Genomic DNA, 72,089 nt, shown 5'->3' on the forward strand with positions numbered 1-72,089 from the left:
CTATAGTCATGAATTACTGGCGGTACGACCGGGGTGATGCCCCCCTTCTGTTCCGCACTCTAATTTGGTGCATGACACGTCGACCCGGATGCTGGCTCTCCAACATGTCAGCGAAGTACGTAGGAGGAGTGCGAACCACGACAAAGGAGTGCAAACCACGGTAGCCCAGTGAATCAGTAGTAGAAAACAATGTGCTCATATGGCCATAAAAACAATGTGCTATGGTCCAGACTGTAGCATGTACAGTACTACTCCTCTTTGTTTGGATCCCTGAGTTAGAGCTAGTTTGGGTTGAAATAGCCTCAAATTATCCAAACATGAGGGGTTAGTTTGAGCTAGTTTGCTCTAACCCAGCTAAAAAAACTAGGGACTAGGGACTTTTTAGTTGGGACTAGAAAAAGTCCTAGGACTTATGAACCAAACAGGGCCTCAAGCACCTATGGAGGCGACTGCATGCTCGCATCTATCGTGTGTCAGGAGACGTTCCCGTCGATGACGAGGTGCCTATGGTGCACCGCGACCAAGGCGGATAGGAAAACGAGAGAACTATGTATTTATTTACGGTGTAGATTCACTCATTTTGCTCCATATGTACTCCGTCTCGGTGTAGTCTAGTCACTTGTTGAAATCTCTAGAAAAGCAAATACTCCTTTCTGGTTTACAGGGCTATACTAGCAAGTAATAGTGGGCTCACATAGCAATTTTGTCTCATGCAAGAGCCTGGCTATATGCGTGCTCCAAGGTTCGAAACTGCCACGTTCGGGTTGCGCTTGGCTCTTCGCCTCTTCGAGAAGACGAACAATGACATTACTACTACTGCTTCTATAGTATCGAATCCACTGCTGCATGTCCGTCCACTGCGAGCGTGAGGGATAGCTTGTTGTAGTACTACTATAAGAAAAAGCCTGTCCTCGTTTGCGAGCCATCGCGCGCATGGGCGAGGGAGAAGGCGAGTAGTAAAATAAAGCTTCTCCTCATTGTATGAGTTGACATACCCACAGTGTACAATACTCCATTTGCTGGAACCTCTAACATACCCCACCACAAATTAAAATATATATTCCTGTCTTGACCAGATGAGCGTGCAAACTACAATCACCAGGATGACAGGTAGGGCCAGAAGATTATTTTAATAAAAAAAGAATGGAGCCGACCCCAACGATTTTAAAGCTTACAGGCATGGTACACGCTATCCTAGATTACTCTACACATGAAACTACCACACGAGCGTTCGGGCTGTGCTTGGCTCTTTGCCTCTTTGGGAAGTCGAACAATGATGGAGTACTGCTACAGTGGAGGAGTACTATAGTATGCTTCTGGCCATCTGACACCGATTGAACTGCTGCATGTCCACCGCGTGCGGGAGGGAGATCATGTAGCGAACGAAAGCTTCTCCTAGTCCTGCCAGCCACCACGCTCATGGGCGAGGGAGGGACGCAGCTTCATTGACTTACTGCTCCTACCTTTGCGTGTATGACAGGTGGGCCCAATAGGAGGGTGGCCCACCTATCATGCAGCCAAAGGCAGGTGCGGTTAAGGCGAGAGGGTGTTGTAGTAATCAAACTTCTCGGTCTTGTATGAGTTGACACGACACATCAAAGCACCACACTCAATATATTTCAATAATTTGTGTTTACCGATGCATTAATTACAACGCATGCATGCATGCCGTGACTCTCCTTTTGATACTTGCATGTGTTGATTTAATGCACCTTGAAGTAGTATGAATATGTGACGATAAATCTTTGTGATGCCCCGGCCCTAATAAAGAGAGGATGGTTGTGCACGAGGAGGGCAGAACTCCGAGGAGGGTGAGATCATGCAGATGGAATAGGACCCGACGATGGAGCTCTCTATGGTTTTGATGGACCTCACCTTGCTCCATCGCCCCTTGTTCCTTCGCCCCTTGAAGCCTCCTGTGTATGAGGTTCGAATACACCTCCTCCGTTCGGTTGATTGAGCAAGGTGTAGGTTTCTTGATTGATGTGCTGTTCGATTGATTTGTGCAGTGCAAGGGAGGGCACCTGGCCTGCACGGACTATCGCGTCGAGCACCCCGGGAACCAGTGGCAGTGCCAGAAGTGCGAGCGCGGTGGTGGCTTCGACGTGTGGAACATGGTGGTGGACACTATCCTCTCCTCGGTGAGGGTGGAGTGCCCGCACGAAGGCTGTGGGCTCTACGTCACTTACCACAAGCTCGCCGATCACCAGAGCGTGTGTCCCCTCGTGCCCTGCAAATGCCCCGTGCTCGTCCGCAGCTACGAAGGCTCGCCGCCGGCACTCTCCCACCACATCCGCACCGTGCATCCCATGCCCGTGCACAGGATCCAGTACGGCAAGGTGCTCCAGCTGCAAGTGCCACTGTTGGAGCCACGTCTCTTGCTGTTCGCGGAGGAGGACGGTTGCGCGTTTTATTGGTCGGCGGCGTGCTCGACATCGGCGCGCCTTTCACCGTGTCGGTTGCTACGTCTTGAGATTGCGTTGGTTTTCCCCGAAGAGGAAGGGATGATGCAGCAGAGTAGCGTAAGTATTTCCCTCAGTTTTTGAGAACCAAGGTATCAATCCAGTAGGAGCCCACGCTCAAGTCCCTCGTACCTGCACAAACCGATAGCTACTCGCAACCAACGCGATTAGGGGTTGTCAATCCCTTCACGGTCACTTACGAGAGTGAGATCTGATAGATATAATATTTTTGGTATTTTTGGTATAAAGATGCAAAGTAAAAAGTAAAGACAAAGTAAAAAGCAAAAGCAAGATTAAAGTGATGGAGATTGATATGATGAGAATAGACCCGGGGGACATAGGTTTCACTAGTGGCTTCTCTCAAGAGCATAAGTATTCTACGATGGGTGAACAAATTACTTCTGAGCAATTGACAGAATTGAGCATAGTTATGAGAATATCTAGGCATGATCATGTATATAGGCATCACGTCCGTGACAAGTGGATCGAAACGATTCTGCATCTACTACTATTACTCCACTCATCGACCGCTATCCAGCATGCATCTAGAGTATTAAGTTAAAAACAGAGTAACGCCTTAAGCAAGATGACATGATGTAGAGAGATAAATTCATGCAATATGAAATAAACCCCATCTTGTTATCCTCGATGGAAACGATACAATATGTGACTTGCTGCCCCTTCTGTCACTTGGTAAGGACACCGCAAGATCGAACCCAAAGCTAAGCACTTCTCCCATGGCAAGAACTACCAATCTAGTTGGCCAAACCAAACGGATAATTCGAAGAGACTTGCAAAGATAACCAATCATACATAAAAGAATTCAGAGAAGATTCAAATATTATTCATAGATAGACTTGATCATAAACCCACAATTCATCAGTCTCAACAAACACATCGCAAAAAGAAGATTACATCGAATAGATCTCCACAAGAGAGGGGGAGAACTTTGTATTGAGATTCAAAGAGAGAGAAGAAGCCATCTAGCTACTAACTATGGACCCGAAGGTCTTAGGTAAACTACTCACACTTCATCGGAGAGGCTATGATGATGTAGAAGCCCTCCGTGATGATGGCCCTCTTCCGGCGGAGCTCCGGAACAGGCCCCAAGATGGGATCACGTGGATACAGAAAGTTGCGGTGGTGGAATTAGGTTTTTGGCTCCTGTTCTGATCATTTGGGGGTACGTGTGTATATATAGGAGGAATAAGTACGCCGAAGGAGCAAAGAGGGGCCCATGAGGCAGGGGGGCGTGCCCCCACCCTCGTGACCGCCTCTTTTGTTCCTTGGAGCAGGGTCCAAGTCTCTTGGATCACGTTTGGTGAGAAAATCACGTTCCCGAAGATTTTATTCCGTTTGAACTCCGTTTGATATTCCGTTTATCCGAAACACTGAAATAGGCAAAAAACAACAATTCTGGGCTGGGCCTCCGGTTAATTGGTTAGTCCCAAAAATAATATAAAAGTGGAAAATAAAGCCCAATATAGTCCAAAACAGTAGATAATATAGCATGGAGCAATCAAAAATTATAGATACGTCGGAGACGTATCAGGCATCCCCAAGCTTAATTCCTGCTCGTCCTCGAGTAGGTAAATGATAAAAAAGAATTTTTGATGCGGAGTGCTACTTGGCATAATTTCAATGCAAATCTTCTTAATTGTGGTATGAATATTCAGATTAGAAAGATTCAACACAAAATTTTATATTGACATAAAAATTAAATACTTCAAGCATACTAACAAAGCAATTATGTCTTCTCAAAATAAAATGGCCAAAGAAAGTTATCCCTACAAAATCATATAGTCTGGCTATGCTCCATCTTCACCACACAAAGTATTCAAATCATGCACAACCCCGATGACAAGCCAAGCAATTGATTCATACTCTAACTTTTTCAAAACTTTTTCAATCTTCACGCAATACATGAGCGTGAGCCATGGATATAGCACTATAGGTGGAATAGAATGGTGGTTGTGGAGAAGACAAAAAGGAGGGGAAGATAGTCTCACATCAACTAGGCGTATCAATGGGCTATGGAGATGCCCATCAATAGATATCAATGTGAGTGAGTAGGGATTGCCATGCAACGGATGCACTAGAGCTATAAGTGTATGAAAGCTCAACAAAAGAAACTAGTGGGTGCGCATCCAACTTGCTTGCTCACGAAGACCCAGGGCAATTTTGAGGAAGCCCATTATTGGAATATACAAGCCAAGTTCTATAATGTAAAATTCCCACTAGTATATGAAAGTGACAATCATATGAGACTCTCTATATGAAGAACATGGTGCTACTTTGAAGCACAATATATGAGACTCGCTATATCACGGTGCTACTTTGAAGCACAAGTGTGGAAAAAGGATAGTAGCATTGCCCTTTTTTTGGGCCTTCTTTTTTTCTTTGGCCTTTCTCTTTTTTTTTATTTGGGACAATGCTCTATTGAATGATGATCATCACACTTTTATTTATTAACAACTCAATGATTACAACTCGATTCTAAAACAAAGTATGACTCTATATGGATGCCTCCGGCGGTGTACCGGGATATGCAATGAATCAAGAGTGACAAGTATGAAGAAATTATGAACGGTGGCTTTGCCACAAATACTATGTCAACTACATGATCATGCTAAGCAATATGACAATGATGAATATGTCATGATGAACTAGATGGTGGAAAGTTGCATGGCAATATATCTCGGAATGGCTATGGAAATGCCATAATAGGTAGGTATGGTGGCTGTTTTGAGGAAGGTATATGGTAGGTGTATGATACCGGCGAAAGGTGCACAGTATTAGAGAGGCTAGCAAAGGTGGAAGGGTGAGAGTGCGTATAATCCATGGACTCAACATTAGTCATAAAGAACTCATATACTTATTGCAAAAATCTAGAAGTTATCAAAGCAAAGTATTACGCGCATGCTCCTAGGGGGATAGATTGGTAGGAAAAGACCATCGCTCATCCCCGACCGCCACTCATAAGGAAGACAATCAATAAATAAATCATGCTCCGACTTTGTTACATAACGGTTCACCATACGTGCATGCTACGGGAATCACAAACCTTAACACAAGTATTCTTTAAATTCACAACTACTCAACTAGCATGACTTTAATATTATCACCTCCATATCTCAAAACAATTATCATGCTTCAATCTTTTCTTAGTATTCAACACACTCAAAATAAAGTTTCACAAATCTTGAATACCAAGCATATTATTATTAAGCAAATTACCATGCTATTAAGAGACTCTCAAAATAATTTAAGTGAAGCATGAGAGATCAATAGTTTCTTTAAAACACATCCACCACCGTTCTCTAAAAGATCTAAGTGAAGCACATAGAGAAAAATAATAACACTCAAAAGATATAAGTGAAGCACATAGAGAAAATTATCTAGCTCAAAAGATGTAAGTGAAGCACATAGAGCAAAACTATTTAGCTCAAAAGATATAAGTGAAGCACATAGAGTATTCTATCAAATTTTAATTCATGTATGGCTCTCTCAAAAGGTGTGTACAGCAAGGATGATTGTGGCATACTAAGACATAAAGACACAAATAATATAAGACGCTCCAAGCAAAACACATATCATGTTGGTGAATAAAAATATAGCTCCAAGTAAATTACTGATGGAAGTGGACGAAAGAGGGGATGCCTTCCGGGGCATCCCCAAGCTTTGACTTTTTGGTGTCCTTGGATTATCTTGGGGGTGCCATGGGCATCCCCAAGCTTAGGCTCTTGCCACTCCTTGTTCCATGATCCATCAAAAGAATTCACCCAAAACTTGAAAACTTCACAACACAAAACTCAAAATAGAAAACTCGTGAGCTCCGTTAGCGAAAGAAAACAAAAGACCACTTCAAGGTACTGTATTGAACTCATTCTTTATTTATATTGGTGTTAAACCTACTGTATTCCAACTTCTCTATGGATTATAAACTATTTTACTATCCATAGATTCATCAAAATAAGCAAACAATACACGAAAAATAGAATCTGTCAAAAACAGAACAGTCTGTAGTAATCTGTAGCTAGCACAAGATCTGAAACCCCAAAAATTCTAAAATAAATTTCTGGATGTGAGGAATTTATCTATTAATCATCTTCAAAAATAATTAACTAAATATCACTCTTCAAATAAAAATGACAGCATTTCTCGTGAGCTCTAAAGTTTCTGTTTTTTACAGCAAGTTCAACAAGACTTTCCCCAAGTCTTCCCAATGGTTCTACTTGGCACAAACACTAATTAAACACAAAAAACACAACCAAAACAGAGGCTAAATAATTTATTTATTACTAAGCAGGAGCAAAAATCAAGGAATAAAAATAAAATTGGGTTGCCTCCCAACAAGCGCTATCGTTTAACGCCCCTAGCTAGGCATAAAAGCGAGGATAGATCTAGGTATTGCCATTGAGAATAATTAACCGTAATATTATCTAGGAGTTTAGTAGCATCTCCTAAAGTTATTTCCATAAAATTTCCACCCACGGCCGAATCTAAAAGACTTCAAGAAGCAAAATTCAATCCGGCATAAAATTTTTGTATAATCATCCACAAATTCAAACCATGAGTAGGGCAATTACGTATCATTAATTTCATTCTCTCCCAAGCTTGTGCAACATGTTCATGATCAAGTTGTTTAAAGTTCATAATATCGTTTCTAAGAGAGATGAACTTAGCGGGAGGAAAATACTTAGAGATAAAAGAATCTTTGCACTTGTTCCATGAATCAATACTATTCTTAGGCAAAGACGAAAACCAAGCTTTAGCATGATCTCTAAGCGAAAAAGGAAATAGCTTCAATTTAACGACATCATTATTGACATCGTTTTTCTTTTGCATATCACATAAATCAACGAAGCTATTCAGATGAGTAGCGGCATCTTCACTAGGAAGGCCGGCGAATTGATCTTTCATAACAAGATTCAACAAAGCAGCATTGATTTCACAAGATTCAGCATCGGTAAGAGGAGCAATCTGTCAGATTTCGGGTTCCGGCTGACCCTTGAGGTTCAAACACTGGGGTGCACGCGGAGATTTCGCCTCCTACCTACCTGCACCCCTCCGCCTCGCTAAGATCTAAACTGTGGAAAGAACAACACAAGAGACACAGGGTTTATACTGGTTCGGGCCACCGTTGTGGTGTAATACCCTACTCCAGTGTGTGGTGTGGTGGATTGCCTCTTGGGCTGATGATGACGAACAATACAAGGAAGAACAGCCTCGCGAGGGTCTGTTCTTGGCTGGGGCGATGAACTGCTGGGAGGAGTTCAGACACCTTTCTCTCTCTCTCTTTCTGATCGAAACCTCTCTCTAAAGAGCCTCCTTCCTCGAACCCCTCCGATCTCCCTTTCCCTCTCACGGGTGGCTGATCCTATTTATAGAGGCCCTGGTCCTCTTCCCAAATATCAGCTATCCTGACAAAAGTAGTCTTCGCCTGCGCAAAGCTCTGGTGATGACGCCGTCTTGGGCTCCACGGTGACCTCCATCTCGTAGTCCTCCTGGTCTTGGTCTCGTTGCACCGAAATGGCAACCTTTGCCTGATGCCTCGGTACTCCACGGCTGCGCTTGCCCCCTTTGCACCAAAGGGGAAAGGAGGACACTGCGCGGGGTGGCACCCGCCTGGCGCCCTTGGTCGTCATGGCTTGCATCACAGGCACCTCGTGAGGTATCCTGCCTTGGTCTCTCCGCCTCCTCGTGAGCCAGCCTAACGAGGCCGTGCCTGAGGAAGCTCTGCATCATCCGCCCCGCGAGACTTGGCCCCTCGCGAGGGTCTTGGGTTTGTGTTGGTGAAGATGGGCCGCGCTGGGCCCCCCTTTGAGCCATGCCGCAGGCCGCAGGCAGGCAAGTCTGGGGACCCCCGTTCCCAGAACACCGACAGTAGCCCCAGGGCCCAAGGCGCGCCCGGACTTGGCCGTGCAGGGAGGCGGAAGGGCAAGAGCGAAGCGCCGCGGGCCCTAACAGCCTGCGGCCTTGGGCGCCGCGTGGCGGTTGATTGGACGTGGGCACCTTAGCAACCGCGCGAGTTGATAAAGGAGCGGCATCCACCTAGGCTTTGCTTCTTGCTTTCCCCGGTTGCTGCTCAGATCCCCTTTCTTGCGTCTCTCCTTCCTTCCTCCAAAATTTCCAGATCCACTCCGACCGTGTGACCTAGGAAGCCATGGCACCTCGTCAGCCCCCGGCCGTAGCTTGGTACTCGTCTGCCCTGGACCCGCCGAACGTGTCGGAGGCGAGCCTTGCCCGGTTGCGCCGGATGGCGACGGCGCGGGGCATCAACGGGGCGAAGGTGTTTAAAGCCGGCTCCGCCACCCCTGAGGGTCAAGGGAGCACCTTCTATCCGCTCTTCGTAAGTGCCATTGCTGCTGGCCTGGTGCCTCCCTTCTCCGAGTTCTTCTTCTCTGTCCTCCGCCACTATAAGCTGCAAGCCCTGCATCTCCACCCCAACTCCGTCCTTCTCCTGGCAATCTTCGCCTATTACTACGAGGCTCACGTAGGGGTGCAGCCCTCAGTGGCCTTGCTGCGCCACTACTTCTACCTCCGGACCTCTCATGGTACTGCTTCTGCGTGCGCGAGCTTCGTCGCGTACGGTGGCGCCATTGCCATTTCGAACCCCGAGAAAAGGATTGAGGGCTTCAGGAGCAAGTGGGTCTTGGTGGATGCTGGGCGCATCCACCCTCGGCTGATCTTGCCCACGGAGCAGCCCACGAACTCCAGCGATTGGGATCGAGCGGAGCTCACGGACCCCCGCGCGAAGCTGATGTTGGAGAAGATGGACGCGGATCTGAGGCCGGCCAATATGGCGGCAGCGAAGCTGACCGACGCGTCACTGCTGAGGGAATTCCTGGAGCACCAGCTGGCTCCGCTTCGGCAGTACTCACTTCCGACTGGAGGCCCCGTCCGAACCCCGCGGCCCTAGCCGACGGAGATCTGGCTGTGGTCCTCCAATCTCTGGTCGGGGGCGATGTGGCGAGGTTGGCGGGCGCTCCTACGCCCTTGTTCCTCCGTGACGACTGGGAGCAGGTAGTGGAGTCCATGCCCGTATTCAACGGGGATGGGCCCGTGCCCGTGGAAACTCCTGAGGAACCAGTGGACGTGCCCTCCGACGACTCCAGCGAAGAGGAGGAAGGAGGGGAGCGGGGAAAAGGGCCTGACTCCGAGGCGACTGACGGAGAGTCGAGGGCTCCCCTCCTCCGCGCAGGTCCCGCGTTCTCCGCCTCTCTCCGAGCGATGACGACGAGGATGACGACGAAGACGACGACGAGGACAATGACGAGCAGGACGGCGGGAGCTCGCCCCCGATCCCGAAGAAGGACAGGACCGGGCTGATCTCCCGCGGGTCTGCCCCGGCCCTGGGGCGGACCGCAGACGCACCTTCCGCCTCCAAGCTTCCCGAGGTTAACCCTTCCAGCCGGCTTTTAGGCTTCAAATTTGGCCGGAGGCCGCTTGAGCTCACTGGCGACGACCCGTAAGCATTCGATTCTTGTCTTTATCTCTTGCTCTGCTTCTGAGGCTTGACGTCCGCATCTCTTGGATAGGCTAGCGCCCGCAGCAAAGAAGCCGAAGGGAGCTCCCGAGGTTCCATCCGTGGCAGCGCTTCTGCCCGCGAAGGAGGGTGACCGCGACGCACAGGCTTCTCCTGCCCGGTCGTCCTCGCGAGGCCTGGCTGAGCCGGCTGGGGCGAGCTCAGCCCCCACGGCCCAAGTGGCTCCCGAGGTGCTCTTGCCTGCCGCCGCCACTACAGCTGTCGGGGCGCGGCAGACTCCGCCTCAAGATGCTGTGGCCGCGCTGCCGCCTTCTCCTCCTACTCCACCAGCTGCTATCTCTCCGACTCCTTCTGCCGTTCTGGATCGTGTTGTTGCTGAGCTGGACCGACTGCGTCAGGATCTTCTTGGCGCCGACCCCGCTTGTTGGCCAGGCGCTTGGAGCTGGCTTCAGGATGGGTTCGCTCCGACTCTTCGATTCGGGCGGCACTGGTACAGGCCTCGACGGCATGCGACGAGGAGAAGCAGGCCGTCCTTGAGGCGAAGGCTGCTCGTGACGCAGCCCTGGGGGAGGTGGTCGACGTCCATGGACGTTGCATGGCGCTGGAGGGCGAACTGCAAGATTTGCGGGACTAGCTCGCGAACGAGGTCCGCCTTCGCCAAGAGCAGGAAGAAGGCGTGAAGGCTCGCGAGGCGGCTCTCAAGGAGAGGGAGGTCAAGCTCAAGAAACGCCGCGACCGCCTAGGCAAGCTGGAGCAGGAGTTGGGGGCGAGGAAGGCCAAGCTGGACGACGAGGCCCTGGTTCTTGCCGAGGACCGCGTGGCCTTCACGGAGATGGAGGCAAGGGCTCGCTCCTCACTGAGGACGCTTTACGACAGCGGCCTGGAGAGCCCACTGGCTGGCGCCGAGGACGGCCCCGCCAAGCTGCTTCCCTTCCTGGTTCACGCTCTTGAAGATGTCGCCCTTGGCCTTGGCCCCACGGCCGAGGCCGAGGCGCATGTCCTGTCTTCTGTAGCACTGACGCGGGTCCTCACCCACATCTACCTTCGCGATCCTGGTGTCGACCTCGACAGCCTGCTGGAGCCAGTGAGCGGCGAGTGTGCCGCTGCCGAGGCCGTGAAGGGTCGCGCAGAGGCCCTGCTGGGGAAGTTCCGGGCCTTCAGCACCAAGCCGAAGCAAGGCGCTGCCGACCCCACCGCTCCGTGAGGCGTACCCAATCCGCGCTGCTCCATTGCCGACAAGTGACTCCGTCGTGACTCCTGTCCTGCCTTTAATTCCTGCACATGTATCATGCCTCGGGGAGGCGTTTAAACTTGCGTTTGGCATTGAGATAACAGTGTGGACTGTAATATTTGCTTTCGAATTCCTTGAAATTTGTGCCTTTCCTTCCTACTTGCTTATGTTCTACGCCGGCAGAGCCCGGCCCCGCGCATGCCTCACCCAGCGTTGGTCCCGACCGGAAACCAGGATGGGGCCAAGGAGTGAGGGGCCACGTGACAAGTTAGGCTCCTGAGTCGCGATGCTCAGGAGTCCCCCTTGGCGCACGAACAACAAGTAGGGAGGTGTGATGCGGGTGGATCTACCGTTCTACGTCTGCAGAGCCCGGCCGCGCACGTGCCTCACCTAGCGTTGGTCCCGACCGGAAACTAGGACGGGGCCATGGAGTGAGGGGCTACGTGACCAGTTAGGCTCCTGAGTCGCGATGCTCAGGAGTCCCCCTTGATGCTCAAATGGCCTTCGTACCTTGGCTCCGCTCGGGGAGAGACGCGTGACGAACCAGGCCCGGGGGGACCTGGCTGGGCGGCGTGCGTCTGGGTGTGACCCAGGTGCAGCCCCCGTGCCCAGCCCCCTCACGCGGCGCTCCCGAGGGGAGGCGTTACGATGAGGCTAGAAACTGAGCTCTGGGCTCCCTGAGGTTGGTGCGGCCCGGGGGCCACCCTTAGTTGTTTATCACCAGCGCGGAGCATAGCGCTACCGTATGTGTACGGGCATAGCCGCTCCTCGGCAGTGTCGTCAGCCAGCACGGAGCATGGTTCTTCCACTAGTACGTGGGAGGGCCCCCCCTCCGGGAGGAGCCCCCGGGGCGTGTACAGCCCCGCCCTGACACGTGGCTGGCACGGTAGGGCCTGGCGAGGTGTATCTGGGGGAAATACTTACGCTACTTTGCTGCATCATCCTTTCCTCTTCAAGGAAATCCAACGCAGTGCTCAAGAGGTAGCAAGAAGATTTCTGGCGCTGTTGCCGTGGAGGTCTATGCAAAAGTCAACACACCAAGTACCCATCACAAACCTTATCTCCTCCATTACATTATTTGCCATTTGCCTCTCGTTTTCCTCTCCCCCAATTCTCCCTTGCCGTTTTATTCGCCCTTCTTCTGTCCGTCTTTTTGTTTGCTTTTATGTCTTGGCTCATTTGATCGTTTGGTTGGTATAGTTGTTTATTTATTACTAAACAGAGAACCTAAGATCTATGGATCCTCATCCGCTTGCTAATCTTTTTAAGAGATCCAATTATGATGAACCAATTGCTAGTGAGTTTTGTGCACTAGATTATCTTTATAAGGTTTTGCTTGAAATTCGTGAATCTGAAAAGTATGATGAATTACTTTATGAAGCGATTCATGATAGATTTTTGAATAGAAAGCATGATTGCAATGACGATAGTATAAATTCTATTAATGTCAATTGTGCTTATAATATGCAAAACCCTAAGCTTGGGGATGCTATTTTTGCTATGTCCTCTACTTGTTGCAATGATCATGATTGGGGTGATTCTTCTTTTGATCTTGAGAATTTATTTACTCCCCATGATGATTATGAGATTGATAATAGTGTTTGCAATAATACTGAAAGTGGGTTTGGAAGAGTGTCAACTTTAGATCCCACATATTTTGATAATGTTCAATCTTATGAAATTTTTGATAAAAGTGGGTTTGGAGAGATCATGAATTTAGTTAATGTTAATCCCACTATTTTGGAAGAGTGTCAAATTTGCATGCATGTGGATCGTGTTGAAAATATTTTATGTGATAGATATTTTGTTGAATTTTCTTATGATCCCACATGCAATTATTATGAGAGAGGAAAATATGGTTGTAGAAATTTTCATGTTACTAAATTACCTCTCATTATGTTAAGATTGCTATTGTTTCTTTCCGCTTCCTTGCATATGCTAGTTTTTGCTTGCCTTGGTAATTTGTTTGCCTATAAGATGCATATGCATAGGAAGTATGTTAGACTTAGATGTGTTTGTCACATGCTTTATGATGCTCCTTTTGTGCTTCAATTCTTGTCTTTCATGTGAGCATCATTAAAATTATCAATGCCTAGCTATAAGGCTTTAAAGAAAAGCGCTTGTTGGGAGACAACCCAATATTTTTCCTTGCTGTTATTAAATAAATAATTTACCTAGCCTCTGTTTTGGTTGTGTTTTTTGTGTTCAGTTAGTGTTTGTGCCAAGTAGAACCGTTGGGAAGACTTGGGGAAAGTCTTGTTATCTTGCTGTAAAAAACAGAAACTTTAGCGCTCACGAGAACTGCTGCCATTTTTATTTGGAAAGTCCTATTTAGTTAATTATTTTTGAAGATGATTAATAGATAAATTCCTCACGTCCAGCAATTTATTTTAGAATTTTTGGGGTTCCAGATCTTGCGCTAGCTACAGATTACTACAGACTGTTCTGTTTTTGACAGATTCTGTTTTTCGTGTGTTGTTTGCTTATTTTGATGAATCTATGGCTAGTAAAATAGTTTATAAACAATAGATAAGTGGGAATACAGTAGGTTTAACACCAATATAAATATATAATGAGTTCATTACAGTACCTTGAAGTGGTCTTTTGTTTTCTTTCGCTAACGGAGCTCACGAGATTTTCTACTTTAAGTTTTGTGTTGTGAAGTTTTCAAGTTTTGGGTAAAGATTTGATGGATTATGGAACAAGGAGTGGAAAGAGCCTAAGCTTGGGGATTTCCATGGCACCCCCAAGATAATCTAAGGACACCTAAAAGCCAAAGCTTGGGGATGCCCCGGAAGGCATCCCCTCTTTCGTCTACTTCTATCGGTAACTTTACTTGGAGCTATATTTTTATTCACCACATGATATGTGTTTTTCTTGGAGCATCTTGTATGATTTGAGTCTTTGCTTTTTAGTTTACCACAATCATCCTTGCTGTACACACCTTTTGAGAGAGCCATACATGATTTGCAATTTGTTAGAATACTCTATGTGCTTCACTTATATCTTTTGAGTTATATAGTTTTGCTCTAGTACTTCACTTATATCTTTTAGAGCACGGTGGTGGATTTGTTTTATAGAAACTATTGATATCTCATGCTTCACTTAGATTATTTTGAGAGTCTTAAATAGCATGGTAATTTGCTTAAATAATCCTAATATGCTAGGTATTCAAGATTAGTAATTTTTTTTCTTATGAGTGTTTTGAATACTAAGAGAAGTTTGATGCTTGATGATTGTTTTGAGATATGGAGGTAATAATATCAAAGTCGTGCTAGTTGAGTAGTTGTGAATTTGAGAAATGCTAGTGTTGAAGTTTGCAAGTCCCGTAGCATGCACGTATGGTAAACGTTATGTAACAAATTTGAAACATGAGGTGTTCTTTGATTGTCCTCCTTATGAGTGGTGGTCGGGGACGAGCGATGGTCTTTTCCTACCAATCTATCCCCCTAGGAGCATGCGCGTAGTGCTTGGTTTTTGATGACTTGTAGATTTTTGCAATAAGTATGTGAGTTCTTTATGACTAATGTTGAGTCCATCGATTATACGCACTCTCACCCTTCCATCATTGCTAGCCTCTTCGGTACCGTGCATTGCCCTTTCTCACATTGAGAGTTGGTGCAAACTTCGCCAGTGCATCCAAACCCCGTGATATGATACGCTCTTTCACACATAAACCTCCTTATATCTTCCTCAAAACAGCCACCATACCTACCAATTATGGCATTTCCATAGCCATTCCGAGATATATTGCCATGTAACTTTCCACCATTCCGTTCATCATGACACATTCATCATTGTCATATTGCTTAGCATGATCATGTAGTTGACATAGTATTTGTGGCAAAACCACCGTTCATAATTCTTTCATACATGTCACTCTTGGTTCATTGCATATCCGGGTACACCGCCGGAGGCATTCATATAGAGTCATCTTTTGTTCTAGCATCGAGTTGTAATCATTGAGTTGTAAATAAATAGAAGTGTGATGATCATCATTTTCTAGAGCATTGTCCCAAGTGAGGAATTAAAAAAAGGGAGAGAAAGGCCATCAAAAAATAAGAGAAGGCCCAAAAAAGAGAGAAAAAGAGAGAAGGGACAATCCTACTATCCTTTGCCACACTTGTGCTTCAAAGTAGCACCATAATCTTCAGGATAAAGAGTCTTTTGTTTTGTCACTTTCATATACTAGTGGGAATTTTTCATTCTAGAACTTGGCAATGGGCCTCCTCAAGTGCCCTAGGTCTTCGTGAGCAAGCAAGTTGGATGCACACCCACTTAGTTTCTTTTGTTGAGCTTTCATACATTTATAGCTCTAGTGCATCCGTTGCATGGCAATCCCTACTCCTTGCATTAACATCAATCAATGGGCATCTCCATAGCCCATTGATTAGCCTCGTTGATGTGAGACTTTCTCCTTTTTTGTCTTCTCCACATAACCCCCATCATCATATTATATTCCACCCATAGTGCTGTGTCCATGGCTCGCGCTCATATATTGCGTGAAAGTTTATAGGTTTGAGATTACTAAAGTATGAAACAATTGCTTGGCTTGTCATTGGGGTTGTGCATGATGAGAGCATTCTTGTGTGACGAAAATGGAGCATGACTAAACTATATGATTTTGTAGGGATGAACTTCTTTGGCCATGTTATTTTGAGAAGACATAATTGCTTAGTTAGTATGCTTGAAGTATTATTATTTTTATGTCAATATGAACTTTTATCTTGAATCTTTCGGATCTGAATATTCATACCACAATTAAGAAGAATTACATTGAAATTATGCCAAGTAGCACTCCGCATCAAAATTATCTTTTTTATCATTTACCTACTCGAGGACGAGCAGAAATTAAGCTTGGGAATGCTTGATACTCTCCAATGTATCTATAATTTTTGATTGCTCCATGCTATATTATCTACTGTTTTGGACATTATTGGGCTTTATTATCCACTTTTATATTATTTTTGGGACTAACCTATTAATCGGAGGCCCAGCCCAGAATTGCTGTTTTTTTTGCCTATTTCAGAGTTTCACAGAAAAGGAATATCAAACGGAGTCCAAACGGAATGAAACCTTCGGGAACGTGATTTTTGGAACGAACATGATCCAGGAGACTTGGACCCTACGTCAAGAAACAAAGGAGGAAGCCACGAGGTAGGGGGGCGCGCCTACCCCCAGGCGCGCCCTCCACCCTCGTGGGCCCCCTGTTGCTCCACCGACGTACTCCTTCCTCCTATATATACCTATGTACACCCAAACGATCAAATACGGAGCCAAAACCCTAATTCCACCGCCGTAACTTTCTGTATCCACGAGATCCCATCTTGGGGCCTGTTCCGGAGCTCCGCCGGAGGGGGCATCCATCACGGAGGGCTTCTACATCGACACCATAGCCTCTCCGATGAAGTGTGAGTAGTTTACCTCAGACCTTCGGGTCCATAGTTATTAGCTAGATGGATTCTCCTCTCTTTTTGGATCTCAATACAATGTTCTCCCGCTCTCTTGTGGAGATCTATTCGATGTAATCTTCGTTTTGCGGTGTGTTTGTTGAGATCGGTGAATTGTGGGTTTATGATCAAGATTATCTATGAACAATATTTGAATCTTCTCTGAATTCTTTTATGTATGATTGGTTATCTTTGCAAGTCTCTTCGAATTATCAGTTTGGTTTGGCCTACTAGATTGATCTTTCTTGGAATGGGAGAAGTGCTTAGCTTTGGGTTCAATTTTGCGGTGTCCTTTCCCAGTGACAGTAGGGGCAGCAAGGCATGTATTGTATTGTTGCCATCGAGGATAACAGATGGGTTTTTTTATCATATCGCATGAATTTATCCCTCTACATCATGTCATCTTGCTTAAGGCGTTACTCTGTTTTCATGAACTTAATACTCTAGATGCATGCTGGATAGCGGTCGATGAGTGGAGTAATAGTAGTAGATGCAGGCAGGAGTCGGTCTACTTGTCTCAGACGTGATGCCTATATACATGATCATACCTAGATATTCTCATAACTATGCTCAATTCTGTTAATTGCTCAACAGTAATTCATTCACCCACCGTAAAATACTTATGCTCTTGAGAGAAGCCACTAGTGAAACCTATGGCCCCCGGGTCTATCTTCATCATATTAATCTTCCAACACTTAGTTATTTCCTTTGCTTTTTTACTTTGCTTTTATTTTACTTTGCATCTTTATCACAAAAATACCAAAAATATTATCTTATCATATCTATCAGATCTCACTCTCGTAAGTGACCGTGAAGGGATTGACAGCCCCTTATCGTGTTGGTTGCGAGGAGTTATTTTTTTTGTGCAGGTACGAGGGACTCGCGCGTAGCCTCCTACTGGATTGATACCTTGGTTCTCAAAAACTGAGGGAAATACTTATGCTACTTTGCTGCATCATCCTTTCCTCTTCAAGGAAATCCAACGCAGTGCTCAAGAGGTAGCAAGCAACATGAAACCTATGATAGAGCCAATCGGATGGTTGAGAACACTACAATTCATAGCTACAGATGTGTGTGTGAGAGAGGACAAGTGCGTGCGTGCACCTCTTCTCTTCCTGTATAACATACTAAACTCAGAGTACAAGTGTATGTGGGTGGCATCGACCTAGGGAGCAGTGATGGTGCGGGCGAGAAGTCCCGAGAGATAGGTGCAATGCGTCTAAAAAAAGACTAGTCTATAGCTCGCCACGAGGCTATTCCTGCCGAACGCCAAGTGTAAGATATGTATCTGACGTGCCAGTTTTTGCACATACACAGCAGTAGAAAAAGAACTAGTACCATGGCATACGCTACACCACGGTCGAGAACACGTGCCCACATTACGCCATCCAAGAATAGTGCCGCACTTCGAAACTAGAACCGTCAATAAATTTTGAGCGCGTCTCGTCACATTCCAAATTACTACTATTACCATGCTATATTTAATTGCAAACCTGTTCACACCAATCACAAACTAAACGGTTTCCCACTTAGGAGCATATTAGTAGTACTCGGGTACAAATACTACTATGCCAAGATGACTGCACATTCCTCCTCAACTCCTCATCCACAAAAACAATCAAGTCAATCAAGCCATGGCCAGCGTGAGCTCTGGGTCGAGAGATTTCCACTAGGGAGAGGCGAGCATGGAAGAGGAAGCACGAGAGATGTCCCGCCTCACCGCAAAGGCAGTCGACATGTCGAACCACGCAGCAGTAGCAACACAGAGATCCCGCCGCACCGCCGAAGCAGCACGGAGGTCCCGCCGCGCCATCGATGTAGCAGACTGGCCCGGCCATGCCGTGGAAGCAGCAGAGATGCCCCGCCGCACTGCCGAAGCAGCACGGAGGTCCCGCCGCGCTGTGGTGGCCTGGGAAAATTTCTCGCGGGCAGGCGAGGACTCTTACAGGCGCATGCATGCGATGGTCCATAGCCAGATGGATCAGATCTCCGGCTGGGCGAGGTTGTAGGATGAGGCTACCGGCGTCATCCGGCAACTAGGGGAGGGCAATGCGAATCTCTGGGGCGAGCACGACCTGCTGAGGGCGAAGATCACCGGAAGGGCGAAGCAGGAGGAGGAGACCGCTGCCTTGTTGCAGAGGACGGGCGTCATCATCAAGAAACTTATGGACGAGAATGCCATGCTCCGCATCGAGCGCAACAGGCTGGTGGAGGAATCCATGGATGTTGCCAAGCAGCGTATTAAGGACATGAAACTGACGAAAGAGATCATCGCCCTCCGCGAGAACTAGTCTCCGTGACCTGCAGCGCATAAAGAAAGTAGAGGTCATCGAGCCAAATCGTTGTATGTGTCTTCCTTCTTATTTTGCCCTTGTGTATTTCGGGCGTAGCCGCATGTGGCTTTTTTAATTATCTTCCTAATTATGTAAGACAATTATTATCCACTCTCGTCATCCTTATATATATTCATCAATCTTGCTATAAGTCAAAGTAGATGCTATATAGGTCCGTCGGATCTTACATCAAGATCCATGCAAAATTTTCTTTTCAGATTTTCTTTTCTCTCTCTTAAATCTCAGTCGAGTGAGACATTGCCACGCCATTAAACAGAGGCTCGGGCGCCATTAATGGAGACCTTGGGAGAGAGGTGGACGGCAGATGGAGGTCAAAGGGCTCTCCTCCCGATAAGCACGCGCAGGGGTCTAATCGCACGCCTCCCGTACTCAAATAGCTACCCTGCACAGCGCCTCCTAGCTAATAAAAAAGGGGACACGTGGCGGCACGTAAATGGTAAATAGAACGCCCACGGTTTCAGTAATACTTGTGTTTCCGAGTGTAACGTGACAACACTTGTTCCAAAATGACTTTGTTGATTGTTAATGTGTGCGCCTTCGCAAATCGGACAACAAAATTATCACAGCATGTTGGTGCCATGTCATGACACCAAGCCAAGTTTCATGATTTTCATGCGTGTTTTGGATTTACAAGAATTAAAAAACCAAGTTTCTCAATGTTTCTAGCCGAGAAACGATGCCCAGATGTTTGAATTTCATTCCCATTTCTTGCATGGGACCTAGAAATTTACCCGAGGACACACATGCGATTTTTCAACCAACTTTGGTGCATTGGAGCATGTGATTGTATTTCAAATTTGAATTATGCACACAAAGGTGACACGTTCTCAGAACCACGAGCCTTCTTGAGAGAAGCTCCAGTTTGCAAGAAACTTATACTAAAACTTGTTCCTATTCTGCCAATTTTTTTACCACAGCATGGTAGTACCATGGCATGACACCATGCCAAGTTTCATGATTTTTAGGCGTGTTTTGGATTTAAAAGAATTTTAAAACCAAGCTTCTCAATGTTCTCGGCCGAGACACGATGCCCGGATGTTTGAATTTCATTCCCATTTCTTGCATGGTACTTAGAAATTCACCCGAGGACAGACATGTGATTTTTCAACCAACTTTGGTGCACGGGAGCATGTGCTTGTAGTTCAAATTTGAATTACGCACATTAAATGACCAGAAACTCAATTAATGTATAAAAAAGGCCAAACGAACCCAGAATAATTCCAAAAGTTAACAGGGCACTCATGTAATTCTATGTTGCCTCTGTAAAGAAACTCAAGGGGGGCAGCGTATATTGTTTCGCACTCAAAGGTGACATGTTCCCTCTCAAAACCACGAGCCTTCTTGAGAGAAGCTCCGGTTTGCAAGAAGCTTATACCAATTTTTTTATTCGGCCATTTTTTACCAGGGCATGGTAGTACCATGACATGACACCATGCCAAGTTTCATTTTCAGGCATGTTTTGGATTTACAAGAATTTTAAAAGCAAGTTTCTCAATGTTCTCGACCGAGCCACGATGCGCAGATGTTTGAATTTCATTCCCATTTATTGCATGGGACCTAGAAATTCACCCGAGGACACACATGTGATTTTTCAACCAACTTTGGTGCACGGGAGCATGTGTTTGTAGTTCAAATTTGAATTATGCACATTAAATGACCAGAAACTCAATTAATGTATAAAAAAGGCCAAACGAACCCGGAATAATTCCAAAATTTAACAGGGCACTCATGTAGTTCTATGTTTTGCAAAGAAACTCAAGGGGGCAGCGTATATCGTTTCACACTCAAAGGTGACACGTTCCCTCTCAGAACCACGATCCTTCTTGAGAGAAGCTCCGGTTTGCAAGAAGCTTATACCAAATCTTGTTCCAAATTGGCCCAATTTTTTACCACAGCATGTTAGTGCCATGACATGACACCATGCCAAGTTTCATGATTTCCAGGCGAGTTTTGGATTTACATGAATTTTAAAACCAAGTTTCTCGATGTTCTTGGCCGAGTCACGACGCCCAGATGCTTGAATTTCATTCCCATTTCTTGCATGGGACCTAAAAATTCACCCAAGGACACACATGTGATTTTTCAACCAACTTTGGTGCACCAGAACATGCGCTTGCAATTCAAATTTGGATTATGCACATTAAATGTCCAGAAACTCAATTAATGTATAAAAAAGGCCTAACGAACCCGGAATAATTCCAAAATTTAACAGGGAACTCATATAGTTCTATGTTGCCTCTGTAAAGAAAATCTGGGGGGCAGTGTATATTGTTTCGCACACAAAGGTGACACGTTCCCTCTCGGAACCACGAGGCTTGTTGAGAGAATCTTCGGTTTTGCAAGAAGCTTATACCAAAACTTGTCCCAATTCAGCCAAGAATTATATACATATGAAAACAAGGTTTAGATTATCCCGAACATCTCGCCACCTAGACCAATGTACTCTGATTTGAATTCAACATAAAATGAATACAAATATTTTAATTGGATATCGTATGTTACATGTAGTTTATAGTGAAATATGATTATTGCTATATGCATGTTTTTTGTTATCAAGATAATATTTAAATGATTGTACAACTTGACAACAATCGTATTCAAATAAGGAAAATTGATTCAAATTTAGTCCATATGGTAGACGACAGTATATATGTTCATAGGGTGGAGTAAAATGCTCATTTATGATGGAAGAACAAAATGGAGGACTACATCCATTATAAACCGCAAGGTCACCTAACGATATATTCGAATTCAACATAACATGGATTCAAAAATTGAAATTCGAGATCCTGGCATTTGTAATCATATAAAAAGGGACATGACTCTTTCTTTTGGTGGGAATTGATTTGTTTTTTGTTGTTGTTGAGGGAAGTGCGAATCGATTTGGTACTGTACAGGGTAATCTTGTTCTCCTGATTTTTTTACATTTTTCTTGTAGTTTTTTCAATGACATTTATAGCAATATAGTAAAAGGGGACATGACTCTCTTGTGTCTTGTATGAATTTTTTTGTACACGTTAAGTTTGTTCTACCAAACAAGGAATCCGCACCTTGTTATCCCGAAATTTTAAGCTCGAGTATCTTTTGTCTCATCTGCTTTGAAACTCCCGCCTCTTCAACCCGCGCCACGCCTTGTTATCCCGAAATTTTGACGCACGCGAAAAGTCCCTCCTCATCCAAAATCGGTCCTGCAGCCCAGACACGCGAAATCCCCCTTTTAGCCCTCAGCCGGAAATGCCGACTCGACATCGTGGTGTCAAAACCAGTGGGGGTACGCTGGTAACTGATAACCCACAAGTATAGGGGATCGCAACAATTTTCGAGGGTAGAGTATTCAACCCAAATTTATTGATTCGACACAAGGGGAGCCAAAGAATATTCTCAAGTATTAGCAGCTGAGTTGTCAATTCAACCACACCTGGAAACTTAATATCTGCAGCAAGGTATTTAGTAGCAAAGTAATATGATAGTAGTGGTAACGGTGGCAAAAGTAACGGTAGCAGTTTTGGTTTTATAGTGATTGTAACAGTAGCAACGAAAAAGTAAATAAGCGAAGAACAATATATGAAAAGCTCGTAGGCATTCGATCAATGATGGATAATTATGTCGGATGCGATCAATCATGCAATAGTTATAACATAGGTTGACACAGAACTAGCTCCAGTTCATCAATGTAATGTAGGCATGTATTCCGAATATAGTCATACGTGCTTATGGAAAACAACTTGCATGACATATTTTGTCCTACCCTCTCGTGGCAGCGGGGTCCTATTGGAAACTAAGGGATATTAAGGCCTCCTTTTAATAGAGTACCGGGCCAAAGCATTAACACATAGTGAATACATGAACTCCTCAAACTACGGTCATCACCGGTAAGTATCCCAATTATTGCCACTTCGGGATTAACGGATCATAACACATAATAGGTGACTATAGACTTGCAAGATAGGATCAAGAACTCAAATATATTCATGAAAACATAATAGGTTCAGATCTGAAATCATGGCACTCGGGCCCTAGTGACAAGCATTAATCATAGCAAATTCATAGCAACATCAATCTCATAACATAGTGGATACTAGGGATCAAACCCCAACAAAACTAATTCAATTACATGATAAATCTCATCCAACCCATCACTGTCCAGCAAGCCTACGATGGAATTACTCACGCACGGCGGTGAGCACCATGAAATTGGTGATGGAGGAAGGTTGATGATGACGATGGCGACGGATCCCCCCTCCGAAGCCCCGAACGGACTCCAGATCAGCCCTCCCGAGAGAGTTTAGGGCCTGGCGGTGGCTCCATATCGTAAAACGCGATGAATCCTTCTCCCTGATTTTTTTCTCCCCAAACACGAATAATAGAGTTGGAGTTGAGGTTGGAGGAGCATCAAGGGCCCACGAGGCAGGGGAGCACGCCCAGGGGGGTAGGCGTGCCCCCACCCTCCTGGACAGGGTGTGGGCCCCCTGACGTTGATTCTTTCGCCAGTATTTCTTACATATTCCAAAAATAATCTCCGTGTCATTCCGAGAACTTTTATTTCTACACAAAAATAACACCATGGCAATTCTGCTAAAAACAGCGTCAGCCCGGGTTAGTTCCATTCAAATCATGCAAGTTGGAGCCCAAAACAAGGGCAAAAGTGTTTGGAAAAGTAGATACAACGAAGACGTATCAACTCCCCCAAGCTTAAACCTTTGCTTGTCCTCAAGCAATTCAGTTGATAAACTGAAAGTGATAAAGAAAAACTTTTACAAACTCTGTTTGCTCTTGTTGTTGTAAATATGTAAAGCCAACATTCAAGTTTTCAGAAAAGATTATGAACTAATCATATTCACAATAACACTTAGGTCTCATGTTTACTCATATCAATGGCATAATCAGCTAGCGAGCAGTAATAATAAATCTCGGATGACAACACTTTCTCAAAACGATCATAATATGATATAACAAGATGGTATCTCGCTAGCCCTTTCTGAGACCGCAAAACATAAATGCAGAGCACCTTTAAAGATCAAGGGCTGACTAGAAATTGTAATTCATGGTAAAAGAGATCCAGTCAAGTTATACTCAATGTAAACTAACAATAATACATACAAATGACAGCGGTGCTCTCCAACTGGTGCTTTTTAATAAGAGGATGATGACTCAGCATAAAAGTAAATAGATAGGCCCGTCACAGAGGGAAGTAGGGATTTGTAGAGGTGCCATAGCTTGGTTTTGAAATAGAGCTGAATAATATTTTGAGCGGTATACTTTCATTGTCAACATAACAACCGAGAGATCTCGATATCTTCCATGCTACACACATTATAGGTGGTTACCAAGCAGAATGGTAAAGTTTATACTCCCCCACCACCAACAATCATCAATCCATGGCTTGCCCGAAACAACGGGTGCCTCCAACTAACAACAATCCTGGGGGAGTTTTGTTTGCAATTATTTTGATTTGATTTGAGCATGGGACTGGGCATCCCGGTGACCAGCCATTTTCTCGTGAGTGAGGAGCAGAGTCCACTCCTCTTGAGAATAACCCGCCTAGCATGGAAGATACAGACAGCCCTAGTTGATACATGAGCTATTCGAGCATACAAAACAGAATGTTTATTTGAAGGTTTAGAGTTTGGCACATACAAATTTACTTGGAACGGCAGGTAGATACCGTTTATAGGAAGGTATGGTGGACTCATATGGAACAACTTTTGGGGTTTATGGAGTTGGATGCACAAGCAGTATTCCCGCTTAGTACAATTGAAGGCTAGAAAGAGACTGGGAAGCGACCAGCTAGAGAGCGACAATAGTCATGAACATGCATTAAAATTAACCAACATTGAATGCAAGCATGAGTAGGATATAATTCACCATGAACATAAATATCGTGGAGGCTATGTTGATTTTGTTTCAAATACATGCGTGAACGTGTGCCAAGTCAAGCCACTCGAATCGTTCAAAGGAGGATACCACCCCATCATACCACATCACAACCATTTTAATAGCATGTTGGCACGCAGGGTAAACCATTATAAACTCCTAGCTAATTAAGCATGGCATAAGCAACTATAATCTCTAATTGTCATTGCAAACATGTTTCATTCATAATAGGCTGAATCAGGAACGATGAACTAACCATATTTACAAAAACAAGAGAGGTCGAGTTCATACCAGCTTTTCTCTTCTCAATCAGTTCATCATATATTGTCATTATTGCCTTTCACTTGCACAACTGAATAGTGTGGATAATAATAGAGCACGTGCATTGGACTGAGCTGGAATCTGCAAGCATTCAATACATAGGAGAAGACAAAGTAATATGGGCTCTTTGTTAGATCAACAATAATGCAAATGAGAGCCACTCAACATTTTAATCATGTTTTTCTCCTCTCGACCCCTAAAGAACAAGAAAGAAATAAAACTATTTACACAGGAAAGCTCCCAACAAGCAAAAGAAGAACGAGAAATCTTTTTGGGTTTTATTTTTAATTACCACTACTACAGGTGTGGAAAGTAAACTAGCTAAAAGCTACAACTAATTTTTTTGTTTTTTCTTAAGGTTTTTCAAACACACAAGAAGAAAGCTTAAAAATAAATTAAACTAGCATGGATGATACAATGAAAAAGTATGAGCACTGACAACTGGCATGAGTGTGTGAACATGAATGTAATGTCGGTGAGAGATACGTACTCCCCCAAGCTTAGGCTTTTGGCCTAAGTTGGTCTATGGCCAAGGATCAAAGCTGCTCTCTCCGGCGTACTGAGGAGGATCCTTGGGCTGCCACTGGTTGGCGATCTCCTCCGGATCCCACTGATAAACAGACTGACGGTGAGGATCAAGTGGTGGCTCTGGCTCGGGCTCTGGAGCTGACGTCAGGCTCCGGTAGGCATGAATGGCCTCCGGCAGAACAAGGTACATGCCTGAAAATATGTTGAACAAAGAGGGCGCACGCAAGGTATTAATCTCACAATATTTTTTGTTAAATATCAATTTATATTTAAGCATCTTCTTATTATCCTTAACAATATACTCATGTGCTACCATACTCTTATAATCTAGAACAATAGGAGGTAGCAGCTTTTCCTCTTTCTCATAATGCCTGATAGGTATGTTAAAGTGTGCAGCAAGGCGCGAGGCGAAGATGCCTCCTAGGACGGGACCCTTTGTACGGTTCAAATTTAACTATTTAGAAACAATAGCGCCTAAGCTGAAAGTGGTATCATGAAACAAAGCATGGCGCAAAATAACAATATCAGGAGCACTAAGGTTTCCACAGTTCCCACGTCCAATTAAGCATCTACTAGCAAATATTGCAAAGTAACGTAGAACAGGAAAATGTATGCTAGTGATTCTCACATCGAAAACTTTCCTCATTTCCCCTACAACAATCATATCAATAAATCCCTCCACATCATTACGATGTGGTTCCTCTATGCTGCCCTCAAAGGGTATCTTACAAACCTAGCAGAAATCAAATAGTGACATCTCCTTAAACTCATCATATAAATAAAAATCCACTGAAGGTGGCGATCTTCTAGCACAGAAATGAAAGTTTTGCACAAAAATATTGGTGAGTAAGAGATATTATTCACGCTGGTCGTGGAGGAAGGCGGTGAGGCCTGCATTCTCAGCCAAATAATAAAAATCTTCATAAATCTTGGCTTCTCTCAAGAACTCATCACAAGTCCATTCACACGGCCGAACCTCCGCAGTATGAGGGAGATTATACTTGGGCTTCTTGTTATCTTCACTTTGTTTATCCTTCGAGCTTCGGCTTGATGAGCCCCTCAATAATCTCTTCATCATTTTCTGAAAATTTCTGAAATTTTTAGTAACTCAAAATATAAGTGCACCAAACTCAACAAGATTGATAGGAACTACTCCTACAAGTGCCTAGAGGCCATATCATGCATTAAAACTACTTTTGACCACATAAATTTGACATGCAAGCTCAAGAACAGGGTCACCTAAGTAGCAAAAATTTGCAATAAATAAAGCACTAGAACAAAAACTAATTGGACCATTGGAGGAGTTACATACCAAAGAACAATCCCCCAAAGAAGTTTTGTGAATGGATCTTTGAGCAAGGAGATCGAAAATTGCAGCAAGATGAGCTAGAACTCGGGTTCGAGCTGCTGGATGATTTTTTTCTAGAGCAAGACGAAGTGTGTGGGTGCAAGGATAAGTGGAGGGGACCCATGTGGGGTCCACGAGGCAGGGGGCGCGCCTAGGGGGGTAGGGCACGTCCTCCACCCTCGTTGGCGCGGGGTGGGTTCCCATGGTGTGTTCCAAGTGCCAGATATTCTCAAATATTCCAAAAAATCATATTAAATTTTCAGGGCATTTGGAGAAATTTTATTTTCGGGGTATTTTTTATTGCATGGATAATTTTGAAAACAGACAGAAAATACTATATTTGCTTTATTTAATATAAATAACATAAAGTAAAAAGAAGGTACAGAGAGTTGCTTTTTCTAACTTCATCCATCTCATGCTCATCAAAAGGAATCCACTAACAAGGTTGATCAAGTCTTGTTAACAAACTCTTTTCGAATAACATGAAACCGAAGAATTTTTGAGTAACACTAGGTTACCTCAACGGGGATATGCATGTCCCCAAAAATAAGAATATCATATTTCTTCTTGATAGTAGGAAGAGGAAATTCAAAACTTCCAATAGTAATAGTTGGAATTTTTCCAATAGAATTGATACTGTGGACTTGAGGTTGTTTCTTCGGAAAGTGTAACATATGCTCATTACCATTAACATGAAAAGTGACATTGCCTTTGTTGCAATCAATAACAGCCCCTGCAGTATTGAAAAAGGGTCTACCAAGAATAATCGACATACTATCGTCCTTGGGAATATCAAGAATAACAAGGTCCGTTAAAATAGTAACGTTTGCAACCACAACAGGCAGATCCTCGCAAATACCGACAGGTATAGCAGTTGATTTATCAGCCAGTTGCAAAGATATTTCAGTAGGTATCAACTTATTCAAATCAAGTCTATGATATAAAGAGAGAGGCATAACACTAACACCGGCTCCAAGATCACATAAAGTAGTTTTAACATAGTTTCTTTTAATGGAGCATGGTATAGTTGGTACTCCTGGATCTCCAAGTTTCTTTGGTATTCCACCCTTAAAAGTATAATTAGCAAGCATGGTGGAAATTTTAGCTTCCGGTATCTTTCTCTTACTAGTAACAATATCCTTCATATACTTAGCATAAGGATTCATTTTAAGCATATCAGTCAAACACATACGCAAAAAGATAGGTCTAATCATTTCAGCAAAGCGCTCAAAATCCTCAAAATCCTCATCATCCTTTTTCTTGGATGGTTTAGGAGGGAAAGGCATTGGTTTCTGAACCCATGGTTCTCTTTCTTTATTGTGCTTTCTAGCAACAAAATCTCTCTTATCGTAACGTTGATTCTTTGTTTGTGGGTTATCAAGATCAACAGCAGGTTCAATCTCTACATCATTATCATTGTTAGGTTGAGCATCAACATGAACATGATCATTAACATTATCACTAGGTTCATGTTCATTACCAGATTGTATTTCAGCATCAGAAATGGAAATATCATTGGGATTCTCAGGTGTGTCAGCAACAGGTTCACTAGAAGCATGCAAAGTCCTATCATTTTTCTTTTTATTCTTCTTAGAAGAACTAGGTGCATCAACATTAGTTCTCTGAGAATCTTGCTCAATTCTCTTAGGATGGCCCTCAGGATACAAAGGTTCCTGAGTCATTTTACCTCATCTAGTCATAACTCTAACAACATTATCATTTCTCTTATTATTTAATTCATTGAGCAAATCATTCTGAGCCTTAAGTACTTGTTCTACTTGAGTGGTAACCATAGAAGCATGTTTACTAATGAGTTTAACTTCACCTTTAACACTAGACATATAATCACTCAAGTGTTCAAGCATATCAACATTGCGTTTCAATTGTCTACCAACATAAGCATTGAAGTTTTCTTGTCTAACAATAAAATTACCAAACTCATCTAAGCATTGGCTAGTAGACTTATAACGAGGAATATCACCTTCATCAAATCTATAGAGAGAATTTAACTTCACTACCTGTGTCGGGTTATCAAGACCATGTATTTCTTCAATAGGTGGTAAATTCTTAACATCTTAAGCTGTAGTACCTTTTTCTTTCATAGATTTCTTTGCCTCTTGCATATCTTCAGGACTGAGAAACATAATACCCCTTTTCTTCGGAGTTGGCTTAGGAGCTGGTTCGGGAAGTGTCTAATCATTTTCATTACTCAACATATTATTCAATAGCAATTCAGCTTGATCAACAGTTCTTTCCCTGAAAACATAACCAGCACAACTATCCAGGTAGTCTCTGGAAGCATCGGTTAGTCCATTATAAAAGATATCAAGTATTTCATTTTTCTTGAGAGGATGATCAGGCAAAGCATTAAGTAATTGCAGAAGCCTCCCCCAAGCTTGTGGGAGACTTTCTTCTTCAATTTGCACAAAATTATGTATTTTCCTTAAGGCGGCTTGTTTCTTATGAGCAGGGAAATATTTAGCAGAGAAGTAATAAATCATATCCTGGGGACTACGCACACAACCAGGATTAAGAGAATTAAACCATGTTTTAGCATCACCCTTAAATGAGAAAGGAAACAACTTAAGGATAAAGTAATAGCGAGTTTTCTCATCATGAGTAAACAGGGTGGCTATATCATTTAATTTAGTAAGATGTGCCACAACAGTTTCAGATTCATAGCCATAAAAAGGATCAGATTCAACCAAAGTAATTAACTCAGGATCGACAGAGAAATCATAATCCTTATCAGTAATAAAGATAGGTGAAGTAGCAAAAGCAGGGTCATATTTATTCTAGCATTCAAAGACTTTTCTTTCGGCTTAGCTAATAATTTCTTAAGATCATATCTATCATTGCAAGCTAAGAAGTCTCTAGCAGTTTCTTCATCCATAACATAACCCTCAGGCACAACAGGCAATTCATATCTAGGGGGAGAATCTTCATCATCACTTTCATCAATATTATCAGTTTCAATAATTTCATTCTCTCTAACCCTAGCAAGTTCTTCATCAAGAAATTCACCTAGTGGCACAGTAGTATCAAGCATAGAAGTAGTTTCATCACAAATATCGTGCAAAGCAGAAGTGGCATCATCAATAACATGCGACCTATCAGAATCAATAGAATGTGTAGGTGTCGCAAGTTTACTCAAAATAGAAGGTGAATCAAGTGCAGAGCTAGATGGCAGTTCCTTACCTCCCCTCGTAGTTGAGGGAAAAATCTTGGTTCTTTGATCTTTCAAGTTCTTCATAGTGATCAACAGATATAAATCCCAAGTGACTCAAAGAATAGAGTTACGCTCCCGACAACGGCGCCAGAAAATAGTCTTGATAACCCACAAGTATAGGGGATCGCAACAGTTTTCGAGGGTAGAGTATTCAACCCAAATTTATTGATTCGACACAAGGGGAGCCAAAGAATATCTCAAGTATTATCAGTTGAGTTGTCAATTCAACCACACCTGGAAACTTAATATCTGCAGCAAGGTATTTAGTAGCAAAGTAATATGATAGTAGTGGTAACGGTGGCAAAAGTAATGGTAGCAGTTTTGGTTTTATAGTGATTGTAACAGTAGCAACGGAAAAGTAAATAAGCGAAGAACAATATATGAAAAGCTCATAGGCATTGGATCAGTGATGGATAATTATGTCAGATGCGATCAATCATGTAACAGTTATAACATAGGGTGACACGGAACTAGCTCCAGTTCATCAATGTAATGTAGGCATGTATTCTGAATATAGTCATAGGTGCTTATGGAAAAGAACTTGCATGGCATCTTTTGTCCTACCCTCCCGTGGCAGCGGGGTCCTATTGGAAACTGATGGATATTAAGGCCTCCTTTTAATAGAGTACCGGACCAAAGCATTAGCACTTAGTGAATGCATGAACTCCTCAAACTACGGTCATCACCGGTAAGTATCCCGATTATTGTCACTTAGGGGTTAACAGATCATAACACATAATACGTGACTATAGAATTGCAAGATAGGATCAAGAACTCACATATATTCATGAAAACATAATAGGTTCAGATCTGAAATCATGGTACTCGGTCCCTAGTGACAAGCATTAAGCATAGCAAAGTCATAGCAACATCAATCTCATAACATAATGGATACTAGGGATCAAACCCTAACAAAACTAACTCGATTACATGATAAATCTCATCCAACCCATCACCATCCAGCAAGCCTACGATGGAATTACTCACGCACGGTGGTGAGCATCATGAAATTGGTGATGGAGGAAGGTTGATGATGACGATGGTGACAGATTCCCCTCTCCGGAGCCCCAAACGGACTCCAGATCAACCCTCACGAGAGAGTTTAGGGCCTAGCGGCGGCTCCATATCGTAAAACGTGATGAATCCTTTTCCCTGATTTTCTTCTCCCCGAACACGAATATATAGAGTTGGAGTTGAGGTCGGAGGAGCATCAGGGGGCCCACAAGGCAGGGGGCGCGCCCCCACCCTCGTGGACAGGGTGTGGGCCCCCTAACGTTGATTCTTTCGCCAGTATTTCTTATATATTCCAAAAATAATCTCCATTGATTTTCAAGTCATTCCGAGAACTTTTATTTCTGCACAAAAATAACACCATGGCAATTCTGCTGAAAACAGCGTCAGTCCGGGTTAGTTCCATTCAAATCATGCAAGTTAGAGCCCAAAACAAGGGAAAAAGTGTTTGGAAAAGTAGATACGACGGAGACGTATCAGTAACTTACCCTACATTTCGGACAAGCGCGTCCCTAAGCCATGGCTCCCCCCTACCTTCCCCTTCGCCCCCCATTCATAGACCGAGGCCGCCAAAACCCATGAAACCCCACGCTCCCTGCCGACCGCCACCCAGCCAGAGACTCTTCCCCGACGATGTCATCCACCGCAACAGCTCGCCGTCCCTCATCCACCGCATCGGATGAGGATACGTCGTCGATCTCGTCGTCCCACCAGATCAGCCGCCCCATCCTCCACCTCCAAGGAGCTGCCCCGATGTTCGCCTCGTCTATCGCGCCACCTCCATCCCCACAACATCGTCTTGACCTGCCCCACCGGAACCGCAGCACCCTCACCAATTCCTCCGATGAAGTCGAGGCCAACTCGGTGCCACCAAGGAGGTTCTGCACTCAACGCTGCATTTTATCTTTTATTCTATCTCACGGGGCTGCCGGTGCTTGACACCGAGCAGCCATGGCGGGTCTCCATCGACGGCGCCGTCGCCGGCCACTTCATCCACGACGTCTCTCCCCCATGTCGTTGCTTCCTCGGCGGCCACTTCGTGCTGCTGCTCTGCTCTGCTATTGCTGTTGGTCCTGCTGATGCTTTGCTCTTGCTCTCGCTCGCACTGCTGCTGCACTACCTCCGGTAGCTACAGGAGTTTCTGCTTTAGCACTCGCTCGCGGTTCTGCTGCATGACTTGCTCTCTGCTAGTGTGTTCCCTGCTCAAGCGTCTGCTGATTTAGATCACTGCTTCTCTGCTACTAGTGCTCGAACGCCCTAAACATCTATTGCAATGCTCTTCTACTAGTTCAATCAGTTTCGACAGTAAAATTCAGTTTCGACTGCAAAGTTGAGTTTCTTTAGTTAAGTTCAGAGTAAACAGTATTTACAACATCTGTCAGAGCGGCCGTGGCGTGCCTGATGCGTTTTACATCTAGCACTTTTTGGTGATGTATTTTACATCATCTATTGCAGATGATATTAGAGTCCCACTTCAGATTAATGTTGTCTGTCTTGTCCTGCTTCAGCCTCGACGCCATACACCTTACTGGAGCTGCTCCAATGACGGAACCGTCCATCATAGCGGAGCAGTACCCTCGGCGCCATTTCCAGAGGCCTCGGATCTTCTTCCCCGCCTCTGACAGTCACACCAGCATCACCACCCTCCACGTCCAACCCAATGATGCTGAGATCAACAAGGCTATGCCAAAGAGGTTGTACACTCGTTGCATCACTTTGTTACTATGCATTCATGTCGATCCATCAGGGATCCTTTGCTATGGAACTACTATGGTACTACTATTCGTGCATTTGGTTAGGAGTGGAGCAAAGTAAAGCTGGAGGATTTTTTTTCCTTTGGTGTCTCTTTCAAAGAAAAATGGTAGGAATTTTAATATCCAGTTGGACGTCCTTTTCAAATTAATGTGCATGAAGAACATGACTAATTGCATTACTAGCATAATAAGATTCTTATTTTTTCATTTTCACGTGGTTTGACTTTAATTTGACCATGTTTCTCCATTCATGTGTTCTTCCAATTCATGTGAACCAAACACCGAGGTTCACGGAAATCCTATCTTTCCAGATGCTCTGTTTTGCACTGCATTCCTATCCTATTCCTGTGTTTTTCATGTCCCTGTATTGATAGAATCCTCCAATTCTAAGGAGCCCTTATAGATTTACTTCATTTTCAGATAAGCGTCAAAGAAAACTCTGTGTGTTATGTCCCGCTCCTGCCGTGCCGTCATCCACCCCACCTGACATGCACCCTCGATAGAAGCGTTCACTGCAGCAGAGATTCCCCCTGCAAACTTTCTTTCGCCGCCTCAGATCATCTTCCTCGTTGCCGGCAGCCACGCCAATTGCATTACCATCATCGACTGTGCAGATGAACCTGAGAACTACACAGTTCCATAAGAGAGGTCGCAGTCTTTCGTGTTTGCTTAGGTTATACATGGTTATTATTACCTTCTACTTTATCATTCAAACTTGAGTTTTAAAATGCCCGTGGGTCTCAAATCATGGCAGCAATGGATAGTATATGTCTACTATCTTGTTCATCCGGGGTCTTCTATGTGGTTCATGTTGGGTGGGCAGCAAACAGTAGATGATCCATTGTCTATCTTTTTAAACTGAAGCTATAATCTACCTGCTATCATTAGTTTTGGATCTATCCACTCGTTTGCTACCATCAGTCTTGATTGCTGCATGCACCCCTTAGGCCTTACAAAATCTAACTAATTTTTTATTATGCATGTCAGTTATTGTACACAATCGTACTGAACATGTAGAGAAAAAAAAGACCGTTGCGTGGGAATACAATGTCATGCAGACGCCGCTCCATGGTGGGTGAAGTGCCCCCCTCCCTCCATTCTAGATTGTATTCCAGAGGAAGATAACTGTTCAGATGGGGATTCAGAGGGAGCCAACCACTCCTATTTACCACCTGAGGTGTTTTCTCTAACCTGGCATGCTGATGTTGGTCATATCATGCATATGGCGCCTCGCATTGCTTACATTATTCATCTTTGTCATCAGCTTAGTTTAGATTTGCTTTGTGTGAATGCCACCTGTTTGGTTTCGATATCATACTTCCATCGTTCCTAAATATTTGTCTTTTTAGAGATTTCAACAAGTGACTACATACGGAGCAAAATGAGTGAATCTACACTCTAAAATATGTCTATATAAGTCCATATATAGTATTCCATTTGAAATCTCTAAAAATACAAATATTTAGGAACGGGGGGAGTATATGGGAATTATGCAATGCCATGTTTTTCAGCCAGTTATCATATATGTGAATTATGCACCGCCATGTAGCCAGGCATCATATATGTGAATTATCTCATGCCATCTTTTTTTCATTACGTATTCCATTTGTCGACAATTTGTGTATATTAAACTACTCTTCATGTGTATTAGCCATTTGAGCCGGTTATGGAAAAATCAGGAGTGAAAACAAGGTCTTCAGAGCAGGCAATGGTACCTGTTGAAGCATATATCTCGATGGTTACAGGGAGCTCCTCATAGGAGGATTCAGAGACAGATGACCAGTCATATATCCCACCTGAGGTGTATGCTCTCAGTTGTAATGTTTATATTTCTCATATCATGGATATGGTGTCTTGCATTGCTTAGTTTACACATCTTATGCACAATATTAAATTCCATATGCTTAGTTTAGAGATCATACATGCGAGTGCCAGCTGCTTAGTATATGAATCAATTATGTCAATTATATCATGCCATCCTGTATACTTAGACAACATTTATGTGAATTATTTCATCCCAACCTATTTTAGAAAGACATCATATAGTTTTGTCATGTCATCGTGTTTAGATACTCATCATATGTTGAATTATGCCATTATATCCTGTTAAGTTATCCATCATATATCTGAAACTGTGTCATGCTATCCTGTTTAGTTAGGCATCATATATGTGAAATTATGTCATGTTGTCATGTTTGCTTAAACAACATATATGTGAATTACCACATCTGTCTATCATACAATGTCTGTACGTTGAATTTCTTTTCTTGTTTATCAGCCATTTGAATTGGAGGGGGTGATGGCAGTATCTAAGGGAGCAAAACCCCATTCTTCACAAAAGACAATGCTACCTGTCAATGCAGATAGAACCATGGTTGTACTGGCCCACAAACTTGCCCCACCGCACATAATCGAGACTCTTCCAGATTGCACACTTAGACCGTTGGGCAGAGAACCAGCTACAACCCATCTAACCCCAACCCCAGCGGATAGTAGCCCACTTCTGGTTGACAAAGCACCATGTCCACCACAGAGTACCCCCACACGAGCAGTTTGTAAAGCAACTGCAGTGCCCAAAGCACAAAGACCACCACAGCGAACCCAAACTCCACGTTTAAAGCAGAAGAGCAACTGTTCTCAGGTCAGATTCCGTAGCTATGGTCCATACTCCTTTGCTGTTGCATCACTATATTTACTCATACCAACTACTTTCAAATATGAAGGATCCAATTGAAACTCCAATGGCGCAACAGGTATGTTTTAAACCTATTTCTTTAACTGGATTACTGTTCTAACTTCTTGCTCTATGTTGATTTCAGTTTCAGTTGTATAAACAGTTATGTTCTCATGTGATGCACATTACAAGTGTTGCCAATGCTGTGTAGTTTCTCACACTTATATTCTGTCTATGTTGCTGTGTCTTCAAAATATATGAGTTGAACTGTGTCTCTTTGATTTGGCAACATAAACTAGAATGATATGGACAATACAGTGACCATAGTACGTAGATATATGTTTGTTTCATGCTGTTATCCTGTCCACCTTACTACTAAACCGGTTTACCAAAATGGTTTGGTATACTACATGCTAAACCTATGATGTGTCTGCTTGTTTCTCTTGTAGTATGCGAACATAATATTGGAGAAGAGCACCGCACTATGCAATGGTAGAGAAAGTAATGCATATAAGGTTCAAGATAGTGAGACAATCCTGTTGGTATCCAAGAAAGGTGATAAAAATGATCTTGTAGACAGTGAGAAAACCCCACAGTCCTGCGTTGATGTAGTGTTCGAGTTACTGGCCAGTACCACTGGCACAAGCTCTTCGACCTCGCTGCCTGAATCACTTTGGCTTCTTCAGTCTCAGCTACAAGCTGAAAGGCATCAGTTAGATGTGCTGCCGCAATAAGCCGAAGGACTGAGGAAGTCCCTACAGAATTCAGATGCATACTTTCTTGTGCAACAGCAAGTGCTGGAGGATTTAAGCGCCAAACAAGAGAAAGTTAATAAGCTTGCTAAGCATCTTGCCAGCATTATGGGTACCCAGGATATTGGTTCTTGAGCTCTTCTGGAGTGATTTCAGTTATGGACTTGTTTTGCTACGGCGTTTATTTGCACTAGTCGCCAACTTTGACGACCAGTGTATGTGATATGCTGCTTTGTTCCCTATATTTGCACTGGTAGCGAACTTTGATGCCTAGTGGGTGTAATATGTGTAATAGTCGTGATAGCCTAGCGTAAGTTGCTTGCTTATTTAGTTCCTTGTTGTCTTGTTTATTTGTTTGCTTGTAGTCAGTGCAGTTCTTTTTCTGCAGTTTGCTAGTGGCCGCAATAACCTATTTTTTTAAACTAGGCCACAATAACCATGGGCTACATATTTACTGTAGTTACCATGGGCCTCCTACGGGCCATAGAAACAATGGGCCTTCTACGAGTCGTAGAAACAATGGGCCTTCTATGGGCCGTAGCATCAATGGCCCTTCTACGTGTCGTATGATCGATAGGCCAAACATGGGCCAATAACAGACCACATTATGGGCCCTAAACGGGCTAGATTTGGAATCGTCCGTTCATGGGCCGACAATAACGGGCCGTCGTTAATCAGCCGTATTGGACGACTGTCGGCGTTCTGGGAACGGGGGTCCCCAGACTTGCCTGCCTGCGGCCTGCGGCGTGGCTCAAAAGGGGGCCAGCGCGGCCCATCTTCACCAACACAAAACCAAGACCCTCGCGAGGGGCCAAGCCTCGCGGGGCGGACGACGCGGAGCTTCCTCAGGCACAGCCTCGTCAGGCTGGCTCACGAGGAGGCGGAGAGACCAAGGCGGGGTACCTCACGAGGTGCCCGTGACGCAAGCCATGACGACCAAGGGCGCCAGGCGGGTGCCAGCCCGCGCAGTGTCCTCCTTTCCTCTTTGGTGCAAAGGGGGCAAGCGCAGCCGTGGAGTACCGAGGCATCGGGCAAAGGTTGCCATTTCGGTGCAACAAGACCAAGACCAGGAGGACTACGAGAGGGAGGTCATCGTGGAGCCCAAGACGGCGTCATCACCAGAGCTTTGCGCAGGCGAAGACTACTTTTGTCAGGATAGCTGGTACTAGTTGTCCCCCTTCAAATTAGCCCGCCGTTGTTGGCTCCCTTCCCGCTCGATATTTGGAAAGAGGACCAAGGCCTCTATAAATAGGACCGGCCACCCGCAAGGAGGGGGGAAGAGAAGGATAAAAGGATCAGAGAGAGGGAGAGAGAGAGAGGGAAGGGTGACTGAACTTCTCCCAGCAGTTCATCCCCCCAGCCAAGAACAGACCTTCGCGAGGCTGTTCTTCCTTGTATTGTTCGTCATCATCAGCCCAAGAGGCAATCCACCACGCCACACACTGGAGTAGGGTATTACACCACAACGGTGGCCCGAACCAATATAAACCCTGTGTCTCTTGTGTCGTTCTTTCCATAGTTTAGATCTTTGCGAGGCGGAGGGGTGCAGGTAGGTAGGAGGCGAAATTTCCGCGCGCACCCCAGTGTTCGAACCTCAAGGGTCTGCCAGAACCCGAAATCCGACATTTGGCGCGCCAGGTAGGGGTGCACCGGAGTTTTCTCTTCTGCCACCGCCACGGCCTGCCTCGCGATGAGCAGCACGTCGCCCGCTCCGGCCGCCGGCGCCAGCACGGGGGGCAGGGGACTCCGAGCCCTGGCCCCAGCCCTGCAATGGGTACGGTGGCCGGACAAGCTCAAGCCAACGACGCCTCCGCGCTACGGCGGCGCGACAGATCTGCTGGCCTTCTTGCTGGCGAGCGAGGAGGCCCTCCTCGAAGAAGGAGGTGACAATAGGGTCGCGGCCAACTGGCTCCCCATGGCCCTCACCGGCGCCCTGCGCACATGGTTGCTCCACCCACCGGCAGCCTCCGTGGCCTCTCGGGAAGAGCCCCGCAACCTCTTCCCCGCCCATCGCGCTACACCAACACCCCCGGTCGTCGCGGCCCTCCTGGGCGGCTCGCAGGCGCCGCCTACAAGTCACCACGTCAAGCCGTTCATCTGCCGGGTCAGCGCCGCTTCCACGCGGCAGGGGGCTCCCCTGGATCGGGCGGCGCCCGAGACCGGCCTGACCTTCAGCTCGGAGGACCACCCCTCCAACTCGGCCTGCTCGGGTGCCCTCCCCATGCTGTGCACCCCCACCATCTGCCAGGTGGCCGTCACCAGAACCCTCATTGATGGCGGCGCGGGCCTCAGCATGCTCTCGGTCGAGGCCTTCAACCTCCTATGCATACCCCTGGAATGGCTGCAACCCAGCCGGCCCTTCTCAGGCGTTGGGGGCGGATCGTCCAGCTCCTTGGGACAGATCTAGCTCCCAGTAACCTTCGGCACCTACGACAACTTCCGCACGGAGCTGGTCGACTTTGACATCGCCCCCATCGGCCTCCCCTACAACGCCATCCTCGGCTACCCAGCGCTGGCCCAGTTCATGGCCGTGACGCACCCGGCGTACAACCTCATGAAGATGCCCGGGAGCAGCGGCATCCTCATCGTGCACGGGGACACCGGGGACGCTCTGCGGGTTCTCAAGCTCGTCTTCAAGACAGCGGCGTCAGCACAACCCGCCGACTTGGAGACCCCCGAGCCCAAGGGGGCTGCACCCGCCAAGAAGAAACAGTTGTTCACCCAAGACAAGGCAGAAACCAAGCAGATACCCGTCGATGAGGACGGGTCCAGCAACGCCACTTTCACCATAGGCGCCCACCTCAAACCCAAGCAGGAGGAGGCCCTGGTCGGGTTCCTGCGCGCCAACAAGAAGGTATTCGCTTGGGAGCCTGACCAGTTGGCAGGGATCCCCAGGAGTGTAATCGAGCATCACCTCAACGTGTGCCCCAACATGCACCCTGTGAAGCAGAAGGCCAGGCGGCAGTCCACAGAAAAGCAGGCCTTCATCGTCCAAGAGACCCGCAAATTAGAGGCCGCTGGGGTCATTCGCGAGGTCCGATACCCGGATTGGTTGGCCAACCCCGTCGTTGTGCCAAAGAAGGGAGGGAAGGAGCGCATGTGTGTCGACTTCACCAACCTCAACAAAGCATGCCCGCAAGATCCGTTCCCGCTCCCCCGCATCGACCAGATTGTCGATTCCACTGCGGAATGCGACCTGTTATGCTTCTTGGATGCCTTCTCTGGGTACCACCAGATCAAGATGGCGGTAGAAGACGTCGAGAAGACAGCCTTCCTAACCCCGCGTGGGATGTACTGCTACACGTGCATGCCATTCGGGCTGCGTAACGCAGGGGTGACCTTTCAGTGGCTGATGCACATCACCTTGGGCCCGCAGCTCAGGAAAAATGTTGAAGCTTACGTTGATGACATTGTGGTAAAGTCTCGGGAGGCCAGGACCTTCATACAAGACCTGGAGGAAACCTTCGCGAGCCTCAACGCAGTGAACCTACGGCTCAACCCAGAGAAGTGTGTGTTCGGAGTCCCCTCGGGCAAGCTCTTGGGTTTCCTCGTGTCCCACCGAGGCATCGAGGCTAACCCGGAGAAGGTCAAGGCGGTGGAAGACATGAGCCCGCCAAAGACCCTCAGAGAAATGCAGAAGCTCACGGGGCGCGTGACCGCGCTAGGGCGCTTCATCTCCAAGTTGGGGGAGCGAGCGCTGCCCTTCTTCCAGCTAATGAAGAAAAAGGGGCCCTTCGAGTGGACTGAAGAGGCCGACAAGGCGTTCCAGGATCTCAAGAGATACCTGACCAGCCCACCGGTCATGGTGGCTCCGCGCCCTCAAGAGCCCCTGGTGCTTTACCTCGCCGCCACTCCCTACTCCGCCAGCGCAGCCTTGGTGGCAGTCAGAGAGGAGCGTCGAATCAAAACCGCGGCAGCGGCCTGGGACAAGGCAGAACGGGAACGAGGAAGGCCCACAGAAACCGCCACCGCGGCTGAGGAGGATCAGCCGCCGTAGAGGGGCGCACCGGAGGCGGAAGAGGCCCCTCTCCCAGATGGCCAGTCTCAGGAGGCCTCATTGCCTCAAGAGGCGCCATGGTCTCCGAAGGGAGCCACCAACACTGACGCACTCCACCTTGTTGAGCACCCAGTGTACTTCGTCAGCACGGTGTTGCGGGATGCAAGGGCACGGTACCCCATGCCTCAGAAACTCCTCCTCACACTTCTGGTGGCCTCGTGCAAGCTGCGGCACTATTTTCAGGGTCACCCCATCAAGGTCGTCTCATCATACCCCCTGGAGAGAGTGCTCAGGAGCCCTAATTCAGCTGGAAGGGTCGCTGAGTGGAACATAGAACTGCAAGTGTTTCAGCTCGAATTCAGCACGACAAGAGTCATCAAGGGAGCAGCATTGGCGGATTTTGTGGCGGAATGGACAGAGGAGCCAGGCCTCAAGGCTGACGAGGATCGGTCCCTATCCTCGGGAAGCGAGGCGCCAGAAGGCTGGGTCATGTACTTCGATGGGGCGTTCTCCAGGCATGGCGCTGGAGCTGGGGCGGTGCTTATATCGCCCGCTCAGGACAAGCTCTATTACGCTGTGCAGCTCTGTTTCCAGCAAGGTGAAAAGGTCTCCAACAACATAGCGGAGTATGAAGGTTTAATAGCGGGCTTGAAGGCCGCAGCTACCCTTGGGGTGAAACGCCTCACCATCAAGGGCGATTCGTAGCTCCTTGTCAATTTCTCCAACAAGGTGTACGAGCCGAAGGATGAGCACATGGAAGCCTACCTTGCGGAGGTCCCCAGGATGGAGAAGCAGTTCTGGGGGTTGGAGTTGCAGCATGTGCCCCGTGGCACCAATCAGGAGGCCGACGACATCGCCAAACGTGCGTCCAGGCGGTTACCTCAGGAGCCTGGTGTTTTCGAGGAGTGGCTCTTCAAGCCCTCAGCCCTGCCGTCATTATCAAACATGGCTCAACCTCGGGAGGAGCTCCCCCAGCCACCTGCCTCAGGAGCTCCGGCCTGTGGCCCGGCCTCAGGAGCACGCCTGCTCCTGACGATGGAACCTCGGGAGGGATGTTGGATCGCGGAGCTCCGGAGTTACTTAATGCAAGGGACCCTGTCGGAGAAGGAGGAGGAAGCGGAGCGAGTGGCACGCCAGGCCACGCCATACTGCATCAAAGATGGAGAGCTCTACCGGAAGCGACCAAGCGATGTATCCCTGCACTGCATCTCCAGAGAGCAAGGGAAGGAACTGCTGGAAGATATACACGGCGAAGACTGTGGACATCATTCATCATCACGGACCCTCGTCGGCAAGGCGTTCCGCAGTGGGTTTTATTGGCCCACCGCGCTCAATGACGCCGTCGAACTAGTGAAAGCTTGTGAGGCCTACCAGTTCCACGCCAAGCAGATCCATCAGCCAGCAGGAGGCTTGCAGACTATACCCCTTTCGTGGCTATTCGCAGTCTGGGGGCTGGACATCTTGGGCCCGTTTCCTCGGGCGCCAGGGGGCTACCGCTACCTTTACGTTGCCGTGGACAAGTTCACCAAGTGGGCTGAAGTAGAGGCTGTCCGCACCATTCCCGCGGGTTCCGCGGTCAAGTTCATCAAGGGCATCGTGAGCCGGTTCGGGGTGCCGAATCACATCATCACGGACAACGGTTCGCAGTTCACCAGTAACCTCTTCAAAACATAATGTTCTAACCTTGGAACGTAGATATGCTACGCTTCAGTGGCGCACCCCCGAAGCAACGGCCAGGCCGAGCGGGCCAACGCGGAGGTCCTGAGAGGCCTCAAGACCAGGATGTTCAAGAAGAAGCTGGAGGCCTGCGGCAGAGGTTGGTACAATGAGCTTCAGTCCATGTTGTGGTCCATCTGCACAACCGCGACCAGGCCGACTGGGGAGACCCCGTTCTTCCTGGTCTACGGAGCCGAAGCGGTCCTCCCTCACGAGGTCAGACGTCGCTCCGCGCGGGTCCTCGCGTTCGACGAGGTGCAACAGGACGCCATGCGGGGGATGGACCTCGTGCTGGGGAAGGAACATCGCCAAGAAGCCGCGCTACGAGCGGCGAGGTACCAACAAGCACTTCGGCGATATCACTGCCGCAACATCCGCCCCAGAACTCTCGAGGTAGGAGACCTCGTGCTCAGGCGGGTTCTCTCCAGGGAGGGGCTGCACAAGCTCTCTCCCATGTGGGAGGGCCCATTCAACGTTGTTCATGTTTCCAGGCCCGGCTCCGCGCGCTTGGAAACTCAGGAGGGGGAGCCAGTCCAGAACGCATGGAACATCCAGCACCTCCGGAGGTTCTACCCCTAAAAAGGCCCAGAGCCTGTGAAGAAGGCGAATGCCTGTGAAGCTGTCGTGTTTTGGAAAAGGCCCAGAGCCTGTGAAGAAGGCGAATGCCTGTGAAGCTGTCGCGTTTTGGAAAATGCCCAGAGCCTGTGAAGAAGGCGAATGCCTGTGAAGCTGTCGCGTTTTGGAAAAGGCCTAGAGCCTGTGAAGAAGGCGAATGCCTGTGAAGCTGTCGCGTTTTGGAAAAGGCCCAGAGCCTGTGAAGAAGGCGAATGCCCGTGAAGCTATCGCATTTTGGAAAAGGCCCAGAGCCTGTGAAGAAGGCCAACGCCTGTGAAGCTCGCCGCCCGTGACACTCTCATGTAATAATGAGTTGGGGCTGTACACGCCCCGGAGTCTCAGGAGCGCCGGCCTCAGGCCCTGGGGCTCCCTCCCACGCCCAGTGGCAGCACTTAGCTCCGCGCTGATGAGAAGACGTCGAAGACTAGATTAGGTGCCGGACGCGGCTTTTCATTTGCTTTCCGCAGTTGGCTCGTTCCTTCTCATTCGAAGTTTTATTGAAGTTGTTGCCGTCTTTGGCTTGTGGTTCTTCAACTTTTCACTCTCCTGCCTCGTTTTCTCTTGTGCAAGGCCTCGCGAGGGGGGGGGGGCGCAGCGGAGCGCCCTCGCAAGTGTTCTCATCCTAGTCGTTCAAAGGGTTCGTGACTTGGGCCCGTTACAGGAGCACCCCTCCAGTCCGTGCCCCACGGGCACCGCGACACAAACACAGGGCCTGGGTCGGTCGCCCCCCACGGCCGGGGCCGGGAACTATCCACGCGTGGGCACGTAGCCGGAAGGTACGATAACGGAAGCAAAACGGTGATTGACAGCAATAACCCAAACACGCCCCCGCGGGGCTCCACACTACTGTCTTTTTGCGCAGGGAAAAGGAAAAGAAAAGAACAAATCAGGCGCGGCTCGCCTCACACCGGCCTGCAGGGAAGGCTCGAGCTGCCTCCAGGGCTCAGGCAGACTCCCTCTCACGCTTTACCGGGACGCGACGGCGGGCGGACGCGCTACCACCTCCCAAGCAGATACGACGGCGTGGAGGCTGACCGCGGCCACCGCTAGAGGAGTCGCCGCCTGAAGAAGAACCGGAGAAGCTTGGGGAACCCTGAGCGCCGCCGGTCACACGAGCGCTGTCTTCTCCATTGTCACCGGAGCTGGGTTCCCGGCCACGGTCGTCGTCCTCGGGGCAGCACCCTGCGCGGCGACCATCTTCCCCAAACACCCTCACGTAGAGGGTGGCATCGCCGTCAAACTTGAAAGTGCAGGGTACACCGACGGCCCAGGCCACGCGCACGGGCAAACGTCTGCCAACCGTGGGCCAGGGCCAGGCTCCCGGCTGCGGAAACCTCCAGTGAAACTCATGAGGCCCGGCTGCAGCAGTCGTCGGCCTGAAGCCAGAGGCCGCCCGGGGCGCCGCCCGGGAGCTTGCCAAGGAGGAAGCGAGGAAGTGGAAGCCGGGTGCTAGTCGGCTCTGCCGACCACACGACGAACTCCGGCAGCACCTCAGCAATGCGAAAGCGCGGCATAGGGGGACGCGCAGCCGGAGCGCGCCCCCCGGCAGCAGCAATCCGCCCGTCGCTGTGCTGAAAATCGCCTCCACGGCCGCGGGGAGCTGCCGTGGTGGCCACAGGATGTTTGCGAGGGCGCCCTCGGCCGCGCTTGGGCGGGGGAGAGGCGGGCTCAACCTGGCGAGCCTTCCCTTTCTCTGCGGCCGAGAACCTCCTCGACGGGGCCATGAAGAAGGAGGAGCAAGGGGAGATGAACTGGAAGGGCACGCGCCGATCCATACTTATAGCTGGCGAGGGCCAACCGACGGCCCCCACGATCGCAGGTAATTATGACCCGCTTTGCATGCAGGGACTTGTCAAATCCGTGCAGTTGCCGAGGTGCCATGGGGAAGTGGAGACGCCCACGTCCAATCAACCGCCACGCGGCGCCTTAGGCCGCAGGCTGTTAGGGCCCGCGGCGCTTCGCTCTTGCCCTTCCGCCTCCCTGCACGGCCAAGTCCGGGCGCGCCTTGGGCCCGAGGGCTACTGTCGGCGTTCTGGGAACGGGGGTCCCCAGACTTGCCTGCCTGCGGCCTGCGGCGTGGCTCAAAAGGGGGCCCAGCGCGGCCCATCTTCACCAACACAAAACCAAGACCCTCGCGAGGGGCCAAGCCTCGCAGGGCGGACGACGCGGAGCTTCCTCAGGCACGGCCTCGTCAGGATGGCTCACGAGGAGGCGGAGAGACCAAGGCGGGGTACCTCACGAGGTGCCCGTGACGCAAGCCATGACAACCAAGGGCGCCAGGCGGGTGCCAGCCCGCGCAGTGTCCTCCTTTCCTCTTTGGTGCAAAGGGGGCAAGCGCAGCCGCGGAGTACCGAGGCATCAGGCAAAGGTTGCCATTTCGGTGCAACGAGACCAAGACCAGGAGGACTACGAGACGGAGGTCATCATGGAGCCCAAGACAGCGTCATCACCAGAGCTTTGCGCAGGCAAAGACTACTTTTGTCAGGATAGCTGGTACTAGCTGTCCCCCTTCAAATTAGCCCGCCATTGTTGGCTCCCTTCCCGCTCGATATTTGGGAAGAGGACCAGGGCCTCTATAAATAGGACCGGCCACCCGCAAGGAGGGGGGGAAGAGAAGGATAAAAGGATCAGAGAGAGAGGGAGAGAGAGAGGGAAGGGTGACTGAACTTCTCCCAGCAGTTCATCCCCCCCAGCCAAGAACAGACCTTCGCGAGGTTGTTCTTCCTTGTATTGTTCGTCATCATCAGCCCAAGAGGCAATCCACCACGCCACACACTGGAGTAGGGTATTACTCCACAACGGTGGCCCGAACCAGTATAAACCCTGTGTCTCTTGTGTCGTTCTTTGCATAGTTTAGATCTTTGCGAGGCAGAGGGGTGCAGGTAGGTAGGAGGTGAAATCTCCGCGCGCACCCCAGTGTTCGAACCTCAAGGGTCTGCCGGAACCCGAAATCCGACAACGACGCTATGAAAACGGCCCAACAGATTAACGGGCTGCAAACGGGCCGATTGTAACCGCGGGCTGAATTTGGCCCACAAGCAGAAAAGGCCAATAACGGGCCGTAAGTAACCGAATGCTGGAAATGTGCCCAAGAATAAATGGGCCCTGAGAAGGCCAAAAGATAACATGGGTTGGAAACGGCCCAAATGAATAATGGGCCATTAATGGGTATAAAGGGGTACATTGTTCAATGCGGACCAGATTCACCATGGGCCCTTAATGGGCCAAGAGTTACAAATGGCCTCGTATGGGCCGAAAGTTACAACGGGCTGGAATCATATTGGATGGCCCAGATGAAGCTACTGGGCTTAATTCCGATAGTCCGTAACGGGCCGTGAGTTAGTGGGCCGTAAATGGGCTATATAGGAACATGCTTTCCGTGGGCCAGTCCATTACCTTTTGACCAAGTCAAACGGGCTAGCCTTTTCACTGGAATGGGCCTCTGTTGGGCCGTGCCACGTGTCAACGTATCATAGGCACCTCCTGTCCAATGAATGGATGACATCTGTCCCAACAGTGAGCCCACACGTGTTTCCTCCAGCCAATGAGAATTTTACACGTGGAAAATCCTCATTGGTTCGGGCTGTTAGCGGGTTATCGGATCCAAAACCGGACCCGATAGCTTAATGGAGACCCATTATGGTGGATGCCACGTGTCGGTCACCCTTGACGAAAGCACTTCCATGACGCGTGATTTATCGTCATGGAAGTGGACACTTCCGTGATGATAATTTTGGTAATGTCATGGAACACTTCTACGACAGCACATGTATGACTATCTTGATTCTGTCATAAAATCGTCATGGATGTACATGCATGACACAAAACATGACCTACTCTGACAAACACGTATAATCACGGAGTGTCTTTTTTTGTAGTGAGATGCACGAACATCACAACAGGCATGCTGACTGGATAAACATTTGAACCTAGCTATTATGAAGGAAAATTTGTATTGACAACAATTTTAGATAGCAGGAGACGCCTAGCCTGCTCTGCCTCTGCTAGCTTCTTTATGGCTTCTTCCATCTCTTCTTTGGCTTGGGTGAAGAGAGCATCTGATTGCTCTTTTCGCTTCTTCAGGAACTCAGCTACATTCTCAAGGGCTATTGCACGCTTTCTTTCAGCCTTTACTACAGCCACAAGGACCTGAACAATTGCCGACTCCACCTGGCTTGTGTGTAATCCAACATCATCTAGGAATTTGCACCTTGTGTCTAATCCAGCATCATTAGGGAACCGACACATTGTGTGTAATCCAACCTCATTTTGGAAACATGATCTCAAGGTTGACCATACTTCCCTCCTCGCAGGAATTGCATCCTGACATGAAGTTACTTCTTTTTTAGATCAATACTCAGAGCAACCCAGATCCATTTAGTAGAAGCCATATAAACAACACTCGGAGAAGTGAATTCAAAAGGAAAAATATAAAAACAGACTACAAGGTGAGAACACCCACTTCCTACATCAAGCTAAAAATGAAAGCACTAGGACGATTAAGACTCTTCTTATTACACATCGAAGAACACAAGGGTAAGAGAAACAGAAAGTACAACATATACACATCGAAGAACACAAGGCTAAACGAAAGTAATTGAAAGGGTGTTACTTACCAAAGCTCGTTTTACAGGTTCGGTGCAGCTCCTCTTTAACTTGCCACGCTCCTTGAAGATGTCCCCAATATCCCGTGTCCGGTCTTCATTGCTCCTCTGCATGTTCGCACTTGTGGTTTTAAAATATCAACATGGAAAGAAAAATATACCACTCCCTCCATCCCATAATATAAGAACGTTTTGACACTACACTAGTGTCAAAAACATTCTTATATTATGGGACGGAGGGAGTAGTAGTAATCATGCACCTTGTGGGAAACATTAAAGCACTCGTCTGCCATGTTAGAGCATCTTCAACAGAAGCGCAACGCGCGGCGCTTAAAAAAAGCAATTACAGCACCAGAATAGCCAGTTTTTGTGGGCCCGGAGTGCTGAGATCAAGAAGTAGAGATAGAGAGTAGAGAGTAGTGACATAGATAGTTCTTAGCATAGATATAGCATGGATAGATAAAAAATAGATAGTTCAACTACTCCTCGTCATCCGACTCCTCCTCGGTGATGTCCTCCACCGACGTCTCAATGTAGGCGTGGAGATACCGATCGCGTCGGATTCCCAGGGCGACGCTGCTCCTAGCCTCATGTTAAATTGAGCGTCCCCTTTTCACGTACACTTGTCCTCACGATAGGAGGCTCGCTCTGCCCTCCTCTTCTCCCTCTCCGCCCTCCTTTGCGCGTAGAACTCTTGCTCATTGATGATGTCCTGCGGGAAGCGTTGACGCCACAGTGCCATGGCTTCCTCGTCCATCTCGGCGATGCCGAGACAGTGCTCTCACCTCTGGTTGTCGTGACGATCCTCGTTGGTGATAAGCTACGGCAAAGGCGCGAGCTCCAGCGCCCGCTCCCACGTCGGTACGTTGGGGAAGTTCAATGTTCTATGAGGCCACCGGAGGCGCCACGCCGATGCGCCGTACGCGTGGGTGGTGTGGTGGTGTCGAAATTGCCGAGGCCAAGGTGCATCCCGCAGAACCAGATCTTGGCGAAGAAGCTGTCGGAGGGGCGCACACGGACGCCGCGGTATCCCCAAGTTTCCCGGCAACGCATCGGCATGGTGGCGCGGCGGCGGCGCGGCGAGAAAGAGCGGGGAGAGAGCGATGGCAAGGATGTAGGATCGAAAGTATGTCTAGAGGGGGTGATTAGACTACTTGACCAAATAAAAATCTAGCCTTTTCCCAATTTTAAGTCTTGGCAGATTTTAGCAACTTAGCACTAGTCAAGCAATTAACCTACACATGCAAGTCTAAGAGTATAGCAGCGTAATGTAAAACATAGCACATGAAGGTAAGGGGAGGAGTTTGGAGGGAGCAAACGCAATGTAGACACGAAGATTTTTGGCATGGTTCCGATAGGTGGTGCTATCATACATCCACGTTGGTGGAGACTTCAACCCACGAAGGGTAACGGTTGCGCGAGTCCACGGAGGGCTCCACCCACGAAGGGTCCACGAAGAAGCAACCTTGTCTATCCCACCATGGCCATCGCCCACGAAGGACTTGCCTCACTAGGGTAGATCTTCACGAAATAGGCGATCTCCTTGCCCATACAAACTCCTTGGTTCAACTCCACAATCTTGAGGGAGGCTCCCAAGTAACACCTAACTAATCTAGGAGACACCACTCTCCAAAATGTAGTAGATAGTGTGTTGATGATGAACTCCTTGCTCTTGTGCTTCAAATGATAGTCTCCCCAACACTCAACTCTCTCTCACTGATTTGGATTTGGTGGAAAGATGATTTGAGTGGAAAGCATCTTGGAGAAGGCTAGAGATCAAGATTCATATGGTTGGAATGGAATATATTGGTCTCAACACATGAGTGATGGTTCTCTCTCAGAAAATGAATGTTGGAAGTGTAGGCATGTTCTGATGGCTCTCTCCATGAATGAAGAGTGGGTGGAGGGGTATATATAGCCTCCACACAAAATCTAACCATTGCACACAAATCACCAAACTCGGTGGGACCAAATCATGAAACTCGGTCAGACCGATTTAGTTCAAAATGTGCACATTAGGATTTTTGGTGGGACCGACATGTCAACTCGGTGGGACTGATTTCATTAGGGTTAGGGCATAACGTAATCTCGGGGAGACCGATTACACAAACTCGGTGGGACCGATTTTGGTAATAAGCTAAACAGAGAGTTGGTCAGGAAAACTCGGTGGGACCGATTCGCTCATCTCGGTGAGACTGAAACGTTACGAAGGGGAAATAGAGAGTTTGCATTGCGAACTCGATGGGATCGATCGCTCATCTCGGTTGGACCGAAATGTTACGAATGGAAACAAAGAGTTTGCAATCCCATCTCGGTGAGACCGAGATCCCTATCGGTGAGACCGAAGTGACTAGGGTTTGTGGCAGTGGCTATGTCAATTGAACTCGGTGGTGCCGGATAGAAAGTTTCGGTGGGGCCGAGTTTGACTTTTGGTTTGGGACATATGTGGATATGAGAAAGTAGTTGAGGGTTTTTGGAGCATATCACTAAGCATTTTGAGCAAGCAACCCATTAAGCAACATCTCATCCCCTTTTAATAGTATTGGCTTTTCCTATGGACTCAATGTGATCTTAGTAAAGTAAAATGTGGAGTCTTGAGCTTTAGAGCTTGAGCCAATCTTTTGCCCTTAGCATTTTGAGGGGTCCACATTTCTAATCCATGCCATGCCAATCATTGAACTTTCCTGAAATATTTATCTTGAAATAGCATTAGCTCAATGAGCTATATGTTGTTAATAATTACCAAAACCACCTAGGGATAGTTGCACTTTCAATCTCCCCCTTTTTGGTAATTGATGACAACATATAGATCAAAGCTTCGACAAATGATCATAAGATTGAAATACATCATCGCTTTGAGAAGTATGTGATAAGCAAGAGCTCCCCCTAAATTTGTGCATTATTTAAAATTTGCTTTTGAATGCAAATGCACAATCGATTAGGATCATGGATTACTCTTCCATGTCACATACATCTTGGTGGAGCGCTCAAAATGATAGAAATTAAAAGCATGCGCTCATCACCAAGCAAGGTGAATGATCATATATGGGATATAAGAGATCATATCATCCAAGCAAGCATTAAAGTAGCATATGATAAAACACATGATCAAACAGGTATCTCACACAAACATAAAGTATCAACCAAGCACACAATAAAGTTCAACCAAAAGCAAGAGAGACAAATAAGCAAAACACACACACTCTCTCTCTCTCTCTCGGCCTATGATCTATGCATTTCTCCCCCTTTGGCAACAAGTTACCAAAAAGATTGAAAATGCATAGTGCTATGCGTCTCTCAGGCTCGGTCTTCGGGAGGTGGTGTAGACAGAACTCCAAGGATGAAGGCATCTGTTGATGCAGTTGGAGCTAGTGGAGTGGGTGCTGGAGGTGGTACTGAAGCTGTAGCTGCTGGTGCTAATGATGTAGCTCTAGAATCTGGTACTGGCACTGCAGCAGACCTCTAACCTCGTGGCACATGTTGAAAAGCATCCGCAGTTGCCTTTCTCTCCTCTCTTCTGCTTCCTCCTGGAACTACTCAACAGCTGTCTGTATCTCAGTAACCTTCAGATCAAGATCATAAAATTTTGTCTCAACAATCCTCTCCAAGCTCTCCCGATTCCGAGTCAGGGTGGCCAAGCCCTTCTCAATCCTCAAAGTAGAATGAATCAGATATGCTAGATGATCTTGCTTGCTCTTCAGGAACACCTGATATGCTTCATCTACACTTGGCATCCTTGCAGATTTCTCTGCCTTAGCCTTAGCTCTCTTCTCTTGTGCTTGAGCTGATGAAGGTTCATTATCATTCATCACAATTGTGTTGTCTTCAAATTCAGGGTACAGAGGTAGATGCTCCTTGTCCAACAAGTAGGTGCTTGTGCTCATCTTTGAGTTGATGAGCTCCTGAATGTGTGGAGCATACCCATAAGATCTTTTCTGATCTGCTGCTGTCCTCTTGATTGTCTCCACAATCAGACTCATGACCTTGAATTTTTTAGGTACATCAAATATTTGCAGCAAGTTGATGGAATGTCCTCTAATCATCTTGTGATCTCCAGACTTGGGTAGCAAAGTATGCCTCAGGATGGTGTTGATAGTAGGCAGACCAGACAACAGATAGTGTACAGATCCAAGCTTGTGTGTCTTCAAAGCTTTATCAGGGATCTCTTTGTACATGTTTTCCATAGAGTTGTCGTCATTCTTCTTCATGGCATACACATCCAAGTCATCCTCATGCTCTTCTGGGGCATTAATCAGCTTGGCCCATTCTTCAACTGTTGATTGGTACCTTGTACCTTCAGACATCCATAATATCCTTCCATCTGGATAGAAGTGAGCAGTGGAGTAAAATTGCATAACTAGCTCATCATTCCCTTTGGTCAACTTTTGACCCACAAACTCATCAACTCCACAAGCTTTGAAGCTGCCTTGTACACCTGGGAAGTGTTCTTCATTCTCTTTGATGTATTCCCAATCAACCCATCTCATGTCACAAATAATTGGCTTCTTGTCAAGCAGAATAATCTCATAGAAGTCTTGTTGTTCCTTAGTGTGAAACCTGTAATCAACTGCAGTCCTCCTCCTCACAGCATAGGGATCAGACTGTCTCCATAATCTCAGTCCTGCATCTTTCCTGATATGCATGTCCTCAGCCACAAGATGAGCATCATTGTGGTCTGGAGTCTTGGGTTTCAATTTCCTCAATACAAGGGATTCATCATCCTCTTCTTCAGCTTCAGGCACTAGGGCCTTGTTCTTCTCTTCAGCTGGGATATTTCTGGTGCTTCCCTTGGGCTTAGAAGGCTTCTGAGCTTGAATTGTTGCTTTGGGAGCAGTTTTGCGCTTTGATGTGGCAGCCACTGACTTGATTGCATCTCCCGTAAGCTTTTGGGACTTTGGTGCTGGTGCAACATCCTCTTCCTCTTCTTCTGTTGGATCTTTAAATATGGATGATCTCCCAAGGACTCTGGCAGTGGTCTTCTTGACCCTCTCCTTCCTCTTCTTGTCATCTCCAGCTTCTTTGGGTTTAAGAGTGAACTCCATAGTTTCTTGAGTAGAGGCTCTGGCCTTAGACATAGGAATCCTTTTTGCTGGTGCCTTCTTGTTCAACCCTGGCTTTGTTGCAGCGGCTGTGTCATACTCTTTCTTCAAGACTTTCTTCTTTGAGCTAACTTCTTCTTCTACAGCCACATAATCCTCATCCTCAGAATTTGAGATTCTCTTCTTCCTTGACCTGGTGGCTGCCTTGGGCAAGTTACTAGGTGTGCTCCTGCTGCCCTCATCATAGCTGCTTGAGGGATCAGAACCCTCACTCAATTGCACTTGTTCTTCAGATATGTTCTGACTGTCACTCTGGTCAGACATCTTGGCAATTTCACTGACAGCAAACCCTGTGAATAGATACAGATGAGGTAGAATAGATGAGCATCAAAAAGTGCAGAGTGTTTGCAAAACAGATGACTCAAAACTTAGTTTTAGTTCTCCACAGAAAGCATTCGGAGCTACCAATTTGTTAGACTCGGTGACACCGAAGCAATTTTGGAGCCTAAACTAGTGAACTCAGTCAGACCGAGTCACAGTTCGGTGGCACTGAGACTGCTAGGGTTTCATAGAGAATCGATCTCGGTCACACCGATTTGCAATTTTTGGTCAGACCGAAAACGCATGTGCAATGGCCTAAGCCAAATCGGTGAGACCGATTTCTACAACTTAGTCGGTCTGAGATGAGTTCGGCGGAAACCTAACCCTAAATTTTTGAATCAAATCTAACCTAAAGGATGTTTTCTTTGGATAGAGTTTTCTCATACATGGTAAAGATCATGGCAAGGCAATGTGCTATGAATTGGAGTAAGGAAATAGCACAAAGAGTCGAACCCAAACCCTAGTTCGGTGGGAGTTCGCTACGGTGGCAACGGGGAAGCAAATTTCCGTTGACGGCGATGGAAACCAGTGACGGGAGGTCGCTGGCAGCAAGGAGACGATTCGGAGACCCGAGGAGGCAGAGCAGGACATGCGCAGGCTGAGAGGTTTTGAAGAAATTTCCAAAATCTCACCCGTGGGTTTATATATCTCGACCCTGTCGGTGTGACCGAGTGGAACAACTCGGTGGCACCGAGATGCAGAATCGCAAGCGGTTACTGCAACTCGGTGTGACCGAAAAGTTCAAATCGGTTACACCGACGTTGAAAACCTAGATCAACTTAGTGAACTCGGTGTGACCGAACTGGATGAATCGGTCATACCGAAATGCACAAAGAGGTTTTGGAAGGTCTATGACAAATCGGGGACTCCGAGTGCTCCTCACACAGAGTGGTTCGAACCTGACTTGATCAAACTTTGTGATGTAGCATGAATAGAGTTTGAGACGAGAAAAGCATAGATAGCTAGAGGAGGTTCTTAGGCATTCTTGTCCATCCACTTGGCAAAGGAGAAAATGCCAAACAATCAAAACAACAAGTGGATGTCCTGGAATGAGTAAAATATGCAATCAACATGCTCACACAATAAAATGGCAAATTGAAATATGTGACAAAGCATGCACAAACACTCTAGCATCTATCAAGCAATTGGCGATGACTAGGTCATCTATATATGAGTATATTGACTGAGGAGTCAAATGAGAACATTTGATCGTAGGTCATACTCATCGTTTAAGCACAAGTGGGATTACCACTTTTACATAATGCATTGTTGTGTTCACACCATTAGAGTTGCTTTAGCTCAATTGGTTAGAGTAAAGCTCCCCATAGATGTGATATCCCCCCTAAGAGGGATGAACTAATCTTGGGTTATGTCGATGATGACTTCATGTAGGTGTTGAAGATGTAGATGCTCAATGTTGATGTAGATCATTTGGAGAAATCCATTGGAGTGAGTTGCACTTTCAATACCTACACGGATTAGTCCCACAAGGAACACAAGGATATCCATAGACATAGAGTGATGTTCACACAAGATGATGTCCATGAAAGCATTAGGTTACCTTGTCCCTTGTCTTACCAACAAGAGGGTTTGTGACTCCTAAAACTAGTGTAAGATGTGGAAGTTGTTTGCACATGTCCTTGCCAAAAGATATGAGTGAAGTATGTTGGCAGAGTAACCCTCAAGAACTTCTCTAGTTCTTCTTCTTCAGGATCCACATCATCTTTATGGGAATCCTTGGAGTTGTAGTCGTACTTGAAGTAGTAGAACTTGATGTAGTCTTGGGAACCCACTTGACCAAGACCTTGGGAGCTTCTTCAAATGTATCAATCTCCTCTTGAGGCTTGTCCTTCCCTTTTAGCTTGTGGTCTTATGGTGGAAGATCATCTTGAGCGTGTGTCCCTTGAAAAGAAGTAGGATCATACTTCTCTTGTTGAGGAACAAACTTCGTCTTGGGTATTGATCTTCTTCCCACTCAACTCCATTGGCATTTATCTTCCGTTCAAAACCAATTCCTTGATTCTTCCAGTGTCGTCCTTGCTTGTGTACAATTTCCTCAAATTGCTTACTTTCGGCAAGGCACTTGTAAACACCTTTCTCTATAATTCCCTTCAATAAGCTATTTTCTTGCTCAAGTGTAACTTGGCTAAGAGAATCATTAGTGGAATCAAGAGAACTACTAGAAGCAACAACATTGGATTTAGCATGATTATTGTTACTACTAGATGAAGAATCTTTCTTACTTTTGTTGCTAGATTTAACCTGTGGCATGTAAGTAGACAAGAGTAAACGCTTGGCAATGTAAGAAGAACTTTTCTTGCGAAGATCATCATTGATTTCTTTTAAGAACCCATGCTCTTGCTCAAGGTTGAGCTTTTCAAAGCGTAACTTTTCATGAGTCTTTAAAAGCTCTCGATGATTTTCCAAGGTAGTTTCATGAGCTAACTTAAGAGTAGCTATTTAGTTAGATGCTCAATCTCCTTCTTATCGTCATCATTCGTTTTATCTTGATTAGCATGATTAATAGCAAGTTCATCATAGTTTTCATCACTATTGAAATCAACATACTCGGGGTGTGATACCTTTGGGCCTTTAGCCATGAAGCATCTTCCAATTCCTTCATTTGGTGCCTCAAATATGTCATAGGAGTTGGTTGACACAAGTGCTAGACCGGCAACACCTTCATCTTGAGTATATTCGGAGTCGGAGTGATAACTTCTCTCGGAGTTATTATCGGAGTCGGGGCCGGATACCCATTCACCAACATGAGCTTGATGTCTTCGTTTTGTCTAGCTCCTTGATGATTTGTCCTTCCTTCCCGAATCCTTGCTTCTCCGTGATGTTCTTCATTCATAACGGTCATCTCTACTCCTTCTCTCTCTTGGTGGTGATTCTTCTCTTCTACTTCTCCTTTTGGGTGATTCTTCTCTTCTTTTGTAGGGAGCTGTACACTCATTGGAGTAGTTTTCGGGTCTTCCACAATTGTAGCAATTTCGTTCACGACTCAAAGATCTTTTGTCATTGTTGGATCTTGACTGGGAACTTCTTTCCTTGCTTCTACTCTTGTAGAACTTGTTGAAGTTCTTCATCATTAGGCTCAATTCTTCATTGAAGGCTTGTTTCTCACTTGATGATGTAGGAGCATCACATGAGGCTTTGTAAGCACCACTTGACTTGTTGTGAAGCTCTTCCTTATCCTTGAGTGACATCTCATGAGCAACAATTCTTCCAATGACTTTCGTAGGCTTGAGATCTTTGTAATTGGGCATCATTTGGATCAATGTGCACACGGTATCATATTTTCCATCCACAGCTCTTAGGATCTTCCTGATGATGAATCCATCGGTCATCTCTTCACTTCGTAAGCCGGCAATCTCATTTGTGATGAGAGCAAGCCTAGAGTACATTTCAGCGACACCTTCACCATCCTTCATTTTGAACTTGTCAAGTTGACTTTGAAGCACATCCAATTTGGATTCCTTGATGGAGTCGGTACCCTCGTGCATATCAACCAAAGTAACCCAAATTTCCTTTGCATTCTCAATACGGCTAATTTTGTTGAATTCTTCGGGGCACAATCCGTTGAAGAGGATATCGCAAGCTTGAGCATTGTATTGCAGCATCTTCAACTCTTCCACGGTAGCTTCACGGTTTGGTTCTTTCCCATCAAAGAATTCACCTTGCAAGCCAATACACACAATAGCCCAAACGGCGGGGTTATGTCCAAGAATATGCATTTTCATCTTATGCTTCCAACTAGCAAAATTAGTACCATCAAAGTAAGGACATCTACGGTGGTAATTTCCCTCGCTAGACGCCATACTCTCCTAAGTTGTGAAACCAAGGCTGTAACGCCCCAGATATACTTTCCAGATTTGTATCCAACTCTTGCCGTCTCCGGCGCTAAGTTATATTTATTCCTCGGGTTCGGGTCTTTGTCTCCGTGTGTTGTTTTTATTTTTCGTGCATCCCATATCATGTCATCTCGTGCATTGCATTTGCATACATGTTCATCTCATGCATCCGAGCTTTTTCCCCGTTGCCCGTTTTGCATTCCGGCGCTTCGTTCTCCTCCGGTGGTCATTTCTAGCTTTCTTTCGTGTGTGGGAATTAAACATTTCCGGATTGGACCGAGACTTGCCATGCGGCCTTGGTTTACTACCGATAGACCGCCTGTCAAGTTTCGGGTCATTTGGACTTCGTTTGATACTTCAACGGTTAACTGAGGGACCGAAAGGCCTCGTGTGTGTTGCAGCCCAACACCCCCCCAAATTTGGCCCAAAACCCACCAAACTTTGCTCCATGTCCTAGATCGTTCGATCACGATCGCGTGGGCGAAAACCGCACCTCATTTGGACCCTCCTAGCTCCACTTATGCCTATATATACACCCCCCCATTCCTAGTCTCAGATTCCTCCCCGTCCTCAAAAAAAAAAACAGATCAACCCCCCCCCCACCAACGGACGTGTCCGGATCCGACCGGACAACGTCCGCCCGCCGCCGTCCGCCACCCAGCGCCCGCCACGTGTCCCCGGGGGACCGGTTCGCCGCCGCCACCGACGCGGGCCCGAGGCCCAGCGCTGGCCCCCTCCTCCTCCGCCCGGGCCAGAGGCGCCCGTGGCCCGAGCCGCGTCGCCGCCCTTCTTCTCCTCCTCCGGCGGGCCGTCGCCGCCCGCCATCGTCGCCGGCGCCCCGAGCCGCGCCCGCTGCCGTCCGCCGCCGCGCCTGACGCCGCCATCGTCGCCGCGCCCGCTGCCGTCCGCCACCGCGCCCGACGCCGCCGTCCGCCGCCGCGCCTCTCCGCCTCCCCGCCGTCCGCCGCCGCGCCCGACACCGCCGTCCGCCGCCGCGCCTCTCCGCCTCCCCGCCGTCCGCCGCCGCGCCCGACGCCGCCGACCCCGCGGGCCGCCGCCTCGGCATCCGCGCCCGCCGCCGCCGGCCGCGCACAGTGCGCCCCGATCCAGATCCGGTCGCCGCTACAGTAAACCCTAACCCCGATTTTTTTTTGTCTAAGTCCTGGAAATTTGATCCAAGTTGCTCTGTTCGAGGACCCGTAACTTGGCATCCGTAGCTCCGATTTGGGCGTATGATATATCAAAATCTTCGTCTCGACATGTACATCATTTCATTCCATTGCATCATTTGCATTTGAGGTCATCTTGTTGCCCAAAATGCTGTTAGAAGGAGGCTTCGTGACTTAAATTGCAGATCCGTTAGTTCATCATGCACTTTTGTCATTTTTGCCATGTTTAATCCGTGCATGATATGCCTGTGCCCCTTTGGGATGAATTGTTAAGCATTTTGTCTTATTTCCAGAGGTGCCAACCATGCATTTTTAGGGTGTGTGTGTTGTCTTGTGCAAGCTTGCAAAGAGAGGCACCTGAGATTGCTGATTTCAGGGACTTAGTGATTTTCACCAAGTCTGGGATATTTTAGTTCATGATGCTATATGTCCAGCTTGTTTCTTAGTGATCCGTGCCTCTTTTGAGGATGATCAGTAAGGGAGTTTTCATATTTATGTTATGCTCTATCCATCCATGTCTTTGTTTGCATATGTGGAGTGCTCTGGGTTGACACAATCGAGCTCAACTTTTGCTTCGTTGTTAATCTGGGCAGATCGTCAACTTGTTTGCGATTTTTCCGGAGCTATTGTTAGTGATCCATGCATGCTATGCCATTGTTCTTGCCATGTCTAGCTAGAATTTTGTGTCTTCTTGCTGGATATATGCTTGTCTTGCCATGACTTGCACCGTAGTGAGTGCATCGAGCTCGTTTACATGCCTTCGGGAGTTACAATTTCTGCATGTCCCAGTTTTCACTAAGTCTGAAAACTGATTGTGTTCGAGCTATGTTCGTGAGCTTGGTAGAGTATTTTGTGAACCCTTTTGGCCCCAGGTCACTTTATGTGTTTTGTTAAGCTTGTTGAGTAGCTACATGCCATGTTCTTACTTGTCATGTTCAGGTCATGTATCATGTTGTTTTGCTGCTCCGAAGAGGGCTTCGTGATCTGAAATTTCAGGCTAGTGTTAATTTCACTAAGTCTGAGATCTGTTTTGCATATTCATTTTTGCCATGCTTGTTTGAACCCCTTAATGGATGAATTTGCCTATGGCTCAGTGCTAGTGATTTGTTAAGAATCTTGTGTACATCACTGCCATGTATTTTGTTTTCATGTTTGGTGGCTGTAGCATGTTCGTTTCGTTGCATTTAGGAGCCTACTTGTTGTATATCGCAGATCGGTTCGTTTCGTAAAACGCTCGCCATTTCCAAACCGTAGCTCCGATTCCTATGATCTTTATATCGTTTTCAGGTGATTTCTTCCCCTCTATCCAGTGGCACACTTGGTGATCCAAGTTGAGGCCAGTTTCTTGCATTTTTCTGTCACGTCTTGCATTTTGCATCCCGCATAGCTTCCCGCATAGCATATCATCTTTGCATATCATTGTTTGCCCGTGCACGTGGTTGATTGTATTCTTGTTGCTTGTTTGTGTTGTTTGGGTAGAGCCGGGAGACGAGTTCGCTAACGAGGAGCCGGTTGAGTTTGCTTTTGAGGATCCAGTCAACTCTGACAGCTTTGCAGGCAAGATGATCATACCCTCGAAATCACTACTATCTTTGCTATGCTAGTTTGCTCGCTCTTGCTATGCCAATGCTACGATGCCTACCTTTTGCTTGTCAGCCTCCCAATTGCCATGTTCTAACCTCTAACCCACCTTGTCCTAGCAAACCTTTGTTTGGCTATGTTACCGCTTTGCTCAGCCCTTCTTATAGCGTTGTTAGTTGCAGGTGAAGATTGGAGCCGTTCCTTGTTGGAACATTTATTTACTTGTTGGGATATAATTATATTGCTATGTTATCTTAATGCATCTATATACTTGGTAAAGGGTGGAAGGCTCGGCCTCTCGCCTAGTGTTTTATTTCACTCTTGCCGCCCTAGTTTCCGTCATATCGGTGTTATGTTCCCGGATTGTTGCGTCCCTTACGCGGTTGGGCTATAATGGGAACCCCTTGATAGTTCGCCTTAATTAAAGCTTTTCCAGCAATGCCCAACATTGGTTTTACCATTTGTCACCTAGCCTCTTTTCCCTTGGGTTTCCGGAGCCCGGGGGTCATCTTATTTTAACCCCCCCCCCCCCGGGCCAGTGCTCCTCTGAGTGTTGGTCCGAACCAGGCAGCCTGCGGGGCCACCTCGGGGAAACTCGAGTGTTGGTTTTACTCGTAGCTTGACCTATCCGAGCGTGCCCTGAGAAAGAGATATGTGCAGCTCCTATCGGGATTTGTCGGCACATTCGGGCGGTGTTGCTGGACTTGTTTTGACCTGTCGAAGTGTCTTGTTGTACCGGGATACCGAGTCTGATCGGTGTGTCTTGGGTGGAGGCCTATTCCTTCATTGACCGTGAGAGCTTGTTATGGGCTAAGTTGGGACCCCCCTGCAGGGATTGATCTTTCGAAAGCCATGCCCGCGGTTATGGGCAGATGGGAATTTGTTAATGTCCGGTTGTAGATAACTTTAACTAAACTTAATTAAAATGAATCAACCGTGTGTGTTACCATGATGGCCCCTTCTCGGCGGAGTCCGGGAAGTGGACGCGGTGTTGGAGTTATGCTTGCGCAGGATGTTCCTTTAGCTTCTCGCTCGTGCTTCGCCTTCTCTTCTCGCTCTCTTTTGCGTATAAGTTAGCCACCATATATGCTAGCCGCTTGCTGCAGCTCCACTCATATTGCCTTATCCTTCCTATAAGCTTAAATAGTCTTGATCGCGTGGGTGTGAGATTGCTGAGTCCCTGTGGCTCACAGATACTATAACTCCAGATGCAGGTCCAGGTGTTCCCGCTCCGGATGACGATTACGAGCTCAAGTGGGAGTTCGATGAGGACTCTTAGCGATACTACGTGTCTTTTCCGGATGACCAGTAGTGGTGCCTAGTTGGGGTTATCGATTCAGGGCCTTGTCGCATGTTGGGGGTCTTTTCTATTTTGGCACCGTAGTCGGGCCATGAGTGATTTGTTTGATGGATGTTTTTTACGTACCTTGATGTGACGTGGCGAGTGTAAGCCAACTATGTATCTCCCCTTTATATTATTTATGTACATGGGATGTGTAATGATTTCCTGACTTGCGACATTGCTTTCAATGCGGTTATGCCTCTAAGTCGTGCCTCGACACGTGGGAGATATAGCCGCATCGAGGGCGTTACAAAGGCTATGATCACCAAAGCTATGGAAATCAAGGCAAATGGAGACCAAATCTCTGATACCATTTGTAGGATCGAAAGTATGTCTAGAGGGGGGGTGATTAGACTACTTGACCAAATAAAAATCTAGCCTTTTCCCAATTTTAAGTCTTGGCAGATTTTAGCAACTTAGCACTAGTCAAGCAATTAACCTACACATGCAAGTCTAAGAGTATAGCAGCGGAATGTAAAACATAGCACATGAAGGTAAGGGGAGGAGTTTGGAGGGAGCAAACGCAATGTAGACACGGAGATTTTTGGCATGGTTCCAATAGGTGGTGCTATCGTACATCCATGTTGGTGGAGACTTCAACCCAAGAAAGGTAACGGTTGCGCGAGTCCACGGAGGGCTCCACCCATGAAGGGTCCACGAAGAAGCAACCTTGTCTATCCCACCATGGCCATCGCCCACGAAGGACTTGCCTCACTAGGGTAGATCTTCACGAAATAGGCGATCTCCTTGCCCGTACAAACTCCTTGGTTCAACTCCACAATCTTGCCGGAGGCTCCCAAGTAATACCTAACCAATCTAGGAGACACCACTCTCCAAAATGTAATAGACAGTGTGTTGATGATGAACTGCTTGCTCTTGTGCTTCAAATGATAGTCTCCCCAACACTCAACTCTCTCTCACTGATTTGGATTTGGTGGAAAGATGATTTGAGTGGAAAGCAACTTGGAGAAGGCTAGAGATCAAGATTCATATGGTTGGAATGGAATATATTGGTCTCGACACATGAGTAGGTGGTTCTCTCTCAGAAAATGAATGTTGGAAGTGTAGGCATGTTCTCATGGCTCTCTCCACGAATGAAGAGTGGATGGAGGGGTATATATAGCCTCCACACAAAATCTAACCATTACACACAAATCACCAAACTCGGTGGGACCGAATCATGAAACTCGGTCAGACCGATTTAGTTCAAAATGTGAACGTTAGGATTTTCGATGGGACCGACATGTCAACTCAGTGGGACCGATTTCATTAGGGTTAGGGCATAATGTAATCTCGATGAGACAGATTACACAAACTCAGTGGGACCGATTTTCGTAATAATCTAAACAGAGTGTTGGTCAGGCAAACTCGGTGGGACCGATTTGCTCATCTCGGTGAGACTGAAATGTTACGAAGGGGAAACAGAGAGTTTGCATTGCAAACTCGGTGGGACCGATCGCTCATCTCGGTTGGACCGAAACGTTACGAAGGGAAACCGAGAGTTTGCAATCCCATCTCGGTGAGACCGAGATCCCTATCAGTGAGACTGAAGTGACTAGGGTTTGTGGCAGTGGCTATGTCAAGTGAACTCGGTGGCGCCGGATAGAAAGTTTCGGTGGGGCCAGTTTGACTTTTGGTTTGGGACATATGTGGATATGAGAAAGTAGTTGAGGGTTTTTGGAGCATATCACTAAGCATTTTGAGCAAGCAACACCTCATCCCCTTTTAATAGTATTGGCTTTTCCTATGGACTCAATGTGATCTTCGATCACTAAAGTAAAATGTGGAGTCTTGAGCTTTAGAGCTTGAGCAAATCTTTTGTCCTTAGCATTTTGAGGGGTCCACATTTCTAATCCATGCCTTGCGAATCATTGAGCTTTCCTGAAATATTTATCTTGAAATAGCATTAGCTCAATGAGCTATATGTTGTTAATAATTACCAAAACCACCCAGGGATAGTTGCACTTTCAAAGGCACGGAGCGGTGGGAGGGCATTGGATTTTATAAAGCACGCCGGATATCACGCGCCAAAACTAGCGCGCGCCCAGCCACTTTTTCCCGCGCGCGTGATCCTTTCCCGACATCGCTCCTATCTCTACTGTCTTCTCTACTATTATATTTATTTTATATTTAATGTTTATCTCTACTTCTCTACTTTTCTTTAAAAAATAGAGTTGGTGATGATGGTGTGCCTGCCATCCTGCGATATAGGGCGTTCGATTTATATTCGACGGATAGGAAGGAAACTATGGCAATTTTGTAGAAAGATACCCACACCCCTCTCCAGATTTGCAAATAAGGCCTTCCCCTGTTCATACTTTTCTCCCACAAGATAAACTACTCATACAAATGCATCTTGATGTTCCATGCAACGCATGGGCATCTTGCTAGTTCTAAAAAAGTTTCCATCATTTGCCACACTATTGGTTGCAGATGAAGAACCTACCCAAGCTCAGCGCGATACAGGAGCGACACACAATTACAAGCTGATATTCTGTTGGACAATGGAGGCTATAACTAATTACTTTTATGGGAACAATAGCAACCAGGAAATTTGAAGAGTAGGTATGAACAAAATTGGAACTGCACATGTACTGCTAAGTGATTCAATAGACACATTACCAATCAAGGAGGAGAACGATGGTCGGGGCGTCCTCTGTGCATCATGGTCGGCAACGGGAGTCAGTTCATTGTCCACGACAGTGGTGCTTCTGCGCTTGGCGTCGGCTTCCGGGAAGCAGATCCGAGACCGAGGAAGACGGTGCCGGGGAAGAGGCTCCGTGTACGACGACAAGGGTAGACCGGCTCCAGTGTGGCGTACGAGGTCATCGATGAGGCAGATGCACTGCGGTGAACGAGTGCGCCGATGTAGAAGGGGAGGAGCACAAAGGCTGCGGTGCCATGGAGAAGTCTATTTTGCGGTGGGGATAGAAAATGGGGAGTATTCAGGTGTACTACTCTAGGTGCCGGGGTGGGGTTGGCTGGGTAGGGTGAACCCGAAGTTACGAAAACAGCCCCTACCAAGCGTCATCCATAGGCCTGTTCCGAAGGCTATGATGGTAACTTCACACTGCTCGAATCAAGGTCGTGGGAGATTTTCCCGCCGACCTCAAAATTTTGTGACACTGAACTCCCCGTGTGGCGTGTTGGGTGATTGGGCTAAGCAACCAGCGAGTAGTACTAGTAGTTAGTAGTACTAGTAACTACTAGTACTCCCTCCTTTTTTATTAACTCTGCATATTAGGTTTGACAGAAGTCTAACTTCCTAAAGTTTGACCAAGTTTATAGAAAAATATAAACATTTACCATAACAAATATGTATGATGTGAAAGTACATTCAATAATGAATCTAATGGTATTTATTTATTATTTTATATGTTAATATTTTTTGTTATAAACTTTCTGAGAGTTTACAAAACTTGACTTTGACCAATGCTAATACGCGGACTTAAATAAAAACAGAGGGAGTACACATTTGTTTTCTTAGTTTGTAGTGAATTAATCATTTGTTGTAATTGTGAAATAAATATATTAGTCTACTGACTTCGAATGTAATGGTCTATACAATTCAATAGTTACAATCATTGTTGAACTCCAAGATGTATACGAGGTCTATAGTACTTCACAATATGCTCAAACTCACATAATCCCAGGTAAATGAGAATCTAAATGCATTTCATAGTTATTACTTTGTAGGATGCAACAAAACCAACCATAACTCTACATTATCCATTATAAAAGCAGCATTTGAGCACATCCCAATGTGTGAATGAAACGTGTAGAGAGAGCTTGCAAAGATGGAGCAGATAGGGCAGGAAAGATTGTATGTATGTGGACGAGAGAGTAGGAGACAAACCTAACGAGAGAGAGAGAGGAAGAAGTTAGATCTGTGAGAAAGATGGAGACATGTAATATACGTGAGATGTGTGTGCATCCGGATTCTATACACATGGAAGGAGAAGAGACAACATGTTTGATGAGAGAGCTGGAAAAACATGGACGAGAGGGGAAGGATCTCGTGGGTTTAGGGATTGATAATTTTGTGCGGGAGAGAGAGGGATTGGTAATTTTATGCGGGAGAGAGGGGGGAGGAGTCAGCCGTCGTCACATCATCCTACTTCCAAATGGCCCCGCATTCTCTAGTGCAGTGTGGTCAGCGTCTTCGATCTCCTCGATGCCCTCTTTGAAGATTGAGGTGTTGTGCATGCTAGGGTGCAGAGAAGCACAAGCGAGAGTGGTCACCATATAACCTTGGATGTGGATGAATTGTGTGCTCGGGGGAGGGGGAGTGTGTGTGCAGTGTGGGTGTGGGTGTGTGTGTGTGCGTCAGATATTGAGAGAAATCAAACCTATGGAGAGAAATGTGTGTGTATGTGACGGAAAGCTACATGCTAAATAGGTTTTTCACGAAGAGATTGTGCGTGCGAGATAGAGAGCGATGTGCGGGCCTTGAGGTGGGCAGGGGCTGGGTGAGGGTGTCAAAATGTGTGCGTTGATGCATGTGTTACATGCGATCGTGCGAGGGACGGACGAATCGAGAGGGATGGTTGTTGTTTTACAGATGCTCCTCTCTCTCTCTCACACACACACACAAGTACAAATAGAAGACCATTCTCTCATGTATACACAACATATCGGCATCTGTCTATGTCTCACTCATGCATGATCATTTGCACATTCACACCTCTCTATGTCTCTATCACACGCACACCGTCTCCACATTGCCCTTCCGCCACAACACACATATGGACACATACACACGTTTTCTCTCAATCACACACACAAAATCAGTATTTAAAAAAACTAGGGCGCGCCTAAAACGTCCAAATCCAAATAAACACGAACTGGAGCTAAATTCAAATATATGGAAATATTGTAGCGTTAAGAACTTTTCCAGGAAAAAAAGTTGAGTAATATTCGGGGATTGTTTCCACACACACACACAAAAAGTTTCGGTGGATGTCCTTCGAGCGTGACACGGTGACGCACCGCTCGATCGACCGCGCGGCCGCAGTTCACGCGCTTGCACAGGATTCCGTATCATGGCTGTGGTAACTAATATAAGTGTTGACTCAGTCTAATGCTTACGTGTACTAGTACGGTTTTCTTTTAAGTTTGACCAACCCTATATGAAACTAAACTAAGCTCCCACACGCGCACTCATCAATATGTCGCCGCCGCCGTTACGCATGCCGGAGCCTACCTGCTCCGGCCAACCATCTCTCGCCCATCACTGTCATGTCGCCGTCATCCCTGTGCCATGAAGCCGAAGGCTCACCCGCTCACATCATCTGTAGTCCCTCCTTGCGATGTCGCCGTGCTGCCAAGCACGCGAGCAGCTAGTGGAGCCGCGTCTATGCACGCAGCGTATGAAGAGGAGGACGAGCACGTGCTCCAGCATGTCGGTGAGGAGGAACTAGCGTGTCATTATCGTCTCCGCCCACGCGGAGGAGGCATGCATGGTGGCTGTCGCAGCGGAAGCCGGTCGCGCCTGCTCGAGCCCGCAAACCGGGTGCGGACGTGGAATCTACCTTCGAGACCTTGAATGCCTTGTGGATCCTGCAATCTAAAGGAGCAATTTGGGTCAGTCGACTCTTGTGAGTCATTGGATGCAACATGGATGGCTAGAAGGGCTTCTTCAACCTTCGAAATTGATGCACTGTTCATCTTCTCAGCCTACCACACGCCTAACCGTCTGTCGCCGCCGCCCCGCCCTCCCCTGAACCGCCATGCTGCCCCCACCCCCGCCATCCATTTTACCCTGGGCACGATCCATTTTTTCCGGCAAACTGCATTCCACACCCAATAGTCATAAGATAGACCATGGGCACCCTGTCACCCTAATATAGATACTGGGGTAGCTTCTCTGTCATCTTCTTCCTTCGCTTCATTGAACTTCTTTCACAAATCGACTGACCCAAATTATACTACTACTACGAACGTACTATTAAGTACAGTAGGAACACGAAGATACGAGCAATAGTACCAACTGCAAGAAGAACAGTAGTAAGACATAGTACTAGTACTACTGTACGTACTAAAGAGTTCAAATAACAAGAAAGAACATAAAGTTCAAATAACGACAAAGAACATAAAGTTCAAATAAAGAGAAAGAACATAAACATAGTTTTGCTGGGGGCTCAGCACAACACACCCCTGAAATAAAACTAAGCAACTAGTCCGCTTGACACTACAGTAGAACCAGCATGAGCGACGGCACTGCCACCTTACTCGGAGTCCGAGTCCATGTCCTCAACTTCGTCCTCGTCCCTCTTCCTCTTCTTCTTCGTCGACGTTTCTTTGCTTGAACCGGACACTGGGCTCTGCTTCTTCATCCAAACCTTGTAGATATTTAAATAAAGGTAGGCATCCATTGTTGCGTACAGGATGTGATCTTCATCTATTGTCTTTGACTCCCATGCATGATGAAACTCGTGGTGAGGTTTCTTCAGTTTAGCGTACGAAGGATCAATCATGGCTACTGCCAGGGTCAGCATTGAAGGCTAAGAGGAGGACACTAGGATTGCCTTCTGGAGATCGAAGGGCTGGCCTACAACGAGGCCTATTCAACCCAGGACATCCCTGTCATTCCTAAAGTCTACAGTAACGAATTTCACTCTTTCATCCTTGAGGAAGTTCTTAAAATCCTGGCACTCAACATCGACATGGCATATGTGGTAGACCAAGCACACGTTATGTACACAAACCTGGATCATGACGGGCTTCTTCTTCTCTACCTCCTTTAGAATCTTCTCGCTTTCCAGGACTGTGGTGTACTCAACATCTCGCCCAGCGAACCACTCATCCTTTGAACTCTTGAACGTGCATAGGAAGCGAGCAAGGCATGCTTTCACCGCCGCGGATCCACGGGTGTAGATGATGATGAACTCATCGCCGGTGATGGCTCTAACCTGGTACTCAGCGGCGACCATGGAGATTTGGGAGGCCATGGATTTTGGAGGAGGGTTAGGAGAAGTTGAACTGGTGTACTGTGAAAGGACGGGATGACCGGGAGCCAACTATTGTAAGGTAGAAGACGGGGACGAGTAGGGCATGCAAACGTCGTGGGGTTGTTGGCTTGCCCTGTGGATAAACGGCTGCAAGCCCCCAAAGAGTTCTCGAGTACTATGCGGGACCCACTAGATGTCATGTCTACTAGACCCATATCGTAGGCCTGATGGTATATCTTCTGCCTGTTCGCATGCCATGCCGGCACGTGGATGTAACTTCACTTAATTCTGTCGATCGTCGCGCCTCCCATGACATTCGCCTCCCTCGCGCGGTCGCGCCCTTTGAGACTTCGACCGGCTATAAATGAGCAATTTTTTTGCCTACTCCGCATGCATGATACTCCCTCTGGTCCTTTTTACTTGCATCTGCAAAGTTTTTGACCAAATTTATACTAAAAATATCAATATCTACAATGATGATTATAATGAGTATAAAAACTATGTTTTATAATGAGTATAAAACTATTGATTTGACATTGTGAATGTTGATGTACATTTTTCTATAAGTTTGGTCAAAGTAGAGGTACATTGACTTCAGACAAAACTTAAATGCACAATGCAGACTAGTTCCTCCGTCCAGGTGCATGCCATGTCCTATCTAGTCATCACAACAAGGTTAGTTATTAGAGTACTACTACCTCCCTTCTAGTTTAAAGGGCTCGATTCAAAATTTTCACCTACTCTTACCAAGATAGAGGCGGTGGAATAGTTTTTGTAGTGGTTTCTAGAGTCTGGACTCCATCTTCCGGAACCTTCGTCGCCGCCGGCAAGAATGCGAGGGGATGAACCAGAAAGGAAATGAGGCTGGAATGAGTAGTTCCGTATTTATACAGTGGTAGAGGTGGGTAAATATCTGCTATACCACTAGTGGCAAGGCCATGTCTATGCACACACATCTCAGTCGTTGGTTCCAAGTAGATCGAACGGCTCACGTTGTCCAGAGGCAGACATACCATCACCACCAACTGAGATTTTTATAGGAGTGGTCATGCATGCATGTGGTGTAATTAATGCATCGGTTTACACAATTTTTGAGAAAAATGAGAGTACTAATTAAGTACTTTTGCAAACTACGGAATTAATTCCACCATTCATCATCTACCTTGGTTGAACAGATTTTCAAATTAAGCCCTATAAACCGGAAAGCAGGGAGTACCACATTACCACCACTATGGCCAGCCTTAATCATCGCATGCAATAATTTAGTGCACCTTGAAATATGAATGCCTGCTTGACTCTCCTTCTCCCTCCGACGATCCCACCACTCCACCCCGTGTGGAAAAAATCTGCATGCATGACTCTCCTCCCCCGCGCTTGTCCAATCCGTTGTGACCAGCAATATTTCCACCCCTTCCCTCACCCATAATTTACTCCAACAAATATGCCCACGTAGTTGTTACGTTAATCACGCAACATATCTTACGGGACGCTGCTTCAATTACTTAACTGCATGTGCATTGGGTCACTGACATGTGGGCCCAATAGGTATCTGGCCCACATGTTAGTGACGCAACTGGATCTACAGTTAAGTCAGTGAAGCTCAGTCCATATCTTACGTAGGTGTGCCATTGCTCGCTGTAAATACTGCGCCTCCCACGACATTCGAAAGAACACTCATGTTCATCGCTATCTCCTCCCCCTCCCTCTCACGTCGACCACCATGGCATCACCCCTCCCAAGCCCTAGGCGCCCCTCGCTGCACCGCATGGACGGTCACGCGTCGTCGTTTCGTTCCTCGCCGCCACTAGTCGGGGAGGACGCGTCGGCGTTCCGCTCCTCGCCACGATGCGTCAAGGTTGATGCGTCGGCGTTCCCAATCTCGCCAGCACGCGCGTCGAAGGACGCATCAGTTCCCTGCTACGAGGAGAACGCCGCGTCACCCGCCGAGCCCCCCCAGCCTTGAGGAGCTTTGGAAAGAAATGGATGTCGCCTTGTGGGAGGCTTTGCCTCCGACAGAGCGCACCAAAATAGAGGCGGAGAAGAAGGCCGAGGAAGAGAAGCGCGCCACGGGGCAAGCTGCCTGGCAGGCCTATGTCGCATCCGAGAGAGTTAGGCAATTGTCTCTTTGGCATAAGGCTCGTGCGAGGGCCGTGAGGGTGGCGGAGGACGCATGTGCCAAAGCCCTGAGTGCAGTCGGGCCCAAGCGCCTCATCTACGCTTGGCGGTACATGGATCGGTGCACGCTTCCAACGAGGAGGAGTACCTGTTGGCACCGTATCACCACACCGGTGAGATCGCGCTCGCCCGCCGGCAAGCCGCCAATCAGCACCTAGCGAGTTGTCAGTCTGAGGAAGAGGCATTGTGTCGGCGCACTGGGAAACGACCATGCACCAGGGCACTCCTGGCGCGCGGCAAGCGCTCCTGCGAGCGCCGTGGCTTTTATTAGGAATATAATTTAGTTTCATAAGGCGATCTCATTAGTTTTGGGACGCAAATGATAAATCCCGAACGTTCAGGAATTATTAGCGTCCTTAATTAAGTATGTAAAAGGAAAAGTTTGGAAACCTTGTGTATCCATACGCATTTTGTAAGTACGTGCATATAGCACAAACTTTAGTATATACTATCGCACTACACGTCCCTCTATATATATGCTTGTAGACTGTGCTACTCCCTCCGTCCAGGTGAATAAGTCATCTTCGGTTGTGCACCATGACCAAGAAGGAGGGAATACTTATACACCTAGATGGAGGGAGTACTACTATTACTTATGTACGTGCAAATGCACGTTTTAACATTATGGTGCGGTTTTTGTAAAAGTAGAAAAACAACACTAGTCAAGCTTGTGAAACGATTCAATGCAAAACAAATGCAAAAATGCTCATTTGATTGTTTACTTTTACCTTCCTTCTTTGTGGTTATTTCTCTATCGTACTTTGTACGGAGTATCTCACTGGTCGGGAAGGCATGCGAATTCCCAAACCGCTTCCTACACCCTGTATCAAATTTTTTGCCTAACAAGTTGTGCTGTGTTGGAATTCCAACTTGAGTACTACTACTAGGAGTACCAGGGGCCAGTTCTTTTAGGCTTCTAGATTAGTAATCCCATAACCACTACGTCCGTCCTGGTTTATTGGTCCCCATTGTAATCTGTGTCAAATTTTGACCATAAATTTAACTAATGAAATGTTTGTGCATGTCACATGCACTAACATTTTATCAGTTAAATCTTTGGTCAAAATTTAGCACAAATTACAATGGTGATGAATAAATCAGGACGGAGGTACTAGTAATAGTATATAAGCCCAAATAAATGAGTGAGGCGCCTTAATGTTACTCTCCACTGTGACTAGTCTTACGGGAAAAGTTGGGGAAGAGACGGCTTATTTTTTAAGCTGCCAAAAGAACTGGCCCTAGGAGTAGTAGCTAGGGATACTAGGATTAGTAGCTAGGGATCGAGTGTGCGAGATGAACCAAAGAAAGTAAATGCAGAGAGATAAAATGCAAAAAGACGGAGGGATGTGATGGTTGCTTGTCCGTTTATTTTACCAGGCCACTTATTAATGGGAGTGGCTGGGTTTTGTGATATGAAGGCTTTACTGCCGCACCACAAGCGGGGTGAGACTCCTGTGCAGGGTTGCCCTCTACACTAGTACTACATCGGTCATGGTTTATTAGTCCCCCATTGAATTTGACTGAAGATTTAACTGACAAAATGTTAGTTCATGTCAACAAAAAATATATCGTTGGATTCGTATTTGAACATAGTTTTCAATGATATAATTTTAGGTGACATGCATGAGCATTTATCGTACTATATATCTGTTACTTAAATTTTTGGCCGTACTAATCTATAGTAAGGTGCCCGTGCGTTGCACGGAACAGTGAAATGCATTGATTGGGGAGTTGTTTATTTTGATAAAGGATGTGGGGGTCATCTCATGTGTAACGGGTATCGATAGGTTTCTTCGGATATTATATCATCTCTAGAGCTCACAAACATCCGGGTGAAATAGATAAAAAGATATCTTTTGCAAAAAAAAAAAGTTCAACTGTTCAACCTGCATCCAAAACTTGTGAAGAAATAACACTTCTTGTGCTTTGCAAGAAATGATCTTTAAGAATTAGTTTTTGAGTATCGATTGTTATACATGTTGGCTACATATGACATGGCACTTTCTTATAGTCAACAGTTGGCTGTACTATTAAGTATTAACCATGCTCTTATACACCTAGATGGAGGGATTAAATCAGGATGATTTGGAAGGGGGCAGAGGAGATGTAAGAAATGGTTCATCATAAGTCTTTCACCAATACTTTAGTAAAAATTCAGTTAATCTCATAAATGGCAAGCGAGAACTCTA

General features: G+C 46.7%; 1 protein-coding gene across 1 annotated transcript; it reads left to right on the forward strand.

Moving 5' to 3' along the window:
• The first annotated feature begins 1,843 nt into the window (after window positions 1-1,843).
• LOC147960124 (E3 ubiquitin-protein ligase SINA-like 10) lies at window positions 1,844-50,875 on the forward strand. Its single transcript, XM_087533158.1, has 3 exons — window positions 1,844-1,927; window positions 2,010-2,400; window positions 50,772-50,875. The coding sequence occupies exons 1-3, from the start codon at window positions 1,844-1,846 to the stop codon at window positions 50,873-50,875; spliced, it is 579 nt and encodes a 192-aa protein (XP_087389284.1).
• The last annotated feature ends 21,214 nt before the right edge of the window (window positions 50,876-72,089 follow it).

This window comes from Triticum urartu, chromosome 7A (assembly GCF_056163025.1).
Source record: "Triticum urartu cultivar PI428250 chromosome 7A, HENAU_Tu73, whole genome shotgun sequence".
Taxonomy (NCBI): Eukaryota; Viridiplantae; Streptophyta; class Magnoliopsida; order Poales; family Poaceae; genus Triticum; species Triticum urartu.

What these genes read in the sequence shown, in the direction of transcription:
- LOC147960124 (XM_087533158.1), top strand. Translation starts at nt 1,844, where the DNA reads ATGGAGCTCTCTATGGTTTTGATGGACCTCACCTTGCTCCATCGCCCC. An exon ending in TGAAGCCTCCTGTGTATGAG is followed by an intron (nt 1,928 to 2,009) that starts GTTCGAATACAC and finishes TGATTTGTGCAG; the next exon opens with TGCAAGGGAGGGCACCTGGC. An exon ending in GCTGTTCGCGGAGGAGGACG is followed by an intron (nt 2,401 to 50,771) that starts GTTGCGCGTTTT and finishes CTGTTGATGCAG; the next exon opens with TTGGAGCTAGTGGAGTGGGT.